General features: G+C 31.2%; 1 long non-coding RNA gene across 1 annotated transcript; it reads left to right on the forward strand.

Moving 5' to 3' along the window:
• The first annotated feature begins 35,703 nt into the window (after positions 1 to 35,703).
• On the forward strand, positions 35,704 to 41,302 carry LOC149033473 (uncharacterized). Its single transcript, XR_016178855.1, has 2 exons — positions 35,704 to 37,238; positions 40,075 to 41,302. It is a non-coding gene; the product is annotated as an uncharacterized LOC149033473 (long non-coding RNA).
• Positions 41,303 to 71,188: the final 29,886 nt, after the last annotated feature.

Here is a 71,188-nt window from a genome sequence, read left to right on the forward strand (position 1 = left end):
GGGATGAGATATAAAAAAGTTGGATCGAAGTAGAGAGTGAGAGAGTGAGATAGAGATGTGTAGAAGCTTACGACGTTGACTGTTATTAACCTCGTCAACAGGGAAATCCTTTAAGCCAATTTACGCGGCTAACTCGACCGCCTCCTAAACCTTACGTTAGTTTCCGAGAGCAAAGCTGATGGGTAATGACAAAAGAAGGTGCCTGGGACTAAGAGCTTGAAGATCCGGAAGGACCTATCTTTTGTTGCCTGTCTGCTGTCTCTCGTCACACAGTTTGCTACTATGGCAAGGACGATCAGGGGAAGGATGAGTTTTCAGTACCACCATTCCCATAACCATCTTCCTTCTCTCTCTTTCTCTCTCTTGTTTTCTTTCGTTCTTTTTACTTCAGGCCAATCCCAGTAGGCTATTAAAGACCAAGGACAGAGAAGAAATTCGACGGAAGGATTCACATTTACGAGCTTCGATCATCAATCTTCTTACACTTCGAGGAAAAAAGATGGGTGGGAATGGTAGTAGGATAGTTCAGTAAAAGAAAAGGAAAAATAAAAGAACAAATAAAAAGAAATGTACAAATAAAAAAGGTGGAAAACCACATCTAGATATTTTTATTCTATGATAAGTTTACTTATGCGGGATTGAGATCGTACAATTGAAAATAATATTTTATATTTTTGTTTGTTTCGTTTGAAATCGAATTGATAAAGGAGTGGGTAGATAGACAAAAACAAAAAAAAAGAAAATCAATAAGAAAGAATATATTTTAATTTAATTTTGACAGTTGTACACGATTTCAAAGTAGAATAAAATGTGATAAAATGTTAAACTTTTTAAACGTATCCTCGTATTTCTATCTATCTATCTATCAGCATATCTATCTTTATCTGTTTCTCGTCAAGAGCCTGGCTTTATTGACGAGGAGAGAACGACAAAAAGCAAGGCACGAAATTGAAGGGAACGAGGATAAACTTCGTCTGGAATGAAAGAGAGAAAGAGAGTGTATGAGAGTAAGAGAGAGAGACAGAGAGAGGGATAGGAAATCCTATGCGAGCTTTGGATGCAGGAGAAATCCTTGTTGGACGTAGTTTCTACGAACGAAGCTTCGAGAACTCGATGAATTCGCGTTCATGAGCTAAAGTGTGAGAGTAAGAGAGAGAGTAGGAGATAGAAGAGAAAGAGAGAGAGAGGAAGTGGAAGCTGTCGTTCTCTCCAATGCACTGTGGTAACTTGGAACAAACTCTGATTGCTGCACGCGTACTCTCTTCTCTAGATAGTTATATAGAAGACCATCAGACCGCCATGTCTCTTCGTTAGATACTAACTCTATCCTTTTCTCTACAACTACACAATTTGTTGATATAATATATATATATATTTTGTAAAAATTTTATACCATGTAAAAGTTTAATTTTTTATGTAATATATATATATAATAAATAATATTTTTATATAATATATATATAATAAATAAATTTTGATGTAATATAATATATATATATATATATATAGATAGATAGATAATCGATTAAGATAATCAATATATCTAAAAAATAAATAAGTAAGTTATCAAATATAAAAATAATTAAATAAACTACCATTATTTATTTTTTTTTTATAGAATATAGGTCAAATATATTTCTCTTAAACATCTTAATCTTTCAATATATTTAATCAATCGATTTTTATGATAGACATATAATAAATTTCATCTATCTATATCTATCTTTCTTTATCTATTTATCTCTCTCTCTCTAGCTGTTAAGTTATCCCATCGCAGTGGGTCGATTCTCCATTACGATCGTCACTTCCTAGTCCACTAAAGCGAAGTACACAACGTTCTGGCAAAGGCTCCTTCGGAGTCCCATGACAGGATCCATTAGAAATGGTTTACTTAGGTCCACGAGGATTAGTTCCGACTCGAACTTCCATCCCTTTATCCTTCGTGGATTCTCGTATTATCGTCTCGATGATATCACCTTTTCAACGCTTCAAAGATAAATTTCTTTTTCATGGAAAAATCCGAAGATCGGATGGACTGATTGATGACTTTAGTATAGTATAGTAAAGTCGCGAATGGGGGTGGTGGTGAGGGGAAGGAGGAGGGGGAGTGGAAAAACTCGACGTTATCATTTTCGTTTTCGTTCTTCTTCTTCTCGTTGTCTTAGTCATTTTCATCTTTTGCTTTATCGGTTGTCTTCTTGAAGAGACATAGTAAGAGAGAGTGAAAGAGAGTAAGAGAGAGTGGGAGAGAGAGAATACTCATTGGCAAACTTCCTCGTCGACAAATTAGCCTCGATAGCGTAATAAGGCCTCAGCTTCATTGACACGAGACGAAGCAAAGGTTTCCAAGATGTGCTTTCTGAAGGAACCTCTTTCCCCTCCCCACCCTCCAACTCTCTACTTCCCTATTTTCTCTCTCTCTCTTCTTCCTGTCTTCTTCTTTGTCAGTTTTAAGATGGTTGTATTGACAACAAAGCATCCTTTGGATCGTGGATTTATCCTTGTTTAACCAGGATCATGAGACTTTATCAAGGTATGTTGGAAAATTGAACAAAAGAAAAAGTAGTGAAATGAAAGGGCTTTCTTTGGAAAAAAAAAGAGAAAAGAAAAGAAGAATAAAAAAAAAATAATAATAAAAAATATGCTTTTATAAAAAAGAATAAAAAACTGCTTATTAAAAAAAAAGATACATATATGTATATATACGTGAGTACATATAATCTGTACGATATTGAAATCTTACGAACAATAATTTCTATTTAATAAAAAAATATAAAAAAATAGAATTGAGGTAAAGGTACTATATAAAGAATCAACATTTTCCCTAAAGGGTTATCGTCGAGCCTATCAAATTGTCGCACTGCGGTTATACCTATAAGTAAAGGCATTGGTAGGACCCTGTCTGACCGGCGGACTATGTACAGAGCTCGACTACTTGCTAGAAGTAGTACGACGACGACGACGACAACGACGGCGCCGACTCCGACGACGACGACGCCCAGAAAGAGACAGAATGAGAAGGATGGCTAGCTTCAAATACCATTCCTTACGATTTTCTTCTTTTATTTTTTTCTTTCCCTCTTTTCTCTCTTTTTCTCTCGCGCACTGTTTTGCACTGTCTTCAAACCCTTATATTTTTCCTCTCTTTTCCATACTTTCGTTCTATTTCCTTCTCATTTTTGCTTGTTCTTTTACTAGATTGCTCGTTCCTTTTTTTTTCTCTTTTTTTCTCTTTTTCTTATTCTCTCTACCTTTAAGTTTCTTATTCTTTTTATTTTTCTGTTACTCTCTTTCTCTCTTTCTAAATTTGTTTCTATCTTACTTTCTCTCTTTTTTAGCTTATATTCATACTCGTTCCCTCTTTTTCATTCTTTCTATTAAATTTTCCTATTTTTCTTTTTTTTCTTCTATACTATCGTTTTACATCCTTCTCACTTTTGGCTTGTTCTTTTAACAAGATGACCCGTCTTTTCTCTTTTTGTTACTTTTTTATTTTCAACTATTTACATTTTATTTCTCTCTCTCTCTCTCTCTCACTTTATTTTTCTTTTTTCTTCTCTTTTCCATACCATAGTTTTATATCCTTCCTATTCGTGCTCTTGTTCTTTTATAAGATACATAGCTCGTATTTCTCTCTCTCTCTCTCACTTTCTTGCTTGCTCTCTTTTTCTCTCTATAAAAAAGGTCTCCACTCGAGAATGCGAATACTGCAGTTTCAAGGGATATATGTGTGCCTCTGCACTTCAACTGTAAAATGATAAATTCCACGAATATCTCTGATCGGTTTTCCTTTTTCTTTTGTTTTTTTTTCTTATTTCAAGAAGGAAGAAGAGGATAAAGGAAACAGATTGTCCTAGTATCAGCGCCATTTTGCCCAAATCGAATATCCATGTCAAGTTTGTATCGTGAAACTTTATCCTCATAACTAACACTATACAATGTCTCGTTCCCCTCCAAACGATTTTATCGTTCGAATATCTACCCACTCGTCTATAAATGCTCCCTAAATTTCAAGATAATGGGTATTTAAGTATAGTTCGCGACTGGAGTGTAAAATAATATGTTTGTAATAGGATTAAAATTAATATTGTTTATATATATATATAACATAGTTCATATAAATATTGTACATAATACGATATCTTCTGGTAATTGGTGCTTTAGTTTTTAATGAAATTAAATTACAAGTAGAGGAATAGAGGAAGAGAGAGAGAGAGAGAGGGAGAGAGAGAGAGAAAGAGAGACCTTAATTTTAGCAAGGATGTTGAGATTGAAGAAGAGAAAAGAGAAAGAGGAATAAGAGAAGGAGGAAAACTAAAGAGGAAGATAAAATAAGAGAGAGAGAGAGAGAGAGAGAGAGATCCATTAACGCCATTTTCTTCGCGTTAGCTCTAGCACGTTTGTGTTACTGATACGCATCTACGATCGCATAAGCTCGTTCTTTTTACCGTATAAGAAGATACAAGTCAATTAAATTTTACCTATTAAGAATTTCGAAATAATGTCACGTATATCATATTTCTATTTTCTTTTTTTTTCTCCTTTTCTTTACTCTTGATAAAAGTAATCATAGATATATAAACCTTTTAATGAAATTATCTTTTATCTAATAGGTAAAATGTATATATATATATATATATTTTTTTTTCTATATTGTACATTTTTCTTGTTTATTTTTCAAGAAAATATTTAAATAAATAATTTTAAATACGAAACGCGTAAAAAACCTGTCGCGTTAAAATTTACTCGAGTAAATTTATTTCGAGAAAACACCGTGTGCGTGTGTGTATATTATTTTTCTTTTTTTTTTTTTTTTTATCTTTGAAAATAAAATCATTCTTGGTTGGAGAAAATAAATTGCTCTACGAGAAAGAAGATGTTTATATACCATATTACGACAAAGTATATACACACATACAAACACACACACACACACATATTTATAGTATGGTAGTAGTAACATCCATGCTTTTTCTCATGTGACAATTTTTTTTTTCTCACGATCTTTGATCGGTTCTCTATAAATATCACATTCTCGTATACATATACGTGTATATTTTTATATATCTCTATATATGTGTGTGTGAACATTTGCGGAAGCACGGTAACGTGTCTGCTTGTGGAATTTTTTATTTTTTTTTCGTGCAGCTTCAGAAGCAAACCTGAAAAGGAGAGAAAAGTAAGAAGGAAGAGTAGGAACAGGATCGGAGGATAGTCTCGTATAAGATGGCTTCATCAATCTTCGGCAAGGGGATGACGGTAACACCCGGAGGAGGAAACGTTCTCGCGGTTCTTTATCCATGGAAAACCTTCCCGTGGTATGCATTACGCTAATGCTAACGCAAGCTCTGTCTACTTCGATGAAATACAGCTAAGACGCTCACGGCCATTTCAAGTATTTCCTACACTCTTTTTCGTTCGATTTTTTTTTTTATACAAAAATATTATTCCTCTTCTCCGTTACTCTTCATTCGATTTTATTACTTTATGTTACTTTTTATTTTTTATTTTTTCGTTACTTTCCAATCGAACAATTTGTTCGCATTATTTTATTCATACATTGTGCATTTTTATTCCATTTAATTGAGTTTCTATCGTTTTTACTTTTTGTTCAATTTTTTATTCATCCTTTTTTTTTTATTTTCATCCTTTAAATCACGATCGAATGATTTTTCTTTCGAATTATTTTTTATATGCTTTTTCATTTTTTTCTTATCGAGTTCGCATCGTTTAATTTATTATATATGTATATATTTTATCGTTTTAATTTTGATCAATTTGTACGAGAGAGATTTGTTTTTATCTCTATCGTAATTACAAAATTTGTTTCGTATTAAATACATTATCTTTAATACCGGTACTTCTCAATTGCCACATTTCTATTATCCTTTTCTTTCTTTTTTTCTTTCTTTTTTTCGAAGAAAAGAACTTCAACTCGAGTTTGCAATGTAACGCGTTAATATCACGATCAACGAGGATAAATATTTAATGAGCGCAGACGAGTAAGCTCGGCATCCTCAGTCCATTTGCATTTTAGATTTCACTGAAATTCCAAAGAGAACGTCAGAGAGACGGAAACAGAGAGAGAGAGAAGCAGAGAGAGAGAGGGAGAGAGAGAGAAAGAGAGAAAATCTTTCTCTAGGCCTTCCGGGTAACGCTATTAGCGTGAGAGTCGAGTGATTTATACTCGCTTTGGTATAATTAGTCGCACTTATATACAACCGCGTCCTCCTCCACCCCCTCTCTCATCTCTTCCTCCATCTCATCCTCCACCTTTTCCTCCACCTACTCCTCAACCTTCTCGTCGTCGTCGTCGTCGTTGTACAGTGTTTTGCGGAATTCAAATCCACGTTTCACCGTAATATTCTCTTAACGATGTTTCCTACGAATTGATACGTCGTTTTAATGAGTATTACACGTGCCTCTCTCTCTCTCTCTCTATTTACGTCACTCATATTACACACATTAGATATAATGGATATCTCGTGAATGTTCAACCATTTTTTCCCTTTTTTTCTTTTTTTCATCTAATTGATCAATTTTGTCTACCTGGTTATTTAATTGATACGAATTTTTTCCTTTGGTTAGTATATTTATTAGACAATAAAATAGTTATACGTATTTTCGGTGGCACGTGATTGTTTCATCAAATCATCGCATTATATTATTGAAATATTAACAACAAAAAATTTATTTGAACGTTTGTTATAATCAAATTTATCTTACGGTAAATATAATACCAATTGTTATTTGTAAAATAAATCTTCTTTTGACGGACAAAAAATTCTAGTAGATCTTTTAACAATATACAATATATAATAATATATAAAACGAACTTACTATGGGAAGGATTGGAAAAAAATCCCATCCATTAAATATAACAAGAATAATCATTTAAGTTAAAAAATTCCGAACGACGTTGTGGAGTTTAAAAAAAAAAAGGGGGAACAAAAAAAATAAAAACATTGTAATCACTATGTAAAATCTGGGGAAAAACGAACGATACATGCACTAACAGTTTCGTGAACAGTATTAAACGAGTTGTAAGCATTGTGTAACGAACCAACGAGCTATCGCCGAAATCCCTTTTTTGTTCGGCTAACGATCCATTAAACAAGACTCAACGTTATCGCAACGTATCGATCTCTTCCTCTTGTTTCTCTTCCACCAACCATTTTATCCCGTTGAATTTTACGCGATTTTCGATTGCCGATACGATAGCACAATTTTCAAAGAGGAAAGGATAGGAAATAATACAAGGACAAGAACGAGGACAACGAAGAACAAAAGACGATAGTGGTAGTGCTGGTGGTGGTGGTGGTGGTGGTGGTAGTGATGGTGGTTGTGGCAGTGGTTGCTCTTGGGGTTCAATTGGGGGTTCGGTCGAGAACGGGCTGAGTTGAGGAGGGTGGAATGGTAGTAGTATGAGTTAGATTGGTGTTCTGAAGGATGAGAAGTCTCGAAGGATACGGATGGTCGAAGGAAAATGCCGTTGGCGCCGCTGACGTCGCTTCTCTCTTGCTAACAAAAAAAAAAAAAATGAGAAAAAAGAAAGAAAGAAAAAGACAAAATGATCTCGTTCTTCATAGCAATAGTAATAGTAGTAGTAGTAGCAGCAGTAGTAGTGATAGTACTGATGGTCTAAGGTAGATTTCATAAGTCGATGACCGTGGAAAAATGGACTTTTCAACTTATTACTAGTTGGAACAGATTAACGCTGATTGCACTCTTACCGGAAGTAAAAAAAAAGAAGGAGTATTCAAGGGAGAGGGGGGTGATAGTTTTGTAGGAGGAACGGGTGAGTGGGAGGAAAGACGTGGGTAGGTAGGTAGGTAGGTAGTAGATCGTAGGAGAAAAGAAAGATAAAGGTACCTTCTGCGATTTATCAATTTCACGAAGGGAACTTTTTAAATTACGTCCCTCGATCGTCTTCCATCTTTCTCTCTCTTTCTCTTTTTATCTATCTTTGTCTTTCTATCCCTCTTTCTTACTCTTTCTCTCTGTCTCTCTCGATCTCTTCGTCTAGAGTTAGTCGTTAACCATTCGTTGTCGTGTCATCGGGTTACGAGCTCTGAGAATTGTTATGCATCAAAGCGAGCAACCAAGTGTTTCTAATCAACGCTAATCCACTTCGTTCGTTCGGAGGCCAACGACATTTGTCTCGCCACTATAACTTCCTCAATCTCTCTCTCTATCTTTCTCTTTCTCTCTTTCTCTCTTGAGATTTCTATAAGATGAATAGAGTATCCGTATAGACAAACAACATAAAAATGATTAAGCTAGAGAAAATTTGCTATCGAAGACGTGTTATTATTGTTACAATGAAAAGAATAAAGCAAATGAAAAAGAAAAATAGATAAGAGAGAGAGAGAGAGAGAGAGAGAGAGAGAGAGAGTGAGAAATAAAGAAAAGAAATAGAAAGGTAAGAAAAAAAAATAAAAAATAAAAAAATAAAAAAGAAAAGATAGAGAAAGTGTCTGCAATCCTGATAGAAGTAGTCACTTCTTTTCTTTCTACTCTTCTGTCTTCTTCTTCCTTTTTTTCTATCTTTTCGTGTTCTACTTCCTCTTCTTCTCAAGACGGGACGATAAACCGAGAAAGGTTTCGCGCGAGTGCACTTTCGTGACGGCACTTTGGCAATTTCGTGATGGCGGTGGCGTCATCGATCGTTGGATCTCTCTTTCTCTCTCTCTCTTTTTCTCTCAGTCTCTCTATCTTACTTGGAGAAGTTTCCGAACGACGAAGCGTAATCGAGGAGAGGACGAAGGGCTTTTCTCACGAGTCATACATACACACGTACACGCACGCACACATATGTACATATGTACCATCTATCTATCTATCTATCTATCTATCTAGCTATCTATCTATGTATCTATCTATCTGTCTATTCTCTACACATACAGATACATACATATATGTATCAAATATATGTGTATCAAGATAGATACACGTAGGAAAAGCTCGTATAGAGCATTTACGGTGAAAGCTTTTGTTCGACTTAAAGCACCCTTTTCTTCCCTTTTCTCGCAGTACTTTGTTAGTGGTGTATAAAGCATAAACGTGCACGCGTCTTTTCCAAGGATGAAAGAGAGAAAGAGAGAATGTTGGAAGAAAGAGTAGAAGGTAAGGAACGTTGCGCGTCAGACGACGTCTTAAACTTTAAGACTTGCCTCTTAAACTTGTACCGTTACAACATATATACATACATATGTGCATACATATATACATAGGATGTATATATATATATATATATATATATATACGTTGGTAAGTCAAGAATGCTTTTGGAAGTGGGTCGCCATTGACAGGATATTCAACCCTCACTGTTACAGTATCTATCACTCTATTTTTTTCTTTCTTTCTTTAACTATCATGTATGCATCTATATATCTATCTGTCTAACTATCTAACTATCTCTATTTCTTTCTCGTTGCTGACTCAACTTTGCGATATATGCTCAAGATAAAATGGCCTATCTCGTCTGCCCTTGAACATGCACCATCTTCGTCGTCATAGTTTTCAGAATGAAAAGGGGTTACGATGATTATATGCATCACTATCTTTACGTTGCTAACTCATTTACATGTCTTACATTACTCTACATCTATCTATTTATCTCCCTTTCTCTTATCGTGTGAGTAGATATAAACGTATTGTATTATTTGCTTTGAATAGTCAATAAGGTACACAGGTATAATACCACCCATTTCCATCCCCTTGTTTCACCCCAGAAGAGATGAAACGTGACCGATCGTAGTTTCCAAGGATCACAGAAACTGTCAAGCTCGATTACACTTCTATCAGCTTCCTTCCCTTCTTCCTTCCTTTATTTCTTATTGCGAGAACACATTTCTATCACCATAACGAAAATCGTAGGATTAGATTTGAATTGATGAGAATTTTCTATTACACGTGCCAAATAATTTTGTTCATGTCTTTTCACCGACAGTTTTGAATAGATAAGATATAATCAAAGAGTTCGTCTGAGTTTTCATTTTATTTTTTATTTCGTCATAAAATTTATCATTCATTTACAAATAAAATAATTAATTTTTATTATAATCGTAATAGTGAAATCTCTCTCTCTCTCTCTCTCATTTAAATTATATATTACTATTTTCCAATCACATACAACATTTAACAACCTCGTTATTTTTCTCGTTGTGATAATATATTTTGTTCGTAAACGTGAATCGAAAAACTGATCCACTTTATAAATCATACTAACTTAAATGACATATTTGTTTCAAATTTAAAAAAAAAAGAAAAATATTAGCTTACGAAAGAACTTGATTGAGTGATTATACATGCATACGAATATGAATAGAAATAAAAAAGAAGAAACATAAACAGAGATTGTTCTTTTTTTTCTAGAGAACAGAAATGGGAAGCCACAAAGATGAAGATAGAAGGAATGGAAAGAAGGGGGACAGAAAAAATAAGAAAATATAAAAATTGGTTACACGTAAGGGGATTAAGAGTGTTACTGCACGCCTGTTACCACGATCATTCTGTAAGAAACTTTGCACTTGGCAACTTTTAATGCGCCGCCACAAAATCCTATCCTATCCGACCACTCATCTCGTTCTCTCTTTCCTTTTTCATACTTTTCGAAGCGCATATTCTCGCGTGCTGCTATCGTTGTCATCTTCTTCTTTTTTTTCTTCGTCGAAGCTTGGAGCTTAGAACGATTTCTCGTGAAAACTTTGCAAACAAAGAAGAAGAGAGAAAGAGAGAGAGAGAGAAACTGGCGAATGAGTCGATGCTAACCGATGCCAGTCATGAAAATTTCATGAAGCTCGAGAATGAGAAGCTGGATATAAATGTTACGAGGAAGATTTTCAAGTTAGCGTACGTTACCGCTCGCATTTGTGTGTGGCAAAGTTAGCGTGATAAAGTTATCGTATTTTGAAATATACTCTTCTTATTCTACCCCGTAGAAGAAATAGGTTGATAAGTAAGTAAGTAAGTAAACAAGTTACTAAGTAAGTAAGTAAGTAAGTAAGTAAGTAAAGTGAGTAAGTAAGTAAGTAAATAAAGTATATATCTACGACATCAGAAATGGATCGGTTTGGAATTAATTCTAAGATAGTCTTCGAACCAACAAGCGTACGAGAGAAAGAGAGAGAGAGTCAAAAAGTTCAATAGCTTTTACTTGATCACGAGAGAGAAAATCTCCTTTGGTAAGGATCTTCATCATTTAGTTATCGCTTCGATCGTTTCACTCATCCGCTTATATCCAACCAAGATACACAGACTCGAATCTCCCTTTAAACTTCTATCGGCAGACCGAAATCACACGAGAAATGATAGTAACAGACAGATAGACAGACAGAGAGAAATAGAGAAATTGTACAGAGAGAAACGCGTTAAAATTCGATTCTAATCTTTGATCTCTCGACACTTTAACGTAGTTTCTTCTTTTTGATAGAACATAGATGCTGTCGATTTTGAAAGAGAGTTTGAGATGCCTTTACTTCTCATTCCTCTTTCTTTACCGAATCCACCAACCTTTTACAACATTCGACAGACCAACACTACCACCACCACCACCAACGTCACCACCCTTTCCTTATTTCCCATCGGAAAGAGAGATAGGAATGAGGGTTTACGAAGAGAAAGTATTATAGCTGATAGTAAGTAAAGACGTTCATTCCGCTTCGTTCAGGGTTCCGTTACATTCCGTTCCGTTCTTTTTTATCGATCGGAAAAATAGTACAGTGATCTTAGAAATGAGGTCGACGCCAACTTCCGCGTTTCTGTATTTTAGATTCTTACGACGATTTAGTCCTACGGAGGGATTCTTCTTGTCAGACGAAAAGTAAGAAAGATAGCGTCTCTACTTACTTTTTTGCTTGTTTTCTTTCTCTCTCTCTCTCTCTCTCTCTCTCTCTCTCTATCTTTTGAAAGAGAATGGAATTGTAAAAGGATAAGAATTATCTTTATCTACTTTCTTTCTTCCTTACTTCTACTATCGAAATGAAATTTTATTCATTTCTTATTCTATTTCTTTGAGGGTGACAATGAATGAAAAATACTATTCTACGATGATTTGATTCATTGATAAAAATGAAGCTATCTACTTTCAAAGATACTTTTTATAGATTTATATATACGTTTATAAAGAATTGTTTATTGTACAGGAACGTTTAACTTAAATTGATTTTAATTTTTGTGAACGTGTTAAGTAATGTATAATATATTAAATAATCGATCTTATAAAACAGCATTTGTATATATAAAAGGTCGGCTATACCATCAAGTTGTTTAATCAAAATTTAATATTCTAACGTATAAGAGCTTATCTATTAATAATAAAATAATTGATCTACAACAATTTCAAGATATTATTTTACTTAGAAAATAATTCGTGTTATAAAGTAGTCTTCGTGTTCTTATAAATAAATTTGTGTACGATTAATTGCGATTAAGATAAGATTAAGATATTTGATGAAAGTTCAATATTTCAACGTAAGCTTATGAATTAATAGCTGAATCATTGATTAGAATCATATTCGAGATAATATTTTAATAATAAAATATGAAAGATTATAAGATAAATATATTCATAACTATATAAGACAAGATTCTCAACGCGCGCGCGTTTAATATCTTTCCGATCTTGTCGAAAAGATGGGATACTGTCTTCTCTTTCCTTAGAAAGATAATCTAAAAGAAAGTAGAGACGAGGAAGAAGTGGTCGAGGAAAGATAGCCCAACCTGACCTTATTCCCTGTAGAAATATTGAAAAAGGAAATGACTATGTATTTAGACATAGACACACTCATATTATGTGCATTTATACAAAAATGTAGTAACAGTTGGAGAGAGAGAAAGAAAAAGAACATGAAAAAGAAAAAGAAATCTTCGTAAAGAAAGATAAAAGGAAAATCTCAGGCAGTGTGGAATCGACTTGGAAAAGACGTCGTAAGTATGTACGACAAAACGTTTGCGACCTGGGGGACTTTGTGAACGAGAACAACCACCAACACCATCACTACCACAACCACCACCATCACCACAAGCGCAACTTTGCAATAAGCGTCGCGTTACGAGCCACGAAAATGGACGAGGATGCGAAACGTTTCGTGAGTATAATCCCAAAGGATAAAAGAAAGAAAAAGGACACGGAGAGAAAGAGAGAGAAAGAAAAGAAAAAAAAGTGAATAGCAGTAACGTTGGAGATAGGCAGTAAGGGTCCGAACGATCTACCGTCGCAATAAACTCTGCCCTTTTGCTCTTTTCTTAAAGAAAAGTACGACCCTCTCGCGTGTTTCCTTCCTAACCGACAGAACGTTAACTCTTGTCTTTCATCCTATTTTCCTTCTTCCTTTTTTTATTTTTTTTCTTATTAGAAACGTTCTTAGATAGGATGATAAAAGGGAGAGAAAGAAAGAAAGAAAGAAAGAAATAGAGAAAGAGAAATAAGAGAGGAGAAAATTGAGTGACCTGGTAAATCAAAAACTTGACAAACCTGTTAAACATTGGAACTTAGTTTTATGACTGAACATAGATAGATACTAAATAGATACGAATTTATATGTATATACATATAAATATATATATGTATATATATATTACATGTGCGTGTGTGCATGTAAGAGAGAAAAAGATAGAAGAGAATATACCATCATCGATCACGTTGTCTTTGGAATTCGTTTTGATATATGTTGAAGGACTTACATAGATAGGGACGACCCTTTTCCTAAAGTATAGGCCTTGTGCTTTCGATGGCAGAACATCGATCGGATCGATACTCGAATAGGAGTAGGAAATAGTTCTCCCTCGATTGCTCCTTGCCCTTTTCCTCCTCCCACTCTTTTTCTCCTCTCTCTCTCACTCTCACATCATCCATCCCCTGGGAACCGGGTTGGCTTGGCCAGGTTTGGTTTGCCTTCTCTTGCCTATGAGATCGAGCTTTTGGGTTCTACCTACTACTGTAGGTACTATGTACCAAGGGATGCCATTGGTCGAGAGTGGATACCATCGGATACGGCCTATCGAACGAACCTTCCAACATATTCGATCCGAGGATTTCACTAGGCCCGTTTTAACCTCATGCGAACGTTTATGGATTGGTACTATAGTTATTATGGCGATCAGCCAACAAAGTTATCGAACCCATTCTTTTTTCATTTTTAGTTTTTTTCTCTTTTTTTTTCTTCTTTTTTTACTTCCGTTTTATCTTCCGTTCTTTCTCTCTTTTTTAATTTTTTTTTTATATTTTTCTATTTAATTAAATTCAGAGAGTGTTCCAGTTCATACACAACTTAACCAAATTTGATGTATATGTAAGAATATTGTTACAAGTTTTATGCGTTAAAATTACGTCAGAGTTTCGTCAGGGTTATGTCATAATATAGAATTTTTTTTCCATGTATATTGATAAACATGATTTCTTTTTTTTTCTTGAGTAGATCGCGAGCAACACATATAAAATTTTCAAGTAGAACGTATTTGGACGGAATGTTTAAATTTGTTTTTTAAATTCGTCTTCATTGTTTTATATCTTATGTTAATCACTATAAAGCATATGCCGATATTTATTACGAATTTATGAAATGTAAAAATTGAAAATAATTATTTTCAGTAGATTATCCTTTTTTGATTAATTTCATTATTCTTTTTCATTTTTTTTTTAATAAAATAAAACATATACGATTTTATTTAGCATTCATAAATTTATTATACGCAATGTGAACTACATATGTATGCGTATATATGTTTAATGTGATTATTTCCATTCGTTTACATTTTGGATTATATAAATGTCAGTTATAGAATTTCTTTTGTTTATCTTTTATAGAGGATCTCGCGAGTAAAAAATCTTGTCTACAAGTTCTTCAGTTTCTTCAACTTTAACATAGAAGGAAGATCTTTGAATAACCAATATTTAGGAATGATACCATGATGTTTACATTCTAACGACATTGTACTTGTGTTTACGTTGTTACGTTATATCTCATATAACGTTCGTTCAAATTTAGTATCGTCTAAGCTTTCTTACGAGACGGTTTGGTATATGTATTCTCGACGTTTTGTGCGTTTCATGCGTTATGTGCGTTTCGTGCATTTTGTGCGTAATGTGTGTTTTGTGAAATATTTACTACGTAGCTGCATTTTATGGGACTTTTCATTGGATACTTTCTTTTATAATAAGTAAGTCTGAACATAATTATTTTTCTATATGGTAACGTATAAATTATACGTAATTAAATATAATTCGTATACACTTTTGCATTTGTTTGTTACACGATTCTAATTTGTAATAAATTATTTACGTATGTGCATAATCATTAGACGTAGAAATTAATTCGATGCTTTTTTCTTAAAACAAACTTAATTCCTACAACTAATACAATAATTCATTTAATTGTACAAAATTAATAAAATTTTAACAAATTCCATTAGATTGATCAACAAGTTTATATGATTTTTATTTAATATTTTATATGTTTTCAATTATACATACGTACATATGACATATACATATATATTCTATATATATTCGTGCGAATAACGTAAAAATATCAAAAGAATCGTATAAGAAATAATATTCGTTAAAATATCTTTGAAAGCATCGTGACAAAAATATTACTCAAAGAGAAAAAAAGAAAAAAAAAACAGTTTAATCGTACGGGATACATATATATGCATATATATCATGATAGTGGCGGTATAGTAGAATTCTGTTCGAATGGAGCATAAATTTATTTCGGCGTGATCGCTCGTGCGTACGATTCTATGGTTTGGTAGATAGTGTTCGTGCATTGGCGTAACTACAGGAGCCCTTTATATACAGTATTGCCTACGTTCGTATATGCGTATAGGAAAAGGTATGAGAATAAGAGACAGAGACAGATAGAAAGAGAGAGAGAGAGAGAGCTAGAGACATAGAATGAGTTTGTATATGTGTATATATGTGTGTATGTGTATGAGGAAGAGTAACAAACGATACGAATGTGTATCAAGTGGTCGGCCGGTTAGTCGAGCGCGCGTCGAAGCATGAAATTATCCGACGATCCTGGAATCCTGTTACGCCTTCCTCCCAACCACCCACTCCTCCCTTTTCCACTCCTCTATCACACATATATACGTATACGTATATATATATATATATATACATTTACACATGGTTTTGTATCACGGTAGAACGATTAACGCGACCGTCCACGATAGGATGCGACCTATCACGCCAACCCGTTCATGGGGGTGTCCTAATGCTACTAGGGGTACCATACTAGTAAGGGTAGTTTCATGTCCAACGGATTCACCGATCACTTTCCAACCGTTTCGATTTCTTTCTCTCTTTTTCTTTATTTCTTTCTTTCTTTTCTTAGTATCGATTCTTTTCTTCCTTCGTTTTTTGTTTCATTTTTATATTTATTTTTATTTTATTTATGAAATTGTTTAAATAGGTGAGAAAAGAAAAATTGGGAAAATATTGACAATTTTTATTATTTGTTGTTTCGTTTGGATGATTGTACGATTATATTTTTATGTAGATTAAATTTAATTAATTTTTTCATGTTATCGATATTGTTTGCTATGTAATTTTTATCTTTCTTTTTTATTTTTTATTAGACAATGTAAGTAATGATGAGTTTATACTTGCGTTTAGTGGTATTAAAAATATAAGGAATTTTGTAATATTTGAGAATTCGCGTCTTCATTATTACAACGAAGCAGATATTACGACGACGTCGATATTTTACCAAGAGGTAGATTATATTTTATTAGATATTAATATTTTCCTATGTATATGTATTTAAAAAGGTATTTCATCTCATCGATAATAATATTAAATTAATAATCCATTTATATTAATTTAAAGTGTATTTTATATACATATACAAAATATACCATCGTAATATTAACAATCTTACAAAATAACACAAAGTTGGCTTAAATTGTTGCCTTATTTAATTTTTCTTAAAAGTAATTATTATTTTCATATATATAAATATTTTTCAATCATTCTATTAATTATTTGTCCACTTTTGTCGCGCTTATGAAAAGAAATTTATTCTTAAAATTTAATTGCGTAAATATAATAAACAATTATCAATTAATTCCCATCAATTATTTGAAACAATTATTGAATTTTTTTTTTTTATAAAAAGAATAAGACGATAATATAAAGAATAATAAAGAAGAGATTAATAAAGATAATATAACAATTTTGAATATTTAAGTAACGTTTAAAGTAATAGTACCTTAAAGGGATTCGACTTGTATACGGCAAAGTTTTAAATTTGATCTCCCAGTTAATGAAATTATACGAAAATTCGATGGTTGAAGTATTTACGTTATATATATGATAAATTATAGATAAATCGAGCTGAACAAATTTCGAAGTGATTCAAAAGGATCTTACGGTTAAACGAGGCTATATGTTCACTCGTTTTAAGATTAACAGGGTGCCCTTTTCGAACGGGCTAATCCTGTACAGGCGGTACTTTATTCCGAGAGGGCCCGACCTCGTCGAAGTAAAACGTCTTTCGAGTGGATCCTCTTCGAATAGAGTTTTAATCGAATCTATCTCTCTATCTCTTTCTCTTTTTCATTTTTTCCTTTTTTCTCTATTACTCGATTTTTTTTTATATTCTCTTACTCTCTCTCTCTCTCTCTCTCTTTTATTGTTTTTTTACGCTTCCTTATTTTCTCTTATTTTCTCTTTATTTCTCTCTCTCACTTTTTTCTTTTTCTTTCTTTCTTTTTTTCTTAGCCTATTTTAAATACAGTGTCTCTTATACTATCTCATTCTATCAAATTTTATCTTATATTCTTTTAATTTGCAATCATTTTCTTTCATTTTCTTTTTTTTATTTATTCAAACTCTCTCTTGTAATACTTTCCATTATTTTTTATTTATTTATTTTTTTTGGCATTTGAAAGGAACAACCACTTTTTCGAGATTATACCAACGAAATGAAATTCTTTGTGCGTTTGTGTTTTTTATTTTTCCGATGATATCAATGAAAGTATTATCATATCGTGTCTTGTTCGTATAACGTATTGTATCCATACACATCTATATCTATATATACAAACATACATGTAATAACTATCTATAAAAATAGGATATGTAAAAAATAAAAAAACAAAAAGAGAATGTCGTGTATCTCTGTCGTATCACGCACGTTATACTTTTTGCTTATTCTACTATATCTTTCTCTTTCTTCTCTCTCTCTCTCTCTCTCTCTCTCTCTTTCACTTATTCTTTTTTTTCTCATGAAAAATCCGTACCTGGTAGATATTTAAATGCAAATTGAATATGGCTCAGGTTTTTCCCCGATCCTATTTGCTTTCTCTCTCTCTCTCTCTCACTCCTTCTCTTTCTATCATAAAAAGTATCACGTCGTTGATAAGGGAAAAACAGAAAAGTAAGAGGAGAAGGTGGAAGTGGTGGAGGTGAAGAAGTAGGAGTAAGAGAAGGAGAAGAAGGAAGAGGAGGATGGGGAGGAGAGGAGGAGAGAAAAATAGGAAAAATATCGATGGGTATACAAATCCGTGTGCCACGATTTTCCACGCAAGCGTTAATATACCCTCTCGACGACGTTGGAATTTTACCCTCTTGAAAAATGTTACGAACGCGTACACAACACATATAGTCACTCTCTTTCTCTTTTTCTCTTATTCTCTTTCTATCCTCTGCCCACTCTTTTTCGTCTCACACACGTCCATTCCAATCCAACTCTATTTTTCCCACCCAACTCCTTCTTTTTCTTTTCTATTCACCTCTATCCAAAATAAAAACTTCTTTTTCACCTTGGCGAGAAAAGAAAATTTGCATCGTTAGAAATAACATTCGATCGATATATATATATATATATATAAGTATACTTCAATTATTATTCATGCGAAATTGCTTTCTTTAAATAAGACGTTGAGGTTTGGATCGAGTTTTAAAAGAAGTTATCCACGATATCGTGGTTTATTCCTTTTTCTTTATTTTTTATTTATTTATTTTTTTTTATTTAAGAAAACAACTAACAATCATTCGGAATATTCTTTTCTCGAGATTCGGGATTGTGAAAAAAGAAAAAGGGAGAAGAGGGAAGAATAATCTAACAGGATATTATATTTTACAATTTTGCTTGTATAAATATCAAGCGATCGAGCAAATTCGTTTCTTTTCGATCATCTTCGAGAATTCGTATAAAAGAAAAACTTTCGAGTCAGACGAATTCGAAGATTAGGATAGTCGAATTAAGATCACAAAGAGAGTAATAGACAGATGATAGAGAGAGAGAGAGAGAAAAGGGAAATAAAAAAAGGGAAAGAAACTCTCGAACAAGTTGAAAATTGATTTCGTTAGTCGTAGCTCGTTAATGCCGGACACCCTTATCACATTCAACCCCCGTTACTACAACTACCCCATTCCCTTTTTCTACTCCCTTGGAGTTTGTTCTTATTACAATTAGCAGAATTCTCGATTCGCGTTTAACTCGAACTAGTAGAATGATAAAAAGAAATTATAAAAAGGTGGGAAAAAAAAAAAATGTTAAAGTAAAAAAATACACAAAAAAGAAAAGAACAAATAAAAGAAGGAGAAGAAGAAGAAACAAAAATGAACGATAATAATGAAATAAAATAGAAAATGAAAATAAAATAAAATAAAATGAAACGAAAGAGAGATAGAGAGAGAGAGAGAGAGATAGTGTGAATGGAAGATAAAGAGAATGAAAGAAAAATAAGCGTTTTAGACCAACGCGAGCCCGTAGGAAAAAGCCAAGCCAGCCGTCTATATTGTGGTTGGTTGGTGGGTGGGTGGTTGGGTGGCGGTGGTGACGTTCGCGTTGGTGGGTTGGTAGTGATTGGGATGGGGAAACGTTTTTAAACTCAATGCACAAAGGCGAATCAGGTTCGACGCCTGGTAAATGCGGCCGAATGAAAATTCTATAATTGGATCGTCTGCTCGTTAGACCTGAATCGGCTTCCGTTAACGCTTGAAACGGGTCGAGCGTACGCGTGTTTCGTAGGACGATTATAAAAAAAAGGGGGATAAAAAAAGACAGAAATAGATAGAGAAAGAGAGAGAAAATTTGTGGAGGGGTGTGCGGGGGGGGGGAGGGAATAAAAGGTACGTTGAACGAATACGGTAGAAAGAGTGACAGAAAGAATGAGAAAGAAAGAAAGAAATATAAAAATAAATATATATATATATATATGTATGTGTATTTGTATTTTTATATGTGTGCTCCCGTGTATTTATAAATGTATGTTAGAGACAGAAAACGTTTATTTAGATAGCAGGAATAATCCAAGTGATCCTTGTAGTAAAATAAAAATTGTCTATCCAAATGGAATATTAGAAAATGTAGTGATTTACGCTAATGCGATATTTGCAAAAAAAAAAAATAAAATGGAATGAAAGAGTAAAAGATGAAAGAAAATGTGGAGGGAGAAATCGATACGGCAAAGTAAAGAAATTTATGATCAGTTCGAATTTCAGTTAATTAACGAAGAGCTTTCGACGACAAACGAGATAGAAAGAGAGGTTTGATTTTCGTCGATTTAAAATAATTATCTAGGATAATATCGTTCAATTAAATTGATTTATTCTGTTTATTAGTATAATCGCGATAATAACGAAGTATAGTATTAAACGAAATTTATTATTTAGTTTTTAATAAACTACATTTTATCGAATTAGTTTGTATCGTTAACTTTGTAATTTGCGATTCGTTGACGTGTTGTTTCGTACGCGTAAATCCTTTTTTTTTTTTTTAGTAATTATTAAAATAAAAAAGAGAATTATCTTACGTAATAAATGGAATAATATTTTTTGGTTTTTGTACAGAAAAAAATTTACAACAAATTGTGTACAACGTACAATGTTCGTCAGTGTTATTAATGATCAAGGTGTTTTATTTTTATTTTTTAAATGTCCCGTTAAATATTTTGCTTCCTATTTTTTCTTTTTAGTCGAAACGCGAAAACTAAAAAACACGACGAGAAAAATCGATATGCCAATACGAGAATATTTATTGTCAGTAAGAAAATTTGAGTCAATATTAACGAATGACAAATTACGAATAACCGTAAAATTAATCGCACGTAAGGCGTCGTACTTTTTGTTAATGGATTTCATAAATTCGTACTTCCGCTAACGGGCCGGCCGTATGCTGCTACTGCATATATACATATATATATATATATATATAATATATATAGTATCTGTGTGTATGTGATTGTGTAAGCACGAAAGAGAGAAAGAAAGAGGAGGCTAACGCTACGATGATTTTTCAGTGCCAATTTCTCTGCAAAATTAATTCGGCCGGCGTGCAAAATTACAACGCCGGTGGCCATTTTCGGCTAGCTATCGGGTAATGTTCGCATATTTCTTCGTTGGTCGCACACCCGGCCGACCCAATTTACCCAAATTTTATTTCTCTCTTTTACTTCCATTCTCTTCCTCGCTCTCTCTCTCTCTCTCTCTCTCTCTCTTTCTAGTATTCGTTGTTAAAGGAAAGCGTGAGAAAAATCTCTGCAGGAATATTTTCCGAGTGCCATGCAGTTTAGTTCTGTAAAAGAAAGAAAAGGAACGGTTCTGTCGTATGTGTGTATTTAAGTATATATATATATACTTAAATACACACATACAAACATACATATATATATATTTTAAATGGTGAAACACGACGGCACACAAAGTTTAATTCGGTATACCAATACTCTCACTCTCTCACCTTTCTTCTTTCTCTCTATTTCATTCGCTCTTACGTTTTCTCTGCACTTTTCACAGGGCTCCGTTTTGTAGAATTTTCCTGTCGGTTCGGTGTATAAGAGTGCGTATATGAGAAAGAAAGAGAAAGAGAAACTAGAAAATAATAATAATAAAAAAAAAGAAATAAAAATAAAAAATAAAAGAAGATGAGTAGATGAAGGGGGTTTTAAATAAAAGCGGGATATGTATATACTCGTACATAGATACACATATCTATATATATATGTATTTATATATATTTATATGTGTATGTGTAGTAGGTATACCTATAGACGAGTTATTTCCTCTCGTTATATCGCGATAAATCGTGTCGATTCTTCGTCGATTATGACTCGCTTGTAAATCACTTGTACGAGCTCGACGTTCGTACAACGAGGCGCGTATCATAAATCGTAAAATGAAACGAGACGAGGTGGAGGATGAAGAGTAGTAGGTGGAGAAGAGAGAGAGAGAGAGGCTAGAAAGAGAGGAGAGGATGAGAATGTGGAGGATCCCAGTGAGAGGACACCGCACGAATTAAAAATAAAAACGAAAAGCGCCATTCCCAGGCAGCCTCGAATTGTGGCTGCGGTCAAACGTTTCCATACATTCACTCACACGCGTAACACATAGATCTATGTATATATATATATATACATATTCTCCATAGATATATGTATATATTCAACATATACACTAGAATGAAAATTCTCGTATGGAGATATCTCACTATAGTCTACTATGTAAATGTAAATTAGTATATGTGTACGCGTAAGTGCTTAGATTCTCGTATTGTGTATACGTATTTTCGTTTGTGTGTGTGTATGTTAATGCGTTAGTGGTTTGTCATATGTGTCGGTTAGGGTATGTATACTGTATAAATGTAAATCTATGTATATATAGGTGTGAATGTTCATATACATACTCTGTGTTTGTGGATATGTATGTGCGAAGGTAAATATATATGCGTTTAAGTGGATAGGCTCGGTTCTCACGACTACTATTGCTCTTTCGACGAGTTCGTTGTGTGAAACAGTAGACGCGTTTAAGCACTATACTTCGACGAGTTTAAAGCGAATAGTTTGTCGCGTTAAATATTTACTCTATCTCTATTTCTCTCTCTCTCTCTCTCTCTTTTTACTCTTTCTCTATCTGTATCTGTAACTCATTCGTTCTAAATCCCATAATGATTTCTACTCAATTCATGTCTGGTTAACGAATAAAATGTTAAAGCTTGAGATAGAAGAAGATAGTTGAATAGATAAATGAGTGGATTCCAACTATGTATATATATATATATATATAAATAAATGTATTCAATGTATACATTTATATAATTACATATGTACGCTTGTATTTAAGTAATTATGTATGTGTGTGTGTTTGTGTGTTCCGAGCGTTAGGTTGAAATGATGATTACAGTTTAAGAGAAAGTTCGACGCGTGAATTGAAGTTGGAAAACGAATGAAAAAGTCGGTTAAATGGGGAAGAGAGAGAGAGAGAGAAGTTAAATAAAAGTAGTATGGGGAGGGTAACGTTGCTATGGTGAAAGAGAAAAAAAATAAAATAAAGATCTAAAATGCGGACACCGACGACTATAATAGAAGCAATAGCTTATCCTGATTACTTTTAACCCTAAACTCGTTTTCTTCAATCAGTCTCACTTTAAACTCGCACACTCTCATTCATTCGTTCTCTCTTTTTTCCTCCCTTTTTCTTTTTTTTTTTTTTATAGGAGTAAAATCATCCTCCTCTAACAGTTACTTTCATTCTTCCGGATCTTTTCTCGTTTCACAAAGTATATATCGAACATTCCACCCGATAACTTCACGTTCTACTTTACAATGAACATATCCCCTTTCGATTTTTATCGTTATCTCTGGTATCAACGATCGAAGATTACCTTCAGAAAAGAATTTCTACTTTTTCCTTTTTTTTTTTCGTCGTCTTTTTACACTCTTATGATCCCTTTTCGAAATGGATAAACGTTAGACTTTTTTTTTTCTTTTACAAATATTATACGAAGTTAGCGTAAATTGTTGAAATAGATTTAAGGATATACCTAGGTAAGTGTGTGTACTTGTGTGAATGTAGAAAAATAAAAAAATAAAAAAATTAAAAAGATAATAATAGCGACAGTGCTCAGGAATAATACGGGACATCTTAACGATTCTCGTTAATGAAAAATATCGGCATGGGCGATACGAATTGCACAGCGGTCGTTCGTATTTCTCGTTATCTGCTTTTCTATTTCGTGCTCTCTCGGTTCTCTTCTTCTTTTTTTTCACCCTCTTTTCTATCTCTTACGCCTCGCGTAATTTCGTAGCTGTAAAAGAGAGAGAGAGAGAGAGAGAGAGAGAGAGAGAAAAGAAGAATACAACAACAAAAAAATGGGCGAATCAGCAAGGTCGTAGATGAAATAGAACACTCTACGTGTCTCATTCTCCACGATCCTTTGCCATTCCAGCGTTTAATCCAAGCACGATGATAAACGAGAGAAAGATAGAGAAAGTAAAAAATAAAGGGAAAAGATAATAAATGTCGAAAGATTACGTGCTTGATAATCCCCAATGTCGATCTATGCTAATATCGTTCAATTTAAATATTTTTACATATTTATTCGTCAACACGATAAATGTTAATTCAGATTATTAGAAAAATAAATGTTAATCATTCGATTTAAATAATAATATTAAATGGAATTTGTCAAAAATAATTCGACAATAAATATATAATTTTATTGATTTTAATTTGTATCAATGTTTCAATGTTGTTTGCTATTTTTGAAAGAATTTTTGTAACTTTTAATATTTTATATTTAAATCGAAATATATTTAATAATTATTTGCTTATGTTATAATATATCTTGTATACTGTTATCTGTGTATAATATTGAAAATTGCAATATTTAAATATTGCAACTATCCAATATATTTAAGGTTTGCAAGTATTTTTTTTTTTCCATTATCCAAATTTTTATTACTGCCAGAATTGTTGTGTTCCTTTTTTTCAATGAAACAATATTTGTATACTCCACATCTTTTCCAATGTATCCGGCAAATATTATCGAGGAATATATCACGTTCTCTCTTATCTAAATGAATGTAATAACAATAATAATAATAATATTAAGGAACAAACGTAAACGATAACGTAGATATTTATTCGATAAATAATCGATACGATGAAAAGAGCTTTTAAGTTTGTGCATATTCACAGTATCAACACTTTATTATTCACGTAGTTTGTTCTCTCTATCTATCTATCTATTTCTCTATCTATCTCTCTCTCTCTCTCTCTCTATCTTTCTTTTTTCATGTATGTGTAGTTCACCTAACCAAAATAGCGAACGGATACAACACCCCCCCCCCTTCTTCTTTCGTGGAATATTTAAACGTGAAACGGAATGTTCGCTCACGTCAGTTTCGAGCTACGTTGCACTTAACTCAGCTGGTTTCTCTCGGCAAACGTTTTCGTGTATGCACGACACGAGCTTTTCAACAAAATACGATTATCCTCGTCGTCGTACATCTTCATTTATACGTGTACTGTGTCTGTTTTATCTTTTTTTTTCCTTTTTTTTTTTTACGAATAGAAAAATCTTCATTCTTCAAATATATATTTTATACGTTAATGTAGAACGTGTTATCTATTGTCAAGGAATTGTACATTTTGGTTGTTTCTTTTTTTTCATTTAAAATTTTTATCGTCTAGTTTAATTATCGAAGATGATAATAATAAATAACTGCGAATTTATGCGACTAGATTTTTGTACGATTCAAAATAAAATTTTATCTATCGTTAAAAGGGGACATTGAAAAATTTAAATAATTCGTTTGAACATCTCGATAATTATAATCATAAAAATGTACATATATATATATACATCGAGTGATATTTGCGAGAGAGTTTAATTAACGATATTAATTTTTTTTCCTACTTTCTTTTTTATTTTTTATAATTTAACACGAAAATATATATTTACGTTATATCAGATATAAAGTATCGTGAAGTACATGTTATCATTAATATACATCTCGTATATAATTCTTTTGCTACTGACAATGAGACAGTTCGTTGAAAATAAAAAAGGAGAGAGGAGAGAGAGAGAGAGAGAGAGAGAAAGAGAGAAAGAGAACATGAATATAAAAAAAAAGGACGAAAGAAAGAAATAAGAGTCCTTCATTCAGCATCGTCAGTACCATCGTCGTTGTTGTCGTAGATCCAGTCGGAAGTTGAAAATGTAATATGTATTACGATGTTCTGGGAAGGTCGTAACGACAGGAGAAAACGAGCCACGAAGAAGGGTGGAAACGAGAAACGAGAGAGAGAGAGAGAAAGAGAGAGAGAGAGAGAGAAACGAAGATGAGGAACGACAAACCAGAATAGAGAAAGAAAGAGGAAGAAGGGGTGGAGGAGGAGGACTAGATAGAGGAAGAGGAAGAGGTGGAGACACGAGGGAAAAGAATAAATTGCGAGATAAAATACACAAGCTCTCTTTCTCGTCAAGAGAGAGAGATAGAAATAAAAATAAAAGAAAAAAAATAACAATAAAAATAAAAAGAACAACGTAGAGGGCATTTCGTTTCGCAACGTGGACGAAAAACTAGTTTTCCATACATTGGCTAGTTTTCCAACGTGATTCGATCGAATTGCACAACGAGTCGTTGGCATCAGCAATCTCAAAAATTGTCATCATGGTCCTCTCGTTCGTTCATTCGTTCGTTCTTGTAATACAACTGTTGTTTCTCGAACTTTGTTCTTTGTGGTTTCTCCCTTGCAATCTCTCTCTCTCTCTCTCTCTCTCTCTCTCTCTGGTTCAGTTAGATTATTTTTTTGCTATTTCTTCTTAGTTTCTTTTTACTCCCTTAGATCATATTTTTCGTTGAAACCATGTCATATCTCGACCTCATTTTTTGTTATATTTTTTTAATTTTTTTTTTTTAATTATTTTGCTGTCCCTTCCGTCCAGAACATATGCATGTACATATGCTTGTATGAATGTATATAGAATCGCTTGCAGGATTTGCGGTTTAGAAGGAAAAGGAGCGCTTAACACGGTTCAGCGGAGGAGGGGAGAAGGGTTTAAAAAGTTTACGGGTCAATTGCATTAGGGTAACTTTTTCTTATTTTTTGTTGCTGTTGTTGTTGTTCTTTTCAATCTTTTTTTCTTTCCACTTTTTAGTTTGCAAAATTTTTCATTCGTTTACTAATTCACATCACTTTTTTTCGACGAGCTTTTTACCAACCTTTTTTACCTCTCTCTCTCTCTCTCTCTCACTTCTTTTCTTTCCTTCTCAATCCCTTCTCGACAGGTTCTAAAAAGTAACACAAATTAATATTCGAACTGTAAGATTCAAAGAGTTGTGATGAAGAACAAACTCTCGTCCATCTTTGATATCTTTCAACGATAGCAGAGAAAAAGAAGAAGAAGAAGAAGAAAAAAATGTAAAATAAGAAAACAAAAATAAAATAAAAAAAAAGAGATACTCTCGTAACGTAGTACATATGTATGCTGTACGCTCGAGAGATGCATCTCATCAAGGAAATTCGCTGTCTCAAGATCCCGTTCTCGTTGGGTAGTAGAAGAAAAAGCTTTTCTTTTATCCGGCAAGGTAGAAAACGAATGCGAGCTAGCAAGTCCAAAAGAAAGAAAGAGAGAGAGAGAAAGAGAAAGAGAAAGAGAAAGAAAAAAAAAAGAAAGAAAGATAAAGGGGCGTGGAAGAGGGCAGGGGAAGGGGAGTTAAGGGTAGAGGGTAGAAGGTGTACCCCAACAGGGTAAAGACGATTTCTTCTTCCAGGTTTCCTCGCTTGTTTCTTTCGCAATGAAACGAGAGGATGAGAATTCTTTCCTTTCTTTCTTTCTCTCTTTCCTTTTCTTATTTTCTTTTCTTTTTTTTGTTTCTCTTTCTTTTTCTTTTTTGTTTTTTTTTTTCTTATTTTTCTTACTTTCTTTCTCGAGGATCCTCTCGATCTCGAGTAGGAGCTTAGAATGAAAGAAAGAGAGAGGAAAAGTAAAGGCGAATGGTATACGAAAGAAAGGAGAATAGATAAGGAGGGTTCCCTTGGTACGCAGATTAGGGAGAACGAGATGTACCCTAGGAAAGCACTTTTATCGTTGGACCAACCCCTGCAAAACGACTTTTTTCGTCTTCGTTCTATGTAACGAGGTACAAATGGTTCTCTACCGCGAATCTTTGCTTCTTTCTTTCTTTCTCTTTTTGTCTTTTTTCTCTTTTTCCTTCGTTTTTTTCTTTCTGTGTACTTCGGTCAAGTAAAATAATAAATGATTGGTTTTTTTTTTTTTATTATGAATCTTACCAAAGAATTTAAATTACAAAGTATCTTTTTTTCATGTATATATCATTCTATTCATTCGTGTTTCTTTTTCTATATTTTTATTAAGAAAGATATGGTACCGAAATATTTTTAAAATAACAAATCATAATTTTGAGAAAGAAACTTAATTGTTAATATTTTTTAATATAATAATTTCTTGAAAAAGTGTAAACGCGTTGAGAAAAATGATTACGAAATTTTACGTTTAAAACGAATACGAATCTAACGATAAAATCGTATAATCATACAAACGTTTCAATCTACGTATTTAAATTTATTTTTGTATTTTTTTCTGTGTGTGTATGTTCTTATCAAAGAAAATGGGATTTAAATATCGTTGGATAAGACCTCGTATTATAAAGTCAATTTAATTTTAGTATTTTCATTTTTTCGTCATATACAATATTGATAATATATTACAATAAAAGTAAAAATTTTGCTAGGATTAAAAATAATTCTGTTCTAATTGAACCATTAAGAATTTTCCTACAAAAAAAGAAAAACTTAATTGGAATCAATCGATAAATTCGTACAATTGTATTAACGTTTAATTTGTTATCATCTTTAATGATCTAATAATTGTTAATTATTCACAATCGTAGGAATTTTCCTTTCGGAAGATTCCTAACGTTTTATCTTTTCATTTCGTTTTTACCTTTTTTTTTCTTTTTTCTTTTTTTTTGTACTTTTACCTTTCGTACCTCGAAGAAACGTCTCTCGATAATAGTATTATCCTTAGGACAATGCAAAGAGACCAGTGAGATAAGCTACTTTGTAATTTCAAATACTACTGGACCCGACGAGAAGGAAGAAATAGAAAAAGAGGGAGTAAGAGAGAAAGAAAGAAAGAAAGAAAGAAAGAAAGAAAGAAAGAAGGAATGAGAGTAGCCGATAGTAGGAGATGTCTCTTTTCCCCCCTTATCACGATTTCCAAGAAATATCCTTTTGCTTTAGCTCTACGAATTTCTTTTATTTATTTTTTTCCAGTCCCTCCCCCCGTCCTTCCCTCATTCTCTTCTCCTGTCCTCTTCATCCTTTCCTTATCCTTTTTTCCCTTTCCCCCTTTTCCTCTTCCTCACTTTCCTCCTTTAACGTCGACCCGATTTATCTTCTTATTAAGATAAACGAACTCGCTGAGGTGGGGTAAGTTTAGGGTGAGGTTGGGTGATTCGTAGAAGAGGGACAGGGGGGAGGGGAGGTAGAATGAGGATGACAGGACGAGGGGAGTAGATGAACGAAGAATAACGGATTTGTTTGCTAGCAAACAATTTATTATCTTCACGAGATCGTTACACGAACATTTTTACCCCCTTTTTACCCCCTCTCAACTCTTTCTCTCTCTCATGTTTTCTTTTTTCTTTTCTTCCTATGTTTCTCTTTCTCTCTCTTTCATTTTATATCTACTTTCAATGTTGGTAGTAGCATAAAATTTTGTACACGCATCGACGATACAACATCAACCCCTTCGCGCTTTTCTTACTCGATTCGCATAAAATCGAGTCGATGAAAAGTGGAAAAATTTTGTTGTGAAAGAGTGTCTACTTTCATATGTATATGTAAATGTGTATTATGTACATGTGTGTGTATGCTTGGATACTCTTTTTACTCGTATCACGAAGGTATTCATTCGGCTTTGGGCTTTCTATCTAGCTAGCTAGAAAAGCTAGCTTTACCTCACCTGTTACACTTTCGTATTCCTTCAATATTGCGATAGACGTAGTCAGGGAAAAATAGAAAACAAATATATTTATAAACATCAAATCATTTTAAAAGAGGATGCACGTAAGCAAATACACGTATGTATGTGTCTACTTATGTACGCTGCGTATACGAAATATAATTGCTGTATATCTGATATTAGATTTTATAAATACTTTTGATATTTAATACTTTTGATTTTTTTCATTAATCGAATCGTTTATTCACTGATCGAATTTTCTTTTATTTATGAGGAATTTATTTTCATTTTTTTTTTATTTTCTTTTAAATTAATAATTTTAATGAAGGAATTAATTAATGAGCTTGTTTTTGTTTTGAATTTGAAGCTTATTTCAGAGAAAAAGAAGAAGTAGAATAAGAGGAGAGGAGAGGAGAGAGAGAGAGAGAGAGAGAAAGAGTGAGGAGGGGTTTGAGGGAGAATCTGAGGAAATTATTTTTCGAATGAGACAAGAACGCGATAAGAATTTATATTCTTTTTTAAAACTCGCTCGAGTTTATTACAGGAAGGATCTACCCTATCGTATGATCGTCCATCGCGTCCATCTTTTTTTCCTATCTCTCTCACTCTCTCTCTCTCTCTTATTTTTTTTTGCCTTTTTCCTTCTCTATTCGCGAGAAGTGAGCCGGAAAAGGCGATCGATCGTTCGTCTTTCTTTATTTCTTTCCTTTTTCTTTATCTCTGTCTCCCTCTTTCTTTCTTTTTCTCTATCTCTTATTTTTTCTTTTTATACTTATTTTTCTTTTTTTTTCCATCCTCTTTATTCTCTCAAACGACAGGGTACATTTTTCAGAAAAGTATGAGAAATGGGAAGGAATAAAAGGAAAGACGTTTTTTAGTAGACATACCGAGGTCTCTTTGAAAATAGTAAATTAACTGTTTGGAAAAATGCTAGTTGATCGTTCGAGGGAATAACAACATTATAATAATAATAATAATAATAATAATAATAATTATTTATTAAAATATATATAATTTATACGTTTCTTCATTTCGTTGATCTTGCATATATTTATTTTTGTATTATTATTGCATCGTACTAACGAAACGATTTAATCGCTTGAAATATTCTTTTCTTTTTTTTTTCTGCCGCGTGTACAGATTCAAATTAATTTTTTATCATATTTATATATAAATATAAATATACATTTCAATTTCGTTTATTTTCCAAACGTTTAAACCGTTCTCTCGAATGTTAATTTACAGAAAGATTTACATCGCTTGATTTATATTTCTTTTAAATTATTATTTCATACGACCTAACGAACGATTTGGAAAATTAAATTACATTAAACGTGTTTCTCCCCACCCCCTCACCCCCATAAAAATTCATATACATTTATTATTATTTATAAAATAATAATAATTTTTAATTATGTTCAACCTCTTTTTGAAGAGATAAAGTCTATGATAATTCACGTATGAATTATTACGATTCAATTATAATAACGATCTTCGAATAAATTGAAATAAATTATTAATATTTATAATGCGTTACTTTTTAAAAAAATAAAACAAAAATCACATACACCTAATTCAAACGATATTCTCTATTTTAAATGTTCGACAAATAAATACAAAAAAAAAAAATAAATAGAAATCGTCCAATCGAGTATGAAAATCATTCGCACTTAAAAGGAACAAAAAAAAAAAGAAAGAATAGAAAGAAGATTTGAATAGCAAGGATTTAGTAATAAGATCGGATGATCGGTCAAAGGACATCTTCCATCTTTGATTCCTTCGTAAAACTCAAAAGACGAAGACTAGGTAGAGGAGTAGGAGGAGAAGGAGAAGAAGAACGAGAAGAAGAACGAATAGGACGAGTAAGACGATGTCATAGAATGTTCTTCGTTCAAAGACGATTTGTTAAATCGTCCAAAAGCTTGGCCAGTAGTGGCAGTAGTGTTAGGTCCTGGTGATACTGAGAGACGGAGTTTATCGCGATCGAATGTACCATCCTTCACCTTCTGGTACCTTCCTCTTCTTTCCTTCTTTCCTCCCCATCTCTCTCTCTCTCTCTCTCTCTTTCTCTTTCTCTTCTCCCAGGACGCGGTGCACCGAAGCGATAGCCGGTCTCAAAGCTCGTTTCGCGTGGAATCGCGTTCGAGACGATTCATTGGCAGGAGTATCGGCCGACAGATCGATTACTTTACTCGCCCGTCTTCCATATATGTATAGATATATATGTGTGAGTGTTTTTTTTTATATATATTTTTACATATACACATACGCATATATGTTTTATAAAGGTTTAAGATGGGATAGTAATGTCTACAAAGTAGAATCATGTATACATATATATATATATATATATAATAAAATTTAATTTATTAATATATTACTATTAATATCGATTTATATATCTATATAACTCCCCATATTATATATATATATTATATACACATTTATATATTATGTTAAATTTATATATATTGAAAGTGTAAAATTAGAATTTACATAGAAATACACATATATGTATATATGTATACACACATGCGTGAAATTTTATATATGTGAAAATGGACAAGTAGAGTATGCGCGTTCATATATATAAGTACACGTATATACAGATATATATATATATATACATGGCTATATATTTATATACATGGCTATATATATAGTGAAACGTTCGAATATATCGGAAGGTAGATCGAGAATGGATCGCCTGGTCGTGGCTATTACCCCGCCAGTTTACGACGCTTTTCTACGAAACGAGAGGAAGTCGAGTTTTATGGGAGCTTACGCTCGAAAGAATCGCGAAATGGCCGAGATTACTCGCTTTTAATTATTTCACGATAGTCCTCGTCGTCGTCGTCTCATCGCAGATAATATTTAAGTATATATATAGATATATATTTATGTATCTCTTTTTCTATAGGTCTGACGATGAGATGAGTTTCTCAACACAATTTCAACAGATTTTATTATCATACCATTAACATTTTAAGTTGATCGAAAATGTTTCTTCAAACAATCATCTATTTGTTATATTATTATTTAAATAAGTACGGAAAAAATTGTTAAGAAAATGAATTTAAATTTGTTAATTTTGTTCTGCTAAATTTCTTTTTTTTTTATATATATATTATTAAAAAACTAAATTATATTAATTAAAATATATATATTGCAAACAATGTTTAACTTGTGAAATTAGGGATAAACAAAAATAATTTAATAATACATTTATGATTAGTATTATTATAACAAAATTATTAATATTGCTTATATGAATTTGTAATTATTGAAACAGTTTAATATATGAACAGGACATTATATCAAATTGCAATATCGTTATCATAGATATACAGAACATAAATATATAATCATATATCTATGTTTATCTATGTATCAGAAACGATACATATCATACTACATATACAATTTCTCGATAGGTGTTGGAACGATCCGGAAAACGGCAATAAGATCGATTTATATCCCGCGAGATATCCCGTGGGGAAGGTTCCAGCGCAAGTATTCCAATGAAATTTTCATCGACGTGCATCTTCCTTTCTCTATCTCTCTCTCTCTCTCTCTCTCTCTCACACACACACACACATACACACACATTCAGACTCTTTCTCATATGATATCAAAACGTGATCTATTTATCCCGCGAAGGATGTCGGAAAGAAGCTTGCTAGGTTCGAGAAAAGTAACATCGAGGAAAGGATAGAAAGATAAAAAGATAAAAAGGTAAAAAAAGAGATCAAAAAAAGAAGAGTAAGAGAGAGAAAAAGAGAGAATGAACGCAGAAGGTGTTACTGCTGCTGCTACTGCTGCTGACGTTCTTACTCGTTCTTGCAATTTCTATATTTCTCTTTCTCTCTTTCGATTTCTTTCTTTATTTCTGTGCCGAGTTAGGATAGATGACGACAACGACTACGACAAGGACGATATGGCGGCAGCTGTATTCCTTCGTCAGCCCTTTTCTACTAAAAGAAAGAAATAGAAGAAGAAGAAGAAGAAGAAGTAGAAGAAGTAGAAAGAAACCACAGGATGCTGTCGCATTTGTTACACACACCGATTAATCCAACTCACATCTTTTTTCTAATCTATTTCTTACTTTTCATTTATATATATATATATATATATGTTATTTATTTTATTCTTATTTTTAATAATATCTCAAAAGAATTTTTAACAGGTTTGTTGGTTGTTTGGTTGGTTAGTTGTTATTTTTGTTCAATTATGTATTAAGAGTAAAAAGCAAGCCGTTTTAAGCTTGAAAACCAAACTTGCTTAGCCACTTTCCTTGATTCTAAACTCGACAAGGATTCTACACGAGAGAGAGATTCTTCCTACTTTAATTATATTTCCCTTTCGTTTATGCGTAATACTGGTTTAAGAGGTTAACAGAGACAGAGAGAAAGAGGAGTCGGAGAGGTAGGGGGTGGAGTGAGGAAAAGGAGGATAAAGTGGGATGGAAATAGAAGGGTTAGGCTGAGGGAAATTAAGCAATTAGTAACTTTGCACCACAGCGGCTCTCAGCGAGATTTGATTATGTTTTCGGTTTAAGCCTTCTCTCTCTTTCTCTCTCTCTCTCTTTCTTTCTTCATCACACTCTTCTTATTCGAAGTGAAGCTTCCTCTCTCCCGGCACTTGGCCGCTTCCAAAAGAGGGGACGGATTCGAGCGGTACTTTTAAGAGGCCGCCAACGTGTATATCTACAGCCACAAATTCTCTTCTAAGTTGAAACGTGCCTCGAAGATATCAGTCTATCTCTTTCTATTTCTATCTCTCTCTCTCTCTCTCTCTCTCTCTATATATATATATATATCTTTCTCTATCTCTCTATCTTTTAGTTGTTCCTACGTTCGTTCGTTCGTTTCACGAGACCGTCTTTTCAACCCCTCTTCACTTCCAAACCAACACTGTTCAAACCTTGTCTATCTTCTTTTTCTTTTGCTTTTTTTTTGCTGTACGTCTGCAAATCTTTCATCAAATATCCGACCCACCTAACTCGACCTTATTTATTTATTTATTTATTTATTCTTTTTATGTTTTATGTTTTTTTTTTATTCTCATTGAATCATCAACCACAAGACTTGGGTCTCATTTTTATTTTCTCACTTTTTATTTTTCATTTGATTTTTTTCATATAAATATATTTTATTATTTATTCATTTTTCGTTCGAATCATCGATCGAAGAAGACTCTCAGTATCATTTTTATTTTTCATACGTTTGATATGTTCTTTTTTTCATTTTTTTTTATCTAATTTAGTTTTTCTTTTTTATCAAGAAAAACTACGTCTCAAAAGAATTCAGAATTATTGATCCAACGATATTTTCGATTAATAACATATATGTACCCTCTTTTATTTTTTTTTATTTTTCGTTTTACATCGGTAATGACATTTTCGTTGTAAGAAGTGGATGAAAATTCTGTCCTTTTTTTGGGGGTTGAATTTATTTATTATCGTCTACACCACAGGAAAAGAACAAATTGATATTTCGATGGATAAAACTTATCTTCTTTTCTATATCGGTAATGTGACAGATATTGTCCATAAAGTGGATGAATATTTGTCGGTTATATAAAAAGGGCGTGGGAATTTTTATTCAATCGGAACCCTGTTTTCCTTTTCTTTTCTTTTTTTTTTCATCAATCCTAACAAAAATTCAAATCTTTCTCTTAATCATTTGATTAGAACAAAATTAATTTGCCATTACACTTTTGAATTACAATCGGATCACGTTTAATTGTTATATTCTTTAACTCATTGACGACGAGATATCTCGTAGTGTGTGATGCAATTTTAGATTGATTACAAATGGTTATTTGCGTTAAGAATCATTAAAAAGATTGAATAAAATATTTATATGATGTAAAAAACATTAATTATCAATTATTGTAAGTACCATTACAATATTATATCAGTAACTTAATATTATTATATTTTTTTAAATTTAAGGCAAAACGCTCTAAATATGTCTGGCAGTCAATGGGTTAAAGATATAATTTAAACAACAAAAAAAACAGAAAAAGATAAAAAGCTATTGGATGAAATTTGTAACTCGAATTCGAACAATCTTAATTTATTTATCAAAAACGAGAATACGTTTAGTGGAAATAGTATAGATATATATGTAAACGTATTGTTACTTGTATGTATAATTGAAGGACGTCCATCTTCCTGGTAGCAAGCAAGCAAGCAACGGTCACCTATTCTCTCTTCCATGTGCCATTTGCTACGACTAAACTCCACGTTGTTTATTCTTTATTGCTTCCCCTCTGTTCCAAAGTACACACAAAAACGCATACACTCATCCACAGATATACACACTTAGAATGAAACATATACACGTAGAAGAACAGATACCAAGACAACATTTTACCAACGTTAAATTCGACTCTAGCTGGAGTACCAACAGCACACATCCTTTAATTCTAACCACGAGAAAGGAATTAAACAAGTCTCGTTCGGCGAGAAGCTTTACGAAGTAACGTGGTTCGATGTTGGGATTAGCTTCGGTAGCTTGAATTTTATCCGTCCTTGAATTTCTTCCTATCGGGCGATAGGAATCCTTCTATCACTTTTCCCCACCCACACTCCTCAATCCCCTATCCTAATGACGTTTTAATAACGAAAAATTGAAAATCATTTATTTTACAATAAGATTGGTTCATTCGATTGACAATTAAAGAATATTCCTAAGTAACGTAATGAAATTTTTCAAAATATAAAATATATATGTGTGATAGTAGATAAGATTTCTAATATGACTTTAAGATGAATTAAATAATTTATATGAAAAGTTAATTACACAACAAATATAATATAAACTATTTCTAGATGAAATGTTAAATATTAATAGAAAAAGAATAAGAAAATAAAATATATAAACGTCTTTGGATGTTAATTTTCTTCAGATATTCGTATTCCACAGAGTAAATCCGATCAAATTCGTGTTTTCTCGATCGGAATTAACAGAAAAGGGCAATAAAAAATTTAAAGACAGAGAGAAAGAGAGAGAGAAAGGGACAGTCAACCGAAGAGGTAAACAAGGATTTCTTTAATTAAGCAACCGCTCGTAGCAACTTCAATCGTGTCCGAGACTTTATTTACCACCCCTTTCACCCTTTTAACGTACCCTTTTATCTTTCTTTCTCTTTCAACCTTTAACTTTAACTTTAACTTTAACTTTATCTCTTTTTAACTTGACTCAAGACTAAGTAAGGAAAAAGGAGAAAGGAAAAGGTATAGTGTTGAGAGAATATAAGAGTGGATGGAAAAGGGATTAGGGAGAACAGTATCTCTCTGTTATTTACGTACGAATACGTTACGTGTGTATTCGTATTGTAATAGTGTTGGTTATGGTAGCGGTGGATTTTGTTATAGGGAGAGAAAAAGAGAGAAAGACAGATAGAAAGGAAGAGGAAGAGGAAGTAGAGATAGGCAACACCAATGCAGGCTTTTCGAGAGTTGCCTGAGGAACGTGGCAGGCATGGACACAACACCGGGTATGTCCCATGTGGGTTTCGTTAATTAACCGAGTCTACCTAGGTTCTATTCCTCGCGTTATATTACCGCTGAATTCTCTACCCCCGTACCCTATCAACTTACCGATAACAATGTTACACGTAGTCTTTTAAATATATGCTATATATTTTTTTTTCACTTGATTTTGATCGTATTTAAAAATATTTCTTACAATTGGATTTCTTTATTCGAAATTTTATATATTAATTAATGAATGGTTTTAACAAATGTTTGATATAAAAGAACGATAAAGAAAATTAGGATTGTACGATTAGGGATATACTTATTTAAAAATTGGCGTGACAATTTAATAGATATTTTTTAGTATTTATTCAATAAAATATTGAATTAATATTTAATTAATTTAATATAATAATATTGATATAATTTAAATTAATAGAATATTTTTTATTAAATTTATTAATGCAAAATAAATTTAAATTAATTTAAATTAAATTATATTAATTTAACAAGTACACATAATATCTAAAGCATATGACCATAAATATAAAAAAAATAAATAAATTATAGTATATGTAAAAAGAAAATTAGTTTGTTGGATTTAGTGTTTATAAAAAAGAAGAAAATTATTATAAAAATGATAAATAGAATAAATAGATAGGATATTTGAATTGTCGAAGAATATGATTACAAAGCAGGTCGATTCGTAGGCCTTTAATTACCGGCTTGAAAATTTTCTCCTCATGAGAAAGAGAAACAGTGAGAATTAGTAAGAGAGGGATAGAAAGAGAGCAAGGAAGAGAGGGAATCTAATTCCGTAGTTGTTGCATTTATGTAAATTAGCTGACGGCATCGAGTAAACTCGAGAGTACTCGCGAATTCGTCCTCCTTACACCGACCTAAACAGCCTTTGTCCTGTCAAAGGGGAACCACCCCGTGCACCTGGTCTTCTTGTATACCCACCGAGTCAATTTACACATGAATTTCATTGGGGTTACTCGCGTACGTATCCTTTCCTATTTTCAAAAGTGAGTGATTACGTCTAATGAAATTGTACAATTTCATTGTTTGTCTAATTTTCAAACGAAATGTTTCTTATAATTAATTAAATATAATATATATATAGGTATATGTATATTAATAAACGTAACAATTTTTGTGACATTTATATCAAATAATTTATATATTTTATATAAATAACAAATAATTTATATATATTTTTCATTTATATAATTTATAATTTATTATAAATATTATGCTATTTAATAAAACATTTAATAAATTATAGATATCATTAGATATATATGTGGTGTGTGTGTTTGATTAAAAAACAAAATATTTATAAATAGATTAGAAAAAGATTTGATATTGTTGAAATAATGTATTGATCATTTAATGTGTTGTTATTTCAAAAAAGAGAAGAAAAAAGAAAAGAAAATACCATACACATATTGCTCACGTATAAAATTATATATATATATATATATATATATATATATATATATATATAAGAAAAAGAAGAATACTCTTTCTGAAGTTTCCTTTTACTTCCAAGAAGCAGGCTATTATTAATAACAATAAACTCCTTACGGAACCGGATGATAGAATAGCCTCGGGATACGTTCCGTCCTTCGTGAAAGGCGACTAAAAGAGCTTGGGGCTGTCTCAAGGGAGGAAAAGGGCGTGAGAGAGAGAAAGAGAGAGAGAGAGAGAGAGAGAGAGAGAGAGAGAGAGAGAGAGAGTGAAGCAAAAGCAAAGCAAGAAGAAGAAAAAGAAAAAAGGTTTTTTCGAAAGATTCGAGCTTCGCAACAACGGGTTCAACGATTTCATTCCAGACCTTTTTACGAACGTCTCTCTTTCTTTTTTCGTTTTGATTTTCATCGGCGTCAGATATCTCGGAAACGAAATTATCTCTTTCTCTCTCTCTCTCTCTCTGATGTTTCAGTCAACACCCTTTCGTGTTAGCAAGAGAGAGAAAGGGAGAGAAATAGGATGAATGGATTTAATGGACGGCATCCTGTCCACAATTGAGAGTTACCTACGTGCATCCACTCGTACTTCCGGTTACGTGGTGCAAGTTAAACGTTCAGACAAATCTCCGGAAGGTTATCAGAAGTGACAAGAGTCATAGCATAAAACGAGGGATGAATTCTTAAGTAGGAATAAGGATCATCCTTAGAAATTATTATAACTGTTTCTGAATCTTCCTTTATCATTTTTCATAATTTATCTACGCAATTTATCAAACGTAATATTGTTTTAATTTGTTTCATAATTCTTTGCTTTTATTAATATTATTATCATTATTATTATATTAATTAAACATGTTTATTAATTAATATAAACTTCTTTTTTTTCAAAATTTTATCTCAGCTTAAAATAAAACTAGAAATTATTTATTATGGTCGTTTTTTATATCAACGAAAACTATATTGTGATATATATGTTTAAATGAAAATTATATGCTCAGATACATAAATCTTTCTTTAAATAGGAATTTAATAGAATAATCTTAGAAATTATATTAATTTCTAGAGCGTGATTCTCTTTTATCTTTCATATTACATTTCTAACAATTAGTATGAATTTCTTTAATCTCAAATTCCATCTCTTTCTCTCTCTTAATTTTTTTCAATATAATTAATAGATTTAATAACCCGTGTAATTTTATTAAAATTGTTTTCTTATTAAACTGTGGATAAAAATAAAGATAAAGATAAGAATCATTGTTACATAATATCAAAACAAATCATCATAAGAACAAAAATAGGTATTTTAATTTATTATTAATAGATGTCTATTCAAAGTATTCATAAACATGAATCAATCTAATAAACTTGATAATTTATGTTTTAGAATAGAAACAGAGATTGAAGCGTTACGATTCAAGACACGGCAACGCAACCGAAATAAATGTCATTTCCTTCGGAAGGATACACCCACTATTATGTATACTACCACCATTACCACCAATCCCCAACCTACTACCCCATTTCAATTTCATTCTTATTCGATGTTCAAGGAACACGCTATCATATAACCAAGCAAGCAAGGATTTTCATGCTGCTCGTTTCAATATTTCTAACTTTAAACGTTAACATTTTATTATCCAACTATAAACACCTGTAGTGTGGAAGAATGACGTAGTTTCTTTCTGGACAACACGAATTGTATAGAGACCACCATAAAGAAAGAAGAATAAGAAGAAGTATAAGAAAAATAAAAAGGAAAAAAGTAAGGAGATGAAAGAGAAAGAAAGAGAGAGAAATAAAGAATAAAGAAAGCTCGTAAAGTCCTTGGACAATTGAAGCGACGTTACTAAACCTCGCGAGACGTCTTTTAGCTGGCTTTCGAGATTCGCTTAGGCGATATAAAGACGGAAGTCGCATACGGACAATTCTAAGAAGAAGAGGAGGAGGAGGACGAGAGAGGAGAAGGGAAGTAGGAAGGATGGTTTAGGGGTTTTGGAGGTTTCAGGGGTGAAGAGGAACGAAAAGGGGGTGGCACATAGCAACCACATAGTATCCTTGCTTGTTGTCGTAGTAGTAGCTATGCTTGGAAGTTTAGTCGTGTGTATATGTTTGTATGTGTGTATGTGGGTGCGTACAGGAGTGTATGAGGTAGTCATTGTGAATTACAATAGGCAGAGAGTTACGTAAACTGGTCACGTGTCCCTCTGCAGAGCACCAACGACGCTCCTGCTGGCGGGGTTTTCCTGTAAGGACCTCACGCACGTATACATGTGCCCGTAGGATGACGAGGAGGAGGACGAGGAGGAGGACGAGGAGGAGGACGAGGAGGAGGACGAGGAGGAGGACGAGGAGGATGAGGACGAGGACGAGGACGACGTTGAGGAAGCACGAGCGACGACACACCCTCGATCGTTGTAGCGGAATTACGGTCACGTGTTCGGCTAAAGGCCGACACGAGAGTCGCGAGGCCATCGGCCTTCATCTTCGTCATGGTCGTTTTAATCCAACGAATATTCTTTCAATAACAATATTTTTCTTATCCTTATTTAATAATATTTATTTATATATTTTAATTAATTTTATATTTATTGATCGTTTTTATTTAGAAGGAATTCAATCGTAATTGGTGCAGTTTATATATATATATATATATATATATATATAATTTATTTTTCTGTTTTTTTTTTTATAATTGTGAATATAAACGAAATATCTATTAATTTCGTTTAGATAATATTTATACAATATTTTAAATCATATCAACGATCTAGACACGTTGGATTTCCTTTTAATCATTAAAGTTAACATTAATATAGATGGGTTGATTCATTCGAAAAAACAAAAGATAAAAATCGTTTCCTGTTGATTTCAGAAAGTTGATAAAAAGACGCTACTATCTTTGATTATAGTTATTGAATAATTATGTGAGAAGGTGTTGGTAGTAGAAAAGTTACCAGAATCCATAATAAGAGAGAATAATTAAGACAAAAAAAAATATTTATATTTATAATCGCAACATTCTTTTAATAACAGGTATGGTATTCAATCTTAATAACTTGAATATTAATTTGTACTAAAATTGTATCAACATATATAAAATAATCAACCACAAATTACTTTTGTTTCGACCTAATAGGTTTCGGTGTTTACGGTAGAAATTCATAAATAATTCAGACGAAAATAGTTCCATCTCTTTTCAATGAGAAAGGGAGAAAAGAAAGAGGGAGAGAAAAAGACTGAGAAAGAGAGAGAAAGATGGAGAAAGAGAGACGTGAAATAAGGGATGATTGTCTTTAGTTCCTGGGATTTTCTCATTGAATTTATAACATTACTCGAAATTACTTTGCCGTACTTGCTATCGCATTTGTGTTCCTTCAAATTGGGTCCTTTCCGGACTATTTTACTGAATTAACGAGAGTACCCGAGTGGAGGAGAAATCCTCCTCATCTCTCCTTCGTCTTCGTTTTCGTCCTTCGTTTTCGTCGTCTTAACTTTGATCAACATTTTGACGCTGTTATTGTAGCTTTAATTTTGTAGCCAAATTTTCAAGAAAACAACTGGATCAGGGAGAAGATGTAAACAATCGAAAGCAAACAACCAACCGAGTAAGGTGTGGGTGGCGGTGGGGGGGGGAGTTTAAATAAGAGAGTTGCCAATGATTAAAATTCAAATTCGATCTAATATTATGATTTTGCGAATATACATATATGTACCTCTATATATATATATATTATTTTAAAAATTATTTTTTGAACATGAAATTGCACGTACGATGGAACACGTTGAGGAAAAATATAAATTCCTGGTTCATTTACTTTTTTTTTTGTTTCTCCTTTTTTTCTCTCTCTCTCTCTCTCTCTTGTGTTCTCTTTTTTTATATTTTTTTCCTTTAATTCGTTTTTTTTAACGTTAATTAATCTCGAAGAATTGTGCTCGTTAAAGCGACCTAAAATTTTTCAAACGAGATTATCTTACATCTCTCTCTCTCTCTTCTTCTCTCATTCACCCTGGTTCTCTCTCTCTCTCTCTCTCTTCCTTCGTATCTTTCAACTAGAAATTAAAAAGTAACAAACTACTTCTCTCGCTAGAGAAGAAAAATTATTTAAACGGTGATAAAAATAAAGAAAAAAAAAAAAAAAGAGAAACAAAGTTAAAAGGGTAAACTTGAAAAGATAGCAAAACGAATAGGAGAGAATAAAAAAGAAAAGAAAATAAAAGAAAAGATGAATATAAACTCAGAGGAAAAAATAAAAATTAAAAAAATAGTAAATATATAATTAAAATTAAAAATAAAAATAAAAATCCAAATCACAAAAAGTAGCCAGATGAGAGACGACGAGAATAGTATACCAAGTTACTAAACGTTTTTAATCTCCGTCCTGCTGAATCCTTTCTTACGTTTCTTCCCTTCAACCCCTTCCAACCATCCAGCCAACCAAATAACCAACCCCCTCTTTTCCACCGACCAACATTTTCCCCACTCTTAACAAACTGAAGTTTCACGGTGATTCGAGGGCATACTGTTATAGTAGTATAAGTGGAAGCTCGATGCGATTAGTATGCTGTGGAAATAAAACGTTTTTCAGCTTGAAAAAGATTAGCTTTGTCCGCTTTACCGTGTGGATGGATTTCTTGTCAAGTAGTAGTAGTAAGAAAAGTAAAGAGAGTTAAGAGATAGAAAGAGATAGACAGATAGATAGATAGATAAAGAAAGAGTTAGATGAAATGAGAGAGAAAGAAAGTAAGTAAGAAAAAAAGGCAAATGAAAGAAAGAGCAAGAGAAAAAAGAAATATTCGGGGAGTAATGGTGGGCGAGTGGGTGGTTGGGAGTTTAGGGGGTACAAGGAGAGGGGGTTGAAGTAGTGGAGGAATTAAGAAAAGGTCGTAGTGTAGGTCGAGTTTGTTGGTGGGCCCCAGGGGCGATGCTTGTGCATTCATCGAGTCAAGGGATTCTAATTAAAACACATTATTTATATTCTTTGCAGCAAGATTCCTTCTCCCTCCCTCTCTCTCTCTGTTTCTTATTCTTTCTCTCTTTTTCTTCCGTGACTCTGCCGACGTCTCGACCATTCCTATCTCCTCCTCCTCTCCTCACCCCTTGAGAAAGATCGTAGGGGTTCTACTTCGCAAAGTTTCTTAAAGTCATTAAAAATAAAGTGAGAAGGAAGGCCACTTTCGGAGTTATTTTTCTTCCTTTTTTACTTTTTTTTTTTAGTTTTCAGACGGAAAGAGAGAGAGAGAGAGAGAGAGAGAGGGAGAGGGAGAGAAAGATGAATGCATCGTTCAACATTTTTCATACCTTTTATTTTTTATCTACCTATCTTTCTTTCTTTCTTTCTTTATTTCTATCTTCTTCGTTATTCTTTTATTTTTTTTTTATTAGAGGTACTTGAAAAGTCTTGATTTTCGTCTTGAGAATTATTCTAAATTTTAATATATTTAACAATAAAAATGACGAGATGACCAGATGATTGTGTCATTGATTAAAATATATGTGACGCGTACTATTTGTGAAAATAAGTTTCTTATTCAAAAGTTTGAAAACTAAAAACTTAATTGTAAGTATGACGAGAAGAAAACTTTCTAATATCTTTCATAAATGGGGTAAGGAAATTTTGAGTGAATTTTCACGAGATTAAAAGTACGCGTTTATTTTGAAATGGATATTGTCGCAAACGTACAAATATGTATTATTTTATTAAATAATTTATATTGACTGTTTTTTGATAATTTTTATTGTAAATTGTGTAATATATAAAATAAGATTCTTTTTTCAGAAGAAAATTTCACGTCTTTTATTTCTAGAAAGAGATTCACACACATTCACAAATACACAGATACATATAAAAGTCATATCGATTTTTTCGTTATTATTCCCTCGTGAGATTTTCCAAACTAATTGACAACATGTTTAGTTCTTGTCAATTAGGGCGCAATAGCATGTTCCAAGACATATATATGTGTGTTTGAAAAGAAATAGAAAGAAAATGAACGTCCGAGAAAAGTGAATTACGTCACGGAGATCGAATGAAAAGAGATGGGCGAAAGCGTGCATATAGGCAGGCAGGCAGGCAGAGGCATTAGTTGAAAATAAAGAAAGAAAATAGAAAACTCTAAGGTAAGGTAAAAGACGAATCGCGTTCGCGCCTAAGAATCGGATTTGTCGGGAGACTTTCATTTAATTCCCAGTCGTAGCAGACGGTGCAACGACGACACAGTCGACAACACAACCTATCTTTTTCTCTCTTTTTATTATATTGTTTTTTATTTTATTTTCTTTCTTTCTAATGCATTTCAAAAAAAAAAAAAAATAAATTATTTCAAACCTTGGAAAAATCCTTGGACCGTGAAACCAGTCCATTTGGTTGCATTAATAGCATTACCAATTTGCGTTGAAAAGAAATAAATAAAAAAATTAAAAAAATTTAGAAGATAAGAAAAAAAATATCTTGTGTAGATATAAAAAAAGAAAATATTCGTATTAATATTAGAAATATTGCATTTAGAAACGAATAATAATGATCAGAAGATAAACAAGCTTATTCTAATCGTACGTGATAAAAGTTATACAAATTTCGAGAGTTTAATAAAAATATATTTCAGTATTTTTTTCAAAATATTATTTACTATTTTTATAAATTAAATTCAATCTGATTTTCAGAGACAAATCAACAATTCTTTTGTTGGTGAACAATTAATTTTATATAAAAAATTTCTTATTTTTTATATAATTTATATAGTTTATTTCGCGAAAAATACTTTTCAAAATACGAGATAGATATTAACGGAAACTGTTAAATTATAAAAATCAAATTGTTCGATAATATCGTTAAATAATTTATAGAATAAGTGTAGATCTATGTTACCTGACAAATCACGAATCGTTGATTTATTAATTTATAAATTCAATAATCCATGAAAGATTCGTCATTCGTTCGTTGACCGTTGAAGGAACGTGACCTATCCGACTTTAAATCGTTTCATCCCGTTCTAAACGATCTCCTTGAAACATCCCTCTCGTTTCTATAATAGCCTTAAATTCGTGCCTAGTGACAGTTTGTGGTAATTTACGATTTTTAACCATTGCAATGTTCTCTTGATAATACTTCAAAGTAATTATCATCTTCGTAACCGTCTAACGAATCATCGATCAAAAATAAGAAAGAAAAGGTGAAAAGAAAAATTAGAAAAAGAGAAAGAGAGAGAAAGACGGTACCATAAAGAGCTTTTAAATTTCAAGAGATCGAACTTTTAAGGTCGAACGTCAACATCTTGGATACTTCCTTATTAAATTTCATACCTATTAAAAATCATATTACGTTATTAAAGATTCATTTTGAAAAAAAAAAAAGAAAATTCTTTGATCACCATTGATAGATTAAAATAAAAAGAAGATAACAAAATGATACTAACAAGTAAGTCAAACGTAAGTCAAACTTCCTTTCCTTTAATTTTATCCTCGTTAAAGATTTATCCAAAGAAGTAAAAAAAAGGATAAAAAAAGATGATAAAGAAGGTGCTAGCTTTAACATTGTAATCCACAAACGTGTTCCAAGAATGTTTCGGGAGTTAGGCTAATAAGAGTTCCTGACAAGTCACCCCACGTACTTTCCATTTACTTCTTTTCTCTCTTCCTCTTCTCTCTCACTCTCTTTTTCTCTCTTTCTTTTCAACTGACGCCATTATAACGAGTAAAAACTCTGTTGTGTGTACTTGTGCTCGTTTTCTCTCTCTCTCATTCATTCTCTATTTCTCCGTTACTCTTTCTCCCTTATCATTTGAACTTTTTCTTTTTCGCTCGGTACGTCGGGTAAAACGGTAACAGCAAAAGCCACTGGTGTTAACAAGCATATTTTACATTTTATTGCAGCCACTTAGCGCAATAACCGTGCGCCGTTTTAACGCAATTCGCGAAATAGAAATCGTACTACACTTTTCGACAATATCTTCTTCTTGTTTTCTTTTTTCTTCTTCTCTCATATTTTGTTTCTTTTTTGAAAATTTTCTTTTTCTTTCTCCCTCTACTTCTTCTCCTATTATTTACTTTTATATTAAATTCATTTAACCCTTCTCTTTTTTCACATAACATCTAAGGAACGACTAATGTAAGTATCTAATCTTGAGTTATTTAGAACAAACTACTTTATATTAATTAGTATTATTCAAAGTGTTTAGTTAAATTTTGTTAAAGTTGCACTTATTTCTTTTGACTAATTTTTGTTTTGTTTTTTTTTATCGCAACATTTTTCAACACTTTGTTTGTGTGTTATTGCGATCAATTATTCGTAACATTTTTTTAATTCTATATTTATATGTGAACACGGTTGTAATACGATTAAATTGTTGGTTGATCTAATTTATTAGAAACTTTAACTATTTAACTATAATCTTATTATTTTGTTTCTCACAGATAAATACATTGATAAGTACATAAGTTTGATAAGCTCATTTAGGTATGTTGTCTATAAACTAACATCATAACGTAACAACAAGGATTTATCATTTTTCGTAATTTATTATAAAAACATCATAAATAATTATTTATATTTCTTACTTCTACTCCTTTTTAATCCACTTAACTCCAAAAACAGTGTCTTTTATAATATTCCATTGAAAAAAATGAAAATTACTTTTCCTAATAAATTAATATTTCATTAAACTAATATCACAACGGAGATTTAGATTAGAAAATATTATAATATGCGTTTCGTAAGTCAAACGTTTATCGTAAGCTACTCTAACGAATAGATTATACTCTTCAGAGAGTTCACAGTATTATACTACACATATATATACAGTCACCTCGTTAATATCAAACTCGCTAATCATCCATGGTGTTACGTGTTAAACTTCCCATTGTACTTACAATAATTAGTTACTTTGTGCAGTGTGAGAAACTATGATATATCTATTTCTCTCTCTCTATTTTTAATTTTGACTATTCTTTTTATTCTCTTTACTCGAAGAATAAAAAAAAAAGAAAACATAAAAGAATAAGAAATAAAAGTAGAAGAAGAAGAAGAAGAAGAAGAAGAAGAAGAAGAAGAAGAAGAAGAAGAAGATGATGATGATGATGATGATGAAGAAGAAGAAGAATTTTCGTGCTAAGCCTTTGGTAATTGACTCACGACCTCGCAAGGGCTTCTTCTATCTTTTTCTCTCTTTCTCTTTCTCTCTCTCTCTCTCTCTCTCTCTCTCTCTCTCGTCTATGAGTCTACGTAGCTCGACATGCTGCCTCTAGCTATGAATATTTATACGCGAAGATGAAACTGGAGTGAGAGTCTTACTTGCTTTGCACTGCCATACAGTTCCTTCGTCCATGAAATACACACTTTTCTTTTTTTTCTCTTTTTTTTTTTACTGCCTTTTTTTCTTTATTAGAATTTTTAACGATTATTATTATTATTATTAATAAATGTATGCATCCTTAGGAGATTCGAGCGCAAAAACGAGCCCGCGTTTTTTTTTTCCTTTTACTTAGACATAAAGAAGAAATATCTTCTTCTAACCATTTCATTTTCACATATAAAAAAGAAAAACTTTTTTTCTTAACTCTTAAGTTAATATTAATTAAATTAAGTTTACTTATTCTCCTTTTTTGTTTTTTTTTAAGTTCTTTGCTTTTGCATCTAACGATACTGTTATTTATAAATATGTATATATATATATATATATATATATATATATATATATTCTTTTTTTTTTAATATCTTTTTATCTTTCTTATCTTATATAAAGAATCGTATGCAGCACGTAAAGCTTTTTATTCGTCGAGATTTCACAGGGTATACACAAACACACATACTCACCATGCACACACATATACACATCGAATACGCGAATAGAAAGACACGTAAATACTAACACAGAGATACATACACAGTTAGAGACAGACGAATAAACGTAGAGAATTATCTCTCTCTTCCTCTTCCTCTCTCTCTCTCTTTCTCTCTCTCATATACATTAAAGTATACGCGCGTGCGTCGAAACAGGCGCGACGCAGGCAGCGCGGTTTATCCAGAGTCAATAAAGCTGATCTGACAGCAGGAATACCAAAAGCTCTTCTACCACCCACTCTCTATCTCTATCTCTATCTATCTATCTCTCTCTCTAGAGAGATAGGCGAGAGGACACAGAGAGAAAGAGAGAAAGGGTGAAGGGGTTGGAAGAGGGTGGTTGAAAACGGGACTCGGTCGATTCTCGAAGCGTAGCAAAATTCGTATCTATCGATACCTCGTCACGTGTATCTTCTGTTTATTTCTCTCTTTTTCTCTCTCTCCGTCGCTCTCTCTCTCTCTCTCTCTCTCTTTCATTCTGTTTCAATTTTTTTTTTAATTTTATTTTCTCTTTTACCTGGTTTCTTTTTTCGTTGCTTTTTTTTTTTGTTTCGTTTCGATACACCGAAATCTTTTTTATGACACAGTTTCGATATAATAACACATACACCCACACACACGGTGTAGAAAAAATTTGCAAGAAATTATAACGAACGATTTTTTTTTTTTTCTATGACAGGAGATTCGACAAAATATCGAGATAGACACATTTTTTTATATAAAATTGGAATTTGATTATTGTCATGATTTGTACGACAACGATGACGACGACGATTTTTTAGGTTGTTTTTTTTTTCTTTTTTTTTTTATCAAACGATTTCGATACGATTAATTAATCGTATTATAAAAGTGTATGCGTTGCACTCTAACATATCCTTGTATCAAACCCCGATGCAATTACTTCGTCATTTATTATACTATATATGTATTTTGTTTTCATTTATTTTATAAATGTTGTATGCATTGCACTCAACACATATCTTTGAATCAACCCTGATGTAATTATTCCATTATTTATTATACCATATATTTTGTTTTCATTTATTTTATTTCATTTAAACATTATTATATACAATGCAATTTCATTCATTGCACTGTAATATATCTTGGATATAACCCTAATAGATAGTACTGTACTATTTTATTTTCAATTTCTTATAATTTGATTTTATTTCATTCACACATTCACGTATCATTCGTAACATTTCAACACTGTGTCATTGACGTACAACCCTTAATGAAACTTCACTATTTTACTCTTCATGTTTTTCTTTCTTTATGTAATTTATTATTGATTTTATTTTATCAACGTGTAAATAAACTTAAATATTTTTCCATTCATTTTACTTATAATCGTATGATATCTTTGACGTAATCCTAGACTCCTTTTTTAAATTTAACTTTGATTTTACTTTATTCACGCATACACGTGCAATCTGTGCATCTATATAAAATCAAAATATTTTATTTTACTTTTAACAAGATTTTTTGTTTTGCAACAACTTTTACCATACTGAACGATTTATTTCAATCAATATTTTTATTTAATTGAAATGTATTATATCCAGAGATAAGTGGGTGTAAAGTCAAAGTGAAAATGAAATCGAAGAAGAAATAGAGGAATATCGAAAATTGAATAGAAATAAGATGAGAAAGAAAGAGACAGTCAAAATGGACGTTTCTCTTACTCTTTCACTCCCCTCTTCTCGTCCCTTTCCTCCCCTTACGTTCCCAGCTTTTCTTCTTCAGAGCAGATAAAGAAAACCGTTTCAATTTCCCTAATGCTGGCATCGTCTCGGCGTTAGATCGCACACCCTCATCCCATTTTCTTTTTTTTTCCTACTCTATCTTTCTTTCTTTCTTTCTTTCTTTGTCGGCTCTACTTCACCCTTCGACCTCGTCCCAGTGCTTTATTCGTCTCATCCCCTATGTGCGCATTTTTTCTTTTTTTTTTTCGTATTTTTCTCTCACTCCCTTTCTTTCCTTTTTCTTTTCTTTTTTTTTTTTTTTTTACTCAATCGTTATCCGTCTTTCTTCTCACAAATCTTCTCTAATTCCATCAGATTGGTGATAGTTAAGGTTTGTGCATCTTTTATTACTATTTTTCTTTTTTATTTCCCTCAAAGTAACCACTTTACTATTCCTCTTCTTATTGTTTTTAATTTTATTTTATTAGATTCGCAGATAAACGTATATATTCGTTCATTGCATTTTAAAATATCTTTGAGATAAATCTAACGATACTGCTATCCTCTAATTTATTCTAGTTTTTATTATATTTTATTTTATTCATTACATTTACACGTAACATGTTAATCTAGAGATCTTTTCATTCATTATTTCACTTTAACATATTTTGTGAAATAACTCTGATGTAACACGCGTGTTTTGTATCATCAATTTTATTTCATTCACACACATACGTGTACAATACTTCATTCATATGGTTAGAAATATATATTTGATACGTTTTCATTTTAATTTCTTCGATTTTATTTTCAATTCTATGTAAACACGTGTAAAATGTAATGTAAACGCATAGAAATTGTCTATTGAATGTATTCAAACACATCTTTCAATTTTCGTAAATCTGGGTAAGATCTCTCTGACCAAAGTGCGGTTACTCTTCGATCGATTTTCGGTGGATGAGAGAATCTCCTTTCGGATAATCCCAACAGTGGACCGAGATAGGTTTCTAGTACTACCCTAGAATGATAGCTTTCGTTGGTTAAAGACGATTGCTTAAGGGGTTATATGCACGCCTAGCTTTCGGTATCAGCATACATCCGATCGATTTCTCCTAACAATAGTTCTAGGAATCATGCTAAAAGCATTACTGCTTCTACCGTCCATCTTGTTACTATCCTACTATTGATGTGCCTGTTACTTTACAAACAAACAAAAAAAAAAAAAAAAAGAAAAGAAAAAAAGTGAGAGAAAATGTTTTACATTAGATGTTTTAAGAAATTGAAAACGTGATACTGATACTCGTGTGAAATTAGTTTTATTTATATAATAAATTATTTATGAATTATTTTTGATAACATTTTAAAAAATAATTTTATTTGCAGTGTATTAAAAATATTTTTCTTAATTATAATTCGTAGGGAAAGTTTTTGCGATGTTTGAGATATGTTATTTAAATATTTTATCTAATATTTAATATATATATATATATATATTATTAGAATATTACAATATTTAATAAATTATTTCAATAAAAGGATATAGAGAGCACATGATTAGTATAACAAATTTTAAAAGAATTTTAATTAAAACACTCGACAATATTTAATAGTTAAATATTAATTTTAAATAATTCTAATTATAATCATATTTTACTTAAAATGCATTAACGATATTTTAATAATTGTACGATAATAAAATAGTAATAAACAAAAGACAAAATTCAATTAGATAATTAAAGAAATCTTTTAAGTGTTGTATAATATATGGAAACATTAGAAAGATAACATGAAGATAATAAGAATGTTCGGAGGGATAGATCTACTATAAAGGGTAGTTACCCCTCTTCTTGTATATCCTTCTCTACCTACTAGCAAGCACTAAGCTCGGCTAATGAAACGAATATATCATCGTGGTCGCGAGCAAATCCGTTTCTCCTATTACGACACACGCCATTACGTTCCTGACGTTGTGCGTTAAGCATCCCATTTAACCTTGTCTAAGCTCAAGTAAAGCACATAGTATCCACTCTAAGGTATACCTTATGTTACAAGAAAAACGAATACATCGATTACGATCGATTCGAATCTTTTAATCTTCTCTTCAATTTTATCTCTAATTAAATTATATTTCTATTCGCGAAGAAAAAACAAAAATCATTTTATTTATATATTGTAAGATAAACAAAATGTTTAATAAAATTCATGATTTCTAATCTAAGATACTTTTAAAATAGATATTTATATATTATAAAAAATATATAATAAAATTAATGAATACATCGTTTCATTTCGTTATGTTACAAAAAATGACCATTATATTTTAAATTAGTAATTGATTTTAAAATTAATAGATTATTGCACAAAATTAATTACACTTTTTTTTGTGTGTGTGCAAATATTTCAATCATTCTCGGTTTAATATTTAATAGAGATAGTTAGTATAAATAAAATTAGTTTAAATGATTGAAAAATAATTAAAAGTATTCCAATTTTAGATGAAACATAAAAAAGAAGACGTATGAACGTTTAATTAAAATTGACATGGTAAAAATAGTTAAGGTGTTGAAGAAAGAATAAAACTGTAATTAAGGGAAATTCAATCTTGTGGTTTAGATGAGAATGAGTGTGTTGAAAGAGAGAGGAAACTAGTGAGGAATCTCATTGAAAGATTCTTCTCGGAATAGTAACAGCTTTTTCACGACAAACCGACATGATTTTCATCGGTGCTACGAAACGAGTTAATACGAAAAAAGAGAAAAAGTATGATTGAACAACATATATATATTAAGAGAAAAAGAGAAAAAGAAAGAGATAGATACATAGATATAAAAAATACATATATATAAAAGTATGTGTATGTGTGTGAGGAGAGAGAGAGAGAGAAAGTCTCATGGGTGATTTTTCGAGGACAGCTGGATGGTCTAAGAGAAGATTTTGCCAGATAATCCATAGATCACCTTTCTCAGAAGGTAAGCCGTTTCGAAGGAAACGCATTTTTCGTGAGACACTTTCCGTTCTAAGAGCAACCGAAGTAAAAGAATAAGAAAAAGAAGAGTATGGATATCCCCTGTGGAATCGTATTGTAGCAATTTCTTCTTCTTCTTGGTTGACCATAAGAAAAAAGGAACAAAAATAGATAAGAAATAAAACCTTCAAAAAATAAATTTAAATGAGATATTTTATGCTAAGGTAATAAGACGATGAAAAGTTTAAATCCTTTCAATTAGGAATTATATTTTAATTTTCTTATCAGCTTGTAGCATAGCTTTTAAATGTGTTTTATTTGAAATTTATTTTTTACTAAAATAATAAGAACAATTCGAATTCGAAGTAAAGAAAGAAAGAAATTTAATTAAATATACGCGTTTTATTTAAATACTATTGTTTTATTTTGTATAATATCTTTCTTGGAAGATAAAAACTGATGTCGAGTGTAACTCGACATAGGGGTGCAAAAGGGTTAAATAAATTTATCAATCAAAAGAGAAAAAGGAGAGTGTGAGAAGGGTAGAGAGTATTGAGGGGAATTATTGGATGAGTTAAAATTAATATATAGAATATTTTAGATAATTAGTATAATAAATATTCATTATGTAATAGCTTTTGTACGTAGATAATTACAATTAAAAATGTATGCACCATACGTAGGGAATAATGTGTGTGTGCATGAACGAATGCTACCTTTTGGAAATCAAATAGAAATAAAATTACATATAAAGAATAAGAGCAAGAGACCGAATCAACAGATGAATTATATAATTAAATTTAATAAAATTAAATACAATTATAATATAATAATAAATATGATTATTATTATTATTATAACAGGCATACCTTTCGTGTATACATAATTAACATTTTAAATACATCATTATACTTGTACAAATACGAAATTCCGATAAACGTGAATTTATTTGAAAAGAAAATGGATAGAAAAAAGTAAAACATTTAAATGAAACATATAATTAAATACAAAATAAATATTTTTTTTTTCTCCAAAACAAATTCACCATATTTAACTATCGTATTTTTAAAATTCACTTTTTCAAACGAATCTTTAAAAATTCGATGATTAAATAATAAGAATTATTATCATTATTAAAAAAAAAAAAAAAAATAAAAAAAAATGAAGAAGAAAAATTGTAATGAGTAATTAAAGAAATGCTTGTTAGAATAAATAAAGGTAAGAAGGTATTAATTTCAATTTCGTGACTTGGATATATATTCGAAATGAAATGTTCTGCTTGGCCAGTTACGGAACGCATCGAATTAAATCGGCTATTGGTGTAGCTCGAATCGACAAAGAAAGAAAAAGATGGTAACAGTAGTAGGATTATCTTACTTTGTTCTTCTTTCTATTCTTTATGCCAGTCCCCAAGGACACTTGTGACTATTCGTACAGGGAGTTGGATCGTCACGATCAAGCATTAAAAGCATCAAGGGAATAGAAGAAGAAAAGGGAAGAAAAGGGAGAAAGAGAACTACTTCTTGAATATTATAATCTAATGAATACCGTGGGAGTCAAGAAACCACGTCTTTTAAACAAATAAGTTAAAAGAGAAAAGGAACCTTTCGATATTGACTTTTGTAATTAGACTCGTGCAATCAAGCAAACGACGCACACGTAAGTCTACTATCGTAAGTTAAAACGAAGAGACTTAAGCAAGCAAGAAATAAGAAAAGAAAGAAAGAAATAATGAAAGAATGAAAGAAGAAGTACCGGTCATAACGTTCCCTCGAGTTTTCTCATTCGTAAGTATTTTCTGAAATAAAAAAGATGAGGAATAAAAGACCAAACAAAGAAAAAAAAGAAATATTAAAATAAAAAGGGATGATATAAGTGGAGTGTGTTTTTAATCTATGCAAAGTAGAATCGATATGGAAAAGTTTTTCAAATATTTTTTCTTTCGTTCTTTTTTATTTTTTGGTTTTCTTTTTTTTTCCTAGTTTCTTTCTATATTTTTTATTTCTACATTGCATCTAAATCTTCTTCTTCTTCTTCTTCTTCTTCTTTCTCGTTTAATATCTTAATTTTTATATTAATTATTTATATACAATTATAAAATGTAAAGTGTGTTTTTCATTTATGCAAAATAGAATGAATAAAAAGTTATATTCTTAATTTTATTATCTTTATTTCTAAATAATGTATAAACAATTTTTCTTGCTTATTATATTTGAATTTTTTTATTATTTTGATATTATTATTTTTAGTTATATTATTTTATATACAAAATTACAAAGGAAGTGAGAAATTATTTATAATAAAATATTATTATTATCCAATAATAGGTTAAAGAGAAAAGGATTATAAAATTTTATGTAATATTTTATATAATAATTAAATATTAATTAAATATTAATTAAACATTTATTAATTAATTAATATTTTAATTTATTAATTACTTAAGATATATATATAATATTTTATTTTAAATATTAATTAAATATTTATTAATTAATTAATATTTTAATTTATTAATTACTTAATATATATATAATATTTTATATAATATTATATATGAAAACATATGCAAATACTATTATAAACCTACAAACCTATTTATACATCTATTTTATTATATCTAAATTATCATTTATTATATTACTATTAAATATTTAAACATACTTTCAATATTCTATTATTTCAAATTATTATTTGTAATATCATAAAATATAAAAAAAATTAAAATATATTTTTTATTTGAATAATCAGAGAAAGAAAGATTGCATTTGCTTAGACAGAAGAAAAAAAATAATAGAAATAAAATCCTATTTTATTTTATTCTCAATCTTTCTCTTAAAGTGTCTAGATTGCATCCTCGAGCGATAAGCATATGCACTCGTTCCCTTTCCCTCTTTCTCTTTTTTTTCCTTTTTTCTCTCTCTTCTAATCTTCGATGACACACTCTCGAGTATAGTACTCGTCATCGATTCAGCCAAAAAGTGCTGCGCGTTCATTTCTCATATTCATCTCTTCGTTCTCCTTTTAGCCCCTTTTTTTCAAACCACTCATCCAACACACCTACACTTTTATATATATATATATGTATATATACATACTTATATCGACTAGCAACGTGCTCGTTAACGCTCGTGAAATATGCTCGCTCATAACGAAGGGACTCTTTCTTTTCCTTCTTCTTTTTTTCTTCTTTTTTTTCAAGGACAACGACTATTTTTCTTTCTTTTTCTTTCTTTCCTTTATCTTTATATCCTTCTCTTTCCTTAATACATATTTTTCTTGTTATTATCGTATATTTATTTCTCTTATACGTATTTCAATTTTTGTTCACTTTTTATATGTTTCTACCCTTCTCATAACGTTTTAAGAATTTAAACGAGCGTTTTTGTAATCACCTATTGGTCAATGTTAATTAAAAAAGAAAGTAATTTATTTTTTTTTTTTTTTTATTTATCCTCAAATTATATCGTTGCCCTCTTTCTTAATCGTGATAAGAAAAATTCAATGTTATTTTATTTTTAGAAATATTCGTTCACAAATAAAGTTATCGTTGAATGTTCACACGTACGTTTGTAGATAAGCAAATTTATATGATTTATGATAACGTTTGATTAATATTAAAACTAATAGATAAGAGATAGAGAAAGAGAGAGAAAATATTGAAATAAAATTATTGAAAATATGTGTATTGAACATATTTCGAATAAAATGTTAACACACACACATTTACATTGATATTATAAATCTAATCGTTTAAATATAACAATAAATTGAATATTCATTTTATTTGATAAATATGCTCATCGGAATAAGAAAATAATTTTATAAATTGTACGAAATATTTATGAATAATCGTTTTTTTTCATAATTCATAAAAAATGTATGCAAAAGAAAAAAAAAAAGATTCAAACACACCCGTTTAATTTCATTTCACATAATTTCCATTGAAGAGCGAATATTCAAAGAATATACAACGAAAATGTATAGAAGGCAAATTCGTTAAAAAAAAAGAAAAAAAAAATAGAAGAGATGAAAATATTCCAAAGCATTTGTAGTAAAAGTGTGAATATTAACTCGAACAGAAAAAAAAAGAAAAAAAATATGCGTATACCAAAAAAAAAAAAAAAGAAAAAAAACGAATATCGCGATAAAATATTTTTTAAGCGAGCTATAGAATTTCACTTAATAATTTTTACTTTTTTCTATATCTCTTTTTTTCTCGTAGTTGGTTACACTATTTCAATTACGTTTAGAATTAATGATAAAAATAAAATAAAATAATAAAAAAAAAATATATTATAGTTTTTTTTTTTCGAAAAAGAAGAGACCATTTTTAGAGAAGGGGGTTACCTTTTGGCGAGCGTAGTGAAAATTTTGAAGATGAAATTTCGCATCGGTGAGCTCTCGGTTTCGAAACCACTACGTGTTTCGGTATGGCCTCTATTTCTCTCTCTCTCTCTCTCTCTCTCTCTCTCTCTCTCTTTATTTCTATATATATATATATATATTTCTCTCTCACTCTCTCGTCCTCATTTCCCGGTTGGCTGCCACTGTCGGCTTTCCAGCCCTTCGCTCATTAAATCATTTGTTCTCCACCACCGGCGTCGCGCTCGGCGTGGTACTCGCCAACCACTCCCGACCTCTCACTCCCTCGCCCTTTTCCTCCACCCCTTTTTCCCACCGCCCCTCTTTCATCCCTGTTCTTCCCTGTTCTTTCCCTTTTCCTCTTATACCGCAGCACGCCTATATGAAAATAATATACAGCGAATAATTCGACGAAAACCGGGTCTCTCCTTCTATCTTTGTCTCGTTTATAAAAAAAAAAAAAAATAAAATAAAATTAAAAAAAACAAGAGAAATAATTAATTAATTATAATAGAATACTTGAGATTACGTTGCTGTTATTGTATTATTATTATTTTGTAAAATGTTTTTCTTTTATTTTATGATGTCTTGATCATTAAAAAAGAAAATGTTATAAAGATTTACTATTGTATTTTTAGAATAATATAAAAAGCAAGATAAACAAAAAATAAATAACATATTCACTTAGTATTAATAATCAAGTATACTTTAAGCAATTAGTAATAAAATATTATCATTGAATGGTTGTTTGGAAAAAAATATAGGCCTATAACTCATACTGTTTACTCGTACGATAGACTAGAACAAAATTAAAAAGTATGGTTTATAAATTGTAAAAATCTATCCAATTATTTGTTCTAATTAATACAAAAACACTTAGAGAAAAATTATTCATTAAAAAAAAAAAAACAAAAAAAACAAAGTTCATCTATAATATAATTATTTAATTATTTCTAGTATATTGGAATGTATCTCGTAAATTGAAAATACGACAGAGTAAGAAGTTACGAATAAATAAATTTAAAAAGAAAAATAAAATAAAATAAAAAATAAGAGAGTAAGTAAGAAAGATAAATAAGTATCAAAAGTTTGTTAGACGAAAAGTGGTGCTTTGAAGCAAATAACGCCCCCACCTCCCACTTTTTTTCCCATTCGATATAATAATACCTTGATATAACTCGAATCAGTCGTCTTTGGAAACAAAAAGCACGGATCACCATGAGCAACATCGATCGTCCATCTTCGGACTCGCATCGTTCGGCAGGATTATGACGACCCATCTACTACGGTAAGCTCGTTCACAGTCGATTTATAGATAACCGATAACCAACACGCGACCTCCACCTATCGTTCGTCCATTTTACCGTGACTGGCTATTCGTCTAACCGCTTCTTTTTCCTTCCGTTTTGCTCTCTTCCTTCCTTTCTTCCTTCCTTCCTAACTCCCTCATTCCTTTTCTCCTTTCCTTTTTTTTTTTCATTTCATAGAAGAAGGAGAAAAAATAAAGAGAAGGGGTGGAAAAAGAAAGAATGGGACAAAAAAGATGGTCTTATACCTTCTCGCTGATAAAAAGCAAGAAGATCGAATGGTCTGGAATCATTTCGCTTTTATGTAAGATATCAAAAGGTTAAAATGAAATTGCTACGGTTTTTTTTCTTTTTTTTATGTTTTTTTTTTTTTTTGGTCTCTTTTAGGGTGATCGATGATACGATCATTGCAAAGTTCATATACCTGTTTTTACTTGTTATTTTAAGGCGCGATTGATCACTTTAAAGATGGGTACATTATTTTAATGATTATTAAATAAAATCACGTGTTTAATACGAATTAATAGGATACAGAGAAAATATTACTTTCAGAAATATTTTAATATGTTCGTTTTCCATAAATATTACGTATCTTTAAGGAGGATAAATATTTTAATGTTAAAATGAAAATTGCTACGTTTTCTTGATAATTAATGATTAAGGTTATTACAATGTTTAATCTTCTTCTATTCATAGATTAAAAATAACAAAGTGATATATATGTAAAATTTTAATGAAGAAAAAACTAAATAAAATTGATACAAAATACTTTTTAAAGAATACTCAAGAGGGTATATTTTCAGGATCAACTATGATAAATACATCACAAGTAGTACATTCTTTCAACATCTTCAATATAAAATTTATTAATTATTCAAACAATAATGATTATAAAAGTTTCCAATGAATCCTAAACATAAAGTTAAATATTAAAAAATAAACTAAAACTCATCGATATATACATCTATAAATATTATATAATTTATCCCATGAAAAAAAAAAGAAAAAATTAACATTTCACCCTATTTCTAATAAGAATAAATAAAACAAAATTACATTCATATTCCTCGATAGTCGTTGAATAACCCTGAATACTCTTTGCTCGAGTGCTCCCCAGGTATCTAACGTATTTCGGTAAGGATTCTGGTTAAAAGGTACGAGAGCAAATATCGTGGAACGGATGCTAGAAAGAGAAAGATAGAGAGAGAGATATAGACAGACAGACAGACCAACAGACAGAGACTAACAGAGAAAGAAAGGAGGGAAGAGAGAGAGAGAGAGAGAGAGAGAGATGGTGGAAGGAGAAGTGTGGCGTAATAGGAGCGTGCTACCGATGAAATTAAAATGTAATTCCGCACTCCGCATTGCACCCTCGTAATCTCCGAGCTAGCGTCGGCAGAGTAGTGTCGTACGAGGGTGAGTAAGGGAATAGAGGGGTGGGAGGTTGGGCTCGGAGTTGGGGTGGGGAAGGAGGAGTTGGGGTGGGGAAGGAGGAGTTGGGGTTGGGTGGGATAGGAATGAGGATGAGGGCAGAGGTTCCTAAAGGGGTAGAGGGAGGGAAGGCTTGCGGTTTCGTTGCTGTGGGGGTTCGTGCTAGTAGTATAAGCGAGTACGAACGGTAACTGTGGAGGTGACTGTCAAGAGGTGCTGCTGGTCGTATCCACCAACCCAGAGAGAAAGAGAGAGGGAAAAAGAAAAAGATAGAGATGGAAATAGATAGGAAGAGTGAGAGAGAGAGAGAGAGAGCTTAGCAATGTCGCCTAACTTATTTGCATATTTTAATCTAACGGCAAAAAGTCGCTCGCTCGCTGCTAGTTTTCCTATTAGTCTCTTACCCACCACCACCACCACCACCACTCCTACCAACTCCACTTTTCCACTACACCCTCCCCTTCTTCCCCCTGAACCCTATCTCTCTCACGTCTTAGTTGTGGGTGGATGCAAACCTTCTACTACCGAAGTCTTCGGAGGAGACTCCGACTATACTCCTCTGACTACTACTACTACTAGTCCTATCTTTCGTCATTTAACAGGCTAAACTCGCGAGTTACTCTTCTGTCTTTATTTTTATTCTTTTTTTTTTTTATTAAAAGAAAACTTTTGTCCACTTCTATCTTCTCTTTACTTTCTGTCTTATTATCTTTATCTTTTTCTATTTCGTTCTTTTTTTATTTAACGTAAAAAGAAAAATCATAATGTAAGGAGATAAAATGAGGTGCGGGGGGTTCGTTAGGTAAGTCAGGAAGTTCGGATGACGCGCGGAATAGGTTGACATGCAAGGGTGGTGATGGTGGTGGTGGTGAGTCTATCTTGCGCAAAGTGAGCTTTTCCCTAGATTTTAATGAAGTCCCCTTGCTTTTTTGGTGGAACAGAAGTTAAGATAGGAGAATATCGGACTTTACGCACTATATTCAAAGGAGACATTATATAGGGGTATATAAAGGAGGGTATTAAAGGGACACCAGCCAGCAGATCCTGAATACACGTAGGGGTTTAGATGGCTAGTTGAGGGGGATAGGGGAAAGGTTGAGGATGGAGAACTGACCAGCGGTATGCGTTAAATGCGATTTTCAAAGCACCTTGGAAATGGTTGAGACTTACGGGAGATTACTTGTCATGTTTTTTAATACTCTATCTTCCCTTTTTTACTTTTTTTTTCGTTTTAATATTGTTGTTATTATATTTCGTTGTTTTACGTTGACTAAGAATTTGGTCTTTTGTTTTTTCTGCTATTTTCTTGGTCCTTTTTTTCTAATACTAAAAGAAACAAAGAGACAACGATACGAGGGATAAAAAAAAATGGAATAGGATTAGAATAGGTTAGAATAATAAGGAAGCATTAGCATCGTATCGTTTACCACTATAACCACCCTACTCCGTTCTATTATGATATTTCTTTTGTCTGTTCTCAGCATAAAAGCCATGCTAAACGTTTGCCCAAGACCCGCTTACAACCCGTATTACCTATTATATTGTATAATGTTACTGCATATAGGACATTTCGTTAGTTAGCTTAAATTAGAGAGAGAGAGAGAGAGAGAGAGAAAGAGAAAGAGAAAGAGATAAAGTAAAAGGGGCTTAAGAGTGGAATCATAGATAGTTTCTTTAGATTCAAATAGAAATATCGGCATGGTATTATCATTCATTTATTAAAAGATAAGAAATGTAATCAAAGATTTTCTCAACGATTTCTATTTTTAATTCTATCGAAAAAATAATTGATAGATTATTTAAATATTTATTTGATTTATATTTAAGTGTAAGAATGCTTTCTTTGGATATTTTTTCTGTTTTTAAATCGATACGAACTTACCAGATTCTAGTAATTTGTTTTATGGGAATAATATTATTCCGTATCAAAATGTGTGTGTGTGTGTGTGTGTTATAGGAAAAATATTATATATATATATATATTTATCATTATATGTATGTAGAATATACAATTGGATGTAAATGAAGATAATAATCGACAACAAGCCAGGAATATTCTTCGACAGAACACATTGACAAACGACAAATAATATTTTTTTCATAAATTTACGTTTCGTTCGATATCACGCATATAGCGAATAAAATTGTATTTCGTTTCCAAATAAATACAGAAGAATACTCTACCGTGTTTGAGATTATTCGGCTCAACGAATAATATCCGTTTAAACGTAAAATTTTCTTTCTCGTATTATTGATCGTTTTAATATCATATATTCCTATATGTTTACTTATTTCGTTATATTTGGAAATATATTAAATATATTTGCCAATTAAATCACAAAATATTAAATATAAGATAATTATATTAAGAAATATATAATAATAAATATAAAAACAATATAAAGATAATTAAATTAAAGAAAAAGAAATTATAAGATTTAAAATATAAAATTTCAAGGAACACTTTTAATATAGACGTTTATAAAATTATTATTTATTATCAAATATATTGTTCACTATCAAAGGTACAATTTTTTTTTTCAAATTATTTTTCAATGAAAAATATTGAATAACATTATATATATATATATATTTATATAAGATAAATTAATTATAAAAATAAATATAAATGAAATATAATAACGTTTTGATAGATGATTGAAGTTATGGTAAATGAATTTAGAATGTATTCAAGTAAATAAAAGTCCGAGAAAATTAGAATTCATTGCAGACGTATGGTCGCAAACATAACCATAGTACTTGCTCGAGAGAATAGTAGTACTTCGGGGCTTACTTTATACTTGGTTGAGTAAAAAGCAGCGGTGGGTGAATTTTACGATTACAATTTCATCGCTAGCCTGATGAATGCGATCATAAATATTCGGAGGTAGTCGCTGATTCCATCGGATTAAATTATAATTTTAATCGCGCGAAGAATGGCTACTAACACAACCGCACCTATCACTAGTATTACTACTACAAACTTCTATTACTATTACTATGTCTACGTTTTCGTCCATGAAAACTCGTTTTCCTCTTCTTAGTCGTCGTAAACGATAAAATATCCAATAAAGTTCTTTCTCTCCGAAAGTACTGAGAACAAAATATGCTATATTTGTGTGTGTATATATTTATATATATATGTGTACATGTATATGTACAGAATGAATAGTATGTATTATATTATCTAATATATAGATCACACACACACACACACACACACACACACACACACACACACACACACACACACACATATAGAACGATCTTTATTCGAAAATTATTTATTTAGAAATATCTTTTGAATTTAATCAGAAATCTATGAAATATATATCTTTTGTTTTATATTCTGTACACAAAATAAATAATATCAAATAATTTATAGACAATTATCTATTTAATAAAAAAGAATTTTTATTTATTTTAAATAAAAATAATTTGATGATGATTTAAATAAAAAAAAATTAGTTAAGGAAATTAACAATGTACAAATGTTACAAAATTATATATTATTTCATTAACATTGATGGATAATCGTATAAATTTTTATTTGAATATTCATTTTAATTATTTTATCGATATTCCATTGAATCTATTTTAAAAAAATATTTTTAAAAAATTCATTTTACGAGTAATCAAATATTGAAACTGAAGAATAATATCCCTTTTAATTTGGAATAAAGTTAAACGTTGATAATAATACTATGAGAAGGTAAAAGAAAATAGAGAATAAGAATAAGACGAAGAGATGAAGCCGTTTGCTTTTACGACTTCATTGAAGAAAGATAGAAGCATTATAACACTACTTCTATCTGGTTAACGTTTTCTATAGAACTGTCCATAAACGGAAGCTCGCGTTATTTCCGTAAATTATTATCTACCAGTCGTTTGCTAGTAGGATCAGAACCGGTGATATATTTCTGCAATTAATGCCGTCCGATCGGCGGAAATTTGTCGACCCTGCCGGAAAATGGATTTAGATTCGATGGGAAGTTGTACCTTAGCATTGCTTGGAAAAGGTCATGGGAATGGTAAGGGTAGAGGACGAGGTAGGGGTGAAACAAATATCCTTTGAATTACTCACGAGTAATATACTTCGTCTATTTCTTTTCTATTTCTTTTCTAGTACAATCTGTTAGATAATCTATTAAACACAAAAACCAAATTTATCTATCTATATATATATTTGTCTTTTTATTTTTTTAATCATATTGGTACGTAATTTCTTTTTCGTATCAATTATTCATTTTATATTTAGCAATCATAAAATTACTGTTTTTATTTAAACATGTTAATTTATATTTATTTTTTCTTTTATTATAACGATTAAATGATTTATTATTAAATACTATTGATAAACAGTAAATAATTTTGTCAAACATTTGTTATCGAAAAATTGTGACTATTTTTGTTATCGAACTTTCCGAATAATTTATCCTTTATTTTTGATTTATTTCTTTTTAAAAATGAACATAAAAAAAAAACAAGATTTGACATAATTCAATCTACCGAAATATAATTTCTTTAGAAAATATCTGTAAGACGCAAAGACTTACGATTTTTCTCTTTCTTCAAAATATTCTTCAACGTCGTTTTTCATAGTTTTACCTGTTTTACCAATCTTGATCCAATTTTCTTAAATTCATATAAATCGTATGATACTAGTCTATTCTAATCTCTGTGATCTTTGATAAATAATAAATACAAATAATCCAACGTCATGTTTATATTCAACTATCGTAAAACATTTTTAATTTTCGATTTTAAATCGAATTTTTTTTGTTCAAATAAAACAAAATCATAAAAATGTATGAGTCTCACGTATACCATTGGTAACACATATTACTTATAATCTTTATTAACGAAACCAAGCCATAATTAACAGGTAGTAAGTTCGCCAAGGGTATGCAGAAATAAGGACTGGGGTGAGTGAAAGGGGGTTGAGGGGGGTGACTTGCCCGTGCATCCTCTTTAAACGGTAATTACATTCACGGTACACGCGTTCCCATACACGTATCTACTCGTACTGCATGGTCATCAGTAATAATAATAATGATCATAATCATAATAGTAATTGATAATAATAATAATAATAATAATAATAATAATAATAATACAATAGTATGTATGTGCGAGAGTAAATGAAAAATGTTTCGTGTCAGGAATTTTATAAATTTATCAAGTAAATTTTATCCCTGAAAAGAGAAAGAGAGAGAGAAAGAGAGAGAGAAAATATTAAAATATTATATGCGTGATTATTCAATTAAATATATATTATTCGATTCGTACGAATCTTGTAAAACAAATGTTTTTTTCTTTGACTGTCTAGAAAATTGTAATACATTAAATTAATGTTACCGAGTATGTAACAGGATTCGAAAAATTGTTAATATTAATTAAATACGTGTTATTTTTTATGTTTGTTTTTAAAACAAATACACGTACGTAGGGAATATTATTTTTATGTGTTATTATTTTACGTTATATATTTTGATTAATATTTTATAATATAATGTATATAGGATATATTATAATACATAAGTGTGTGAAGGAGGGGAGGATAAGAGTGACGAATAAATTGTTTGACGTGTTATCTTGCTTGGAAAATAATTCGTTTATTTTTTATTTATACGTTTTTCTCTCTCTCTCTCTCCCTCTTTTTCTTTATATATAATATATTTATTTATACATATGTATGTATGTATGTATGTTTCTGGCACGAAGACGCGCGAGACTCATTTTCACGCGCGATCGAGCCCGTCGCTTTCTTTTAAAGCTCGAAAGTAATCCTCTTCCGACGCGGCTGCCTGCTTCGATTCCCTCTTTAAATATTTACGCTGCACTTACTTTGTATGTCGCATATTTCCTCGGGATAAAGTTTTCCCGTGGCCCTATTCTTCGCCACTCTTTTCGCCGTTTAGCGGTCTTTTTTTAACGCGAAAGAAAAAAAAAAATAAAAGAAAAAAAATAAAATCAAAGAAATAGAATTATAATACAAGAGAATTAAACGCGAGAATATTTTAAGAAGAGAAACTTAATAAAAAATAATAATAAAAAAAATAAAGTTATAATAAGTAATAATTAAATAATAATAATAATAATAATAATAAATGTGTAAAATAATAAACGTCTCATCAAAATTTCTATGAAATGAATTATAATTTATTGATATACGCTTAATCGATTTATATAAATAAAATAATAAAAAATAAAGTATCAATAAATCTAACACGATTAATGTCTAATCCATCTATATGATTATTAAATGTTAATAATACTAAAATAATATATTATTTACAAAGTAATAAATCTAACATGATTAATGGTTATAGAAAATTAAAAACAATTGATATTCCACATTATTCCCTACAAATTATATTATTAATATTATACTCTTTTATACGTTTATATATAATACCATACATTTAATAAATAAAAAATGGCTGAAAAAATAGAAAAGAAAAGGAAATAAAAAGTAAACGAAACCTAATTGCTGTACGAATGTAACAAAGAATCCTAATCAAAGGAAGAAAGAAAGCAAAAGGAAAAGTAAAAAAACAGAACTAAAAGGGGGAAGAAAAAAAGGATAGAAAAGAAAGGTGGGAAGGAGGTTTTGGTGGAGGAAAGGGAATAAAAAAATTTCTTGAACAAAACGCCGTTGATCTCTCGTAAGAATCGGGGTACCATTTCGATGGAATTTCATTCTGCAAAGTGGCTCGTTCGATGAAAAGGCAATGATCGATTGGCAATCGTGCTAGTTTCAAACTACTTATTCCTTTCTTTCTTTCTTCCTTCGTTAGAAAACTCGTGCTCGTTAGGAAAACCCGATCGAAGGAAAAAGGTTGGGTGGGAGAAATAAAATTGGAAAGAAAGAAAAGCACACGATAGAATAAAAGAATAGACAAAAATTCTTAGAACAAAAGAAAATTTTCCTTTTTTTTTTTTTTCAATTGTAAAAGAAAAATTTCACTCCCTCCTCAACCCACCCCTCCTACGCACGCTTACACACACGTGCATTTATATGCATACACACAGGAATATACACGTGCATGCGTTGGAATTATATAACGAGTTCCCTATACTAAGGAATTTTCATAGAAAATGTTCATGGTTATCGATAGTAATCGATATATACCCGTTAGCTATAGTCATTCGAGGTGGTAGGTTCGATTGCGGTGTAAACATGGGAGTAGTCATAACAGTAAACACGCAGCTCGTTGTTTAGTGAAGTGTTGCGATCGATAAAGTACCAACGCTCGTTATTCGGTGTCCTATCAATATATATATTCACACACACACATATATTTATATATGTAAAAATCTATATACAGAGTGGCCCAGGTAAAATGTGACAATTCCCAAAATCCCTGCAAATTATAATCCAATGACTGAATAACATATTCAATTTTGATAGATATTATATTATCTTGAATTTTTTTTGGATAATAATTATTTATGAAAAAAATTATCCACGTAAGATGTAACAATTATCAAAATCACTACAAATTATAATAAATGCAAGATAGATTTTAAGATTTGTTGTTAAACTATTGTAAAGGGAATGGATTCATCGAATTCATAAATAAGAGAATAATAAAGATTATAAAATATTAATAAAAAAATATATTTATAGAAGTTTGAATTATATTGAATGATTCACGTGAAGTGTGACAATTCTTTAAATCTATACAAACTATTGCTCAATTTAAAATAACACGATGAATAAATAGAAAAATATGTAGAATTTTATTTTCATTTCCTATCTTGGATTAAACGAATTTTATATTTTACATTTATATGTACACACGTACACGTAGAATTTTTATATGGAAAAAGGTATTAATTAATGTATCACTGTGTACATCGTACAAGTGTTATGCAATCGTATAGTTTGTATCATCCTAACGCTTTCAAACCTTTCTCCCATGAGTCTCTCTCAAGCGATTCGATTTGTTTGTACCAATCTACACCAACACTCATACATGTATACATATCAGTACACACACATATCTATAGAAAGAGAAAGAGAGAGAGAGAGAGAGAGAGAGAGAGAGAGAGAGAGAGAGTAGTAGAATTTGAAGCAGTTTTTAGCGCGTTTCGATGATCCCTAGCGTTTGGATAAGTGTTCGTGATTGGAAGATAAGTTCATAGAGGGCCTATATATATATAATATATGTATGTGTGTGTGCGTTCGTATAGATATCTATGTTTATCGATAAGGTTGGGCAGTTCGTGTTGGTTGTATGAACAGCTGATATCGCTGTTCCAGCAAACAGGATTATTGGAATTGGCGAGCTTTCGAAGATCGCACTGTTAGTGGGGCTTGTTGGTGCTGATGTTAGTGTTAGCGATGATAGTATTGCTAGTGGTAGTAGTGTTAGCAATGATTGTGGTAGTAATAGTGATACCCAGGATCGATTTATATTTGCTTTTCATTCCCCATCTCCAATTTCCTAATCGATGAAATACCCTATACTATTTCCTTATTAATTTTTTATACGTTATATTTTGTTTTTTAATTTATAAGATGAGGCTTTTGGAATCTTTGTTTTGTGTAAGATTCTTTTTGTAATTTTCGAGGTCGAGGTCACGTCTAACCGTGAGTGATCGATCGATCGAACAGAAAATTATCTATCTACTATCTTCATCTTTCTTTATCTATCTTTCTTCATAGTACGTAGTCTTCTCTGCTCAGCAGTTCACCGATTAGTCGAACTAATTTTGGAGAGAAGCAGAGAGAGAAAGAGAGAGAGATTAAGGTGGTTGAATGGTTCAAGAATAGCTTCGTTAAAACTTCCTTAGTTGAACGTAATTTGAATTTATAATGATTAGGTATAAGAAATAAAGGATCGGGTTTTTCTTCCTCCACCTCTTTTTTTTCTTCTTATTTTTACCTTTTCTTTTTCTTTCTTTTTTCTTTTCTTTCTTTCCTTTATTCGTTTTATTTCGCATAGTATAAAGACATTAATATTACGAATTATTATTACGCGATTGGAGTTGTAAAGAATTATCGTAAAAATATAGAAAAGTTTTTCTTGATCTTTTTTCTTAATGTGTATTGATACATTTTATTCGAATCTATGATAAAAAAGAAAATAAGAAGGAGAAGGAGAAGAAGAAGAAGAAATAAAAATGATTTTTGTACATCGAAACGTGATACGGTTTTCTACACAATTTTATCGTGAAAAACGTGGTGTAGTGTAACGCAAGCGGAAAATACAAACACGCGCTTATCGTTCTACCAACTATACGCTCGAATAAAAAGGCTCGAAAAAGTAATAAAACAAAAATAATAAAGAAAGAAAAATAAAAATAATAGAAAAAGAAATTCCAAGAGAATGAGAGAGAGAAAAAGAGAAAATTAAAATTATCAACTGGGTATTTGACAATGTTTCCACGTTCCCGCGACAAGCAAATATTGTCCTACGAAATAAGCGTAATTAGCGATCAGCCAAAAAATGTTTCGCTTTGTGATTTTATTACCTGCTTTATGCAAAAGATAGAAAGAGAAGGAAAGAAAATAAAAAAATCTAATCAGGAAAAATTCCGTAACCATCGTTGGATTTCGTTTAACCATGCGAATTATCTTTGATTTTTGATTGAACCTAATCAATATTTGCACACATATTTTTACATACGTTATGTGAGTGTAGTATACGTATTGAAAATCAAATTTAAGGAATGGATCATTATAACAAATTTAATTAAAAATATCATCTTTCATCGTTTATAAAAGTTAGCCTGATGCTGCACATGCATGAATCCATTGCAATCAAGTCATTATGAACTTTGCTAAATCAATTCTTCTTTACACTTTGTTGAAATTAAATTATTAAAGAGAGTTACCTTTTAGTATAATATTTGTTATATAATATTTTATAACGCTTTATATCCTTGTATCTTATTTAATTTCTTTGCAACTTTTTTGTGTATAATATTTATTTTACTTTGTTTTTGTTGTTGTTTTTTTTTTTTTTATGTGTATAACTTATTATAGCGTGTAACGAAGAGATATATGCGTCACGTTGATGCATTCCTTTTTTTAAGCTCACTATTATCTCTCATTTTTTGTACGTGTACAGAGAAAAGAAATTATTATATGTATGTACTTTCAAAACTTATGATAGTATAATTTATACCGGTCTTTTACTTTCGAATATGAGAATGAAGTCATGTTATTTTAAAATACATACCGCTAGAGAGTGAGAGAGAGAGAGACAGAAAGTTATGTATTATAAGTTCTTTTTTATTTAAATATAATATTCTTTTTAAGTTTTAAAAGAAATTATCTAATGTAAAATGTATGATGCGTAAAACTTTTATAAAATGAAATAATATTATTAAAAATATACATGTATATGGGTGTGTATGTTTTAGACACACATTATCTAAATAATATCGGACTAAAATTTTAATTTATATTAGTAAAACTAAGAAGAATTATTCATTTTCAGAAATAAAAAAAATGTAAGTTTTTTGTTAAATAAAATCTAACGAATAAATAATTAAATAAATAAATAAAAACGTGACAGTAAAAGTTAGGGAAAAGAAAGAAAAAAAATGTAATAGATTAATATATTCATTAATTTACTTCGACAAACGAGCAGCAGGTAGTCGCTTAATGAATATTAAAAAAAAAAAAAAAAAAATACAAGTTGTTGAAGAAAAATAAAATAAAAATAAAAAAACATTAAATAAATAGAAACGAATTCTTTTTGATAAAATTTCTCTTTTCGAGTCTTAACGTTTAATGTACGTCTAAACATACTACTGGCCAAGCCGAAACTCTTAACTAAATAGTTTGTACTCGAGTGTACACGTTTTAATCCGGCGCTTTGCTGCCTTCTCCACCTCTTCCTGTCCTCCTCCTCCACCTCAACCTTCTCAACCTCCTCCTTTTCCTTCA

Source organism: Polistes dominula, unplaced genomic scaffold, assembly GCF_049000335.1.
Source record: "Polistes dominula isolate Pdom_NZ unplaced genomic scaffold, Pdom_raw_medaka contig_373, whole genome shotgun sequence".
Lineage (NCBI taxonomy): Eukaryota > Metazoa > Arthropoda > Insecta > Hymenoptera > Vespidae > Polistes > Polistes dominula.